Here is a 72,089-nt window from a genome sequence, read left to right on the forward strand (position 1 = left end):
CGCCATGGGGCTGATCCAGGGTGCTGGGAAGGGGGATGATTCACCGTAGTCGTTGCCCGATGCTCGCTCTGCCATCAGTCCTTCAAGTGCGGCTAGGGTTAGGGTTAAGCCGGGAGAAAGAAGGGTGTGCGGCTAGGGTTGGGCCGAGAGTGGGGCAGGAAGGGGCCTGAGCGATGGGAGGTTAGGAAGAGACGTCGCTGACCAGCGGCTCATCGATTCTTCCTTCGTGATGCTGAGATGGGCTTCAAAGGGAGTGGCCCAATCAACCACATGGCTTAGAAAATTCTTCCAAAGCAGCGTCCACTTAGGACAGTCAACCCACGAAGCAAGAAAAGTGACGTCTGAGGGCAGATCGAATGGCTAGAGATGACCTGAACACGAAATCCAACGGTCGAAAACGTTGAGGGCGTGAGAGAGCTCACTCTAGACTCGGTTTTACTGTCCTAAAAATGAGGAGGCATATATAATGCAAACGTTGGGCCTAATTTGGGGTGGGCTGCGGGGAGAAGCCATTGAGCCCATAAGCTTGGCTCGGGGCAGCCCAGGCGTGGAAACTGAGCGCTGACCTTTTTATGGCCCATGCGGAAGAAGTTTGAGTCACGGAGTTAATGAGAGATTGAACGGTGGGGAAAAAGTGATGACATGGCTGCACGAGAAGCCATAAAATAGGGTAGTGGAGTAGATATATAAGATCTGCAGTACAAGATTTACGAGATCCGTTTCGTTAGAGCCTTCGCGTTCTTGCAAAGAACTCTAAACCAATTTGCTCCAACACAACACCTTAAAAAACATTAGGACCTTTATACGTACCAACCTGTGGTTGGATGGTTAGAGGGACTGTGGTATCCCAGCCCAGTAGGGTTCAAATCCTGGTGCTCGCATTTATTACTGGATTTATTTCAGGATTTCTGACGATGCGCATTCAGTGGGAGGAGATGTTCCCGTCGACGACGAGGCGCCTACGGTGACTTCGTAAATCTCAAGATGATGTCGGCTCAGTCTTTCGGAGGTGCTCATAGGGGTAGGGTGTGCGTGTGTGCGTTCATAAGATGAGTGTATGCGCGTGTATATGAGCGCTTGTGTCTGTACTGATGTTAAAAATAAATAAATTAGGACCTTTATACGTACTAATTTTATTTATTTATTTATTTTATATACGTTCTTTTTACGGAAAAAATTTATTTTATAGAAGTATACGTTATGGTAGCACGAGGGCATCTCATCGACCTGACCGTCTTACCGGTTCCGACGCCCTACCCCCCTCTCGTAGCCCTCGTATAGCCCACTCTCTCCAGATCTCGCTCGTCTCCCCGGGTCCCGCCTCGCCGTCGGTAACGATGAACCGCCACCGCCGTGGCATCTTCGACGGCCTCCCGATTCCGGCCGACAAATCTGTAAGTCCCGAATACATCCCTCCATCCCGCCTGGAATTTATATGGAATTTGAAATTGGGGTCTGGCCGGGCGTGCGTGCGTGCAGTACCTGAAGGAAGGGCTGTCGCGGATCGACGAGGGATGGGCCGCGGCGCGGTTCGACTCGCTGCCGCACGTCGTGCACATCCTCACCTCGAAGGACCGCGATGGCGAGATCCAGTTCCTCAAGGAGCAGAGCGACCTCATCGAGGACGTCGTTGACGAGGTCGTCCACGCGTACCACCATGGTTTCAACAAGGCCATCCAGAACTACTCCCAGGTCCGTCCGCCCGTCCGCCACACCACCTGCGCATTCCTTCTCCCTGGCGGATTATTCATCCCCGTCCATTTTGGAGAGTGTAGTCGCCGTTGCATTTTATTTTTATCATTTTACGGTGTGGTGCCAGATCCTGCGGCTGTTCAGCGAGTCCGCCGAGAGCATCACCGGCCTCAAGGGGGAGATGGCAGAGGCCAAAAAGCTGCTTGGGAGGAAGAATCAGCACCTTGGGCAGCTATGGTACAGGTCCCTCACGCTGCGCCACGTGATCTCCCTGCTGGATCAGGTTGAGGATGTTGCCAAGGTCAGTGGGCACACTTCACCCGTTACAATTATGTACTACTCCCTCTGTCCCAAAATAAGTGTCTTAAGCTTAGTACAACTTTGTACTAGAGTTAGTACAAAGTTAAACTTATTTTGGGACGGAGGGAGTACTTGGCAGCAGCATTCCATTAAACGGAAGTTGGTAATTAGGCTCTGTCTGTATTCTGCAACCAGACGTTGATGATCAACACAAATGCAAAAAAAGGGACATTTGTGGGATGGAACAACAATATCATTTTTTAGTATGTGTTAGCCATTTTCTTTGCGTTGTTAAAAATCCGTATGCACTAGATGAGCCCAGCTGTTGCATACTCATGTTTGGTACATTTAATAATCATGCCAGGACAGTTTGTCTAATCTAGGAACGAAAAATCTTATAAACTGCTAGATGTGTGGGTTATGATATTCTGACAAAAAATATTGACCAATTACGAAAGGAAAAATGATCATAGTTCAGTAAGCTGCTTATCTATACTTACTAGCTAATTGCCTGTGCGTTGCAACGTGGGAAACATATTACGAGTGCCTCAATAGAGACGCCGTGAGTGCTTTTTTCCCCTTATGGCCCGTCCCACATCGACGTCCTCGGGGTAGGATCGCGTGGCAGAAAGTGAAGATGACGGAAAGGGAACGAGAGATTTTAGGAGGAGCCCACATAAATGACACTTTCCCTAAATTAAGGCAATCCTCGCTTGAGGTATTTAACTGCACTAAGCATGCTATAGTCAAAACCGGAAAAGAATGATGCTCTCCATAGTTAACGTGACCCTTCTGTCCAACACTAGATGATACTTTCCATAAATTAATAGATGTTGTTTTTTGTTTCAAGGGAATGAGTAGGACAAGGAAAGAAAAATATCGATTTGGTTCAGATTATTTCAAGTTACACTATATACGTTGGTTTTTGTTTTGTGCGGCATCGGTTGAGATTACCAAAAAAATCTACAGAAAACCAAGCGAGGATGGGGGAGGCAAGGCGAACCTACCAACTCCCCTTTAAAAGTAGAGATTACCAATAAAAGTACGAGTGTGTAGGGATACTAGTCACCTTAACCATCCATAAAATCTGGTCAACAATGTAAAGAAGGTGAAACTTTTCTTGCGGTTGCTAGTTAGTTTTAATTGTCTTTATTGCAAGAAGTGCTAACTAAGCCATGCAATTAACACCATAAAGTGATGAAATTAATCCCATGCTTTGTATTTCGTTTGATTTTGTCTGGCAAAATTAAAAGGGTAAATTTGATATATGCCACTATAAAGTTTCCAGTTTTGAAATATGCGATTTCTATTTTTTCATTTAGAAACATGCCACTACAAAGTTCACATGCTTTGACATATGCCATTGCATACCCTTTTGAAGGATTAGACACCCTAACATGTGTGTATTTCCTTTTGTATTTGGTACATGGACAAAGCTGCCCCTTGGCCAAGTCAACACCTGCCGCTCCTGCTTCCTTTTTCTCTCGTCTCTCAAATCTGCTCCCGCCACCGCCGCCGGCGGCGGCGCTACTCCCAGCCGCCACCTCCTCCAGTTCCTCATAGCTGCTGGTCCCGAGCGCTGCCCTCGCCCAACATCTCTATTCTGCACGCCTTGCTGTTCACCGCTCGTCGCTGGGCTTGGCACTAATGAAGGCCGAGAACAACGGCACAACGGCGATGCGCCTGGCCGCGAAGGGTAGCATGGACGTGTGCACGTCGCGTGCGGCTCCTCGCTGTTCATGGCTCGCCGCTGGTACTGGTGTTTGCGACGCTAACGACGGCGGCAGGCAGTGATGCGTGTTGGGCAAACAGATAGCCTGTAGCAATGTCCATTGTCCGGCAGATGCAGAACCTGAAGCCTGTAGCTACTGAAGCAAATTTGACAGCATCTACTTGTACTGGAATGCATTGCTTGCTGTTCCAATTAGGGTTAGCTATAGAAATGATGATGTATAGAAGTATATGATTAGCAGATGCAAAACCTGAAGTCTGTAGCAACATGAAGCAAAATTGACAGCACATGCTCGTACTGGAATGCATCAATTGGCAACTTGACTTAAATATCACACCACTTGGCCAAATAGCATCAGTTCACATCCTAAATTCCCCCAATTCTGGGCAAAATAACATTACACAAATCATGACCAGTTCAGAGAATCAATTGTCACGCGATGGTTTTGAAAGACAAAAACACAAATTACAAGCAACTACTACCTCTCTCTAATCAAATCATTCAACTTCCTTTTGGTTCCGACTTCTGTCCTCACTGTAATGGTTGCAGACCCATTTTCCTTTGTAGGTGTAGTACCCTTTGGCTTTCTCTTCCCACCCTTTGTTGGGGATTTACCTGTGCTTGTTTGAACTACTTTTTTCTTGCCATTTGATGGGGATTTAGCTGCTGCCTTTTTCTTGCCTTCAGCTGGAGTTTTAGTCGAGTTTGATACAATGTTCTTCTTGCCTTTTGCTTGAGAAGCTCCTTGAGTTGTGGATTTTGCTGCAACCTTCTTCCTGCGAAATTAGAAAATATGATCCAAATACACATGACAAGCTGAATGTAATTGGAAAAGATATGATCAAATCCTAATACCTTTTCGTGGCTGGTTGCACCTCTTTAGGGGCTGGATCCACCTCCTCACTTGCTTTTTGCTCTCCACCGTCTAGTCCTTGTTGCTCTCCATCATCGGGCTTTTCTTGTTTCTCTACATCATCTGGCTTTTCTTGCTTCCCATCATCTGGCTCTTCTTCCTCTTCATCGTCTAATTTAAAAGGAAGTTTGCAAGTTTTCTGATGATGACCAAATCCTTTACATCTCTTGCATTTAACTGTTCTTCTCATAGGTTCCATCCAACCTCTAATCCTCACCTTCCTAGGCCTACCAGGCACATTCTTCGTTTGTACAGGAGGGTGTACCTTAAATCCTAGATCAACTTCCGGCCACTCTGATTTATCTGTCATTGGTGCAATCACACCAGCATATGCAGCTTGGAACCTCTCCACAGAATAGCATTCATGGACAAAGTGGGTCTTGTGGGTCATGGGCAATTATCAGCTCACTAGGATCATCATCATCATCTATAGCCACCTCCCGAATATGCCCATCAACAACTGGTTCATCATCATCCAACATCTGAACAACAGGCACATTAACGGTCTTAGGCTCGACACTGTATATGTGCTCGTCGTCAACACCTACATACTCCTCTGGTAAGTCAAATGGATCAATGTCGTCTGTGTATTCAGTTTCTGAATTTGGCAGAGTTAGATTGTCTTGAGAAATATCTTCATGTGCTACTGTAGATGGGTCATTTTGAGTGGTCTCATTCTGAATTGTTTCATCATTTTGAGCAAGAACATTAGAAACTTTCACAACAAGCTCTATGATCCTCTCTGATAGATGCATGTCAAACATAGCAGGAAGTTGGGAGTCATGGTTTAGACACACAGATTCACGCTTGCTCCTGTCGGAATACCAAACTTGAGCCCTCTGATTAACCCCAAAGTTAAGAACACCAGCTAAATCGGATATCATAGCATCCAGAGTCAACGACTTGCGGTCGACAACCCATTTCAACACTCTGCCCTTGAAGTAAGATTTCAAGCCCGGTGGATGGTTAGTGCTAAACGATTCAACTTTAAGATCCAACGCAAACAAATCTGGCTGTCCAGACCTACAGAGCAAGAATGAATAATTCCAAAAAAATTGTCACACACACACAAATTTCAACTAAAGTAATTAACAAATTGCTGCAGGAGAGGATTAGCAAACTCACAAGGAAGGGGGAATGGGGCTGGATTCTTCCATGCTCCACACGTGGAGTTGCGGGAATCAAATGCTCCTCCCACCACCACCATCACCACTGGTTACCTCCATGTTGCTCGTCTAGGTTTACAGAGAGGATACGAGCAGGGGCGTTGGTCAGGACTCATGAGAGTTGGGCGCGGCTGCGGGGGTAAAAAATGGAGGAGGAGGAGGAGGCCAGGTGCAGCGAATCAAGGTGCGGCGGCCGGGAGCAGCGGAGGCGCGGCGGCGGGAGTGGAGGCTCAGTGGCCGGGAGCAGGGGCGAGGAGACAGAGAAAGACAATAGGAAAAGGGGATCGGGGCTGTTCTTTCTTTTTTTTTGATCTGATGAATCGCTGGTGTCGTTGAGTTGACCAAGGGGTACTTTTGTCCATGTACAAATTATGAAGAGGTATACATACATATTATGATGTCTAATCCTCCAAAAGGGTATGCAATGGCATATTTCAAAGCATGTGAACTCTGTAGTGGCATGTTTCTAAATCAAAAAATAGTAATGTCATATTTCAAAACCGGAAACTTTATAGTGGCATATATCAAATTTTCCCAAATTAAAACCCCTCACAATAATGGCCTCCTCTATCTCTCTCGACAGACGGATGCTCTTCCCTTTCTCTGTCTGCTCAATGGCACGCTTTAGTGCCAATTTAGGAAAATTAATATTATCAGCGAGGCTGATTCCGGAGGAGCTATTTTTTTGTCAATCGTGTATCATTCTTCCAAGCATCTGTCGGGTGGTTATTTCATCGGTGGCTAATTCAACATGTGTAGGATAACGTTGCAAAAAGCGTGCATTGCATGTGTAGGATAGTGCTATGTCGAAAATGCTGCAAAATCTTCTTGCCTACCATTATCTTAAGACGTCCCAAGAAACTAATCTTGAAGTCACATGCCCTGTGACATATTTGGATGCGTTTGAACTTTAGTCAGAATTGTATGATTGAAGTCTCAACGAGAATAATCGAAGCTATTATTTCATGTACCCTTCATATGTGTTTTTACTGTTTTATTTAAACATCTGGAACATAAATCCCGGTGATTTTTTCTTGTATGTAAAAAATTGTGTCTTCGTGGTGGTTTGCTTCTCCTTCATCCTTACCTCGAATAATTATCAGTGACTGGATGAGACTGGTCTGTAATTCTTTGTTGGCAGTTTCTTTCGAATCGTTAGCTGAAGTGTAGAAAGGAGGTTGAAGTAAACCTGTATTGTTCGACACAAATCATGTGAAAGTCACAATTCCTTGCTGTTTTTGCCTTTGAAATGAAATGTTTGCTTAATGCATCAATCATTTGGTCCAGTCAAAATTTCATAGTGGAGAGATTTTAAGCAATATTTCCTTATAGGATACTGGAGTATGTATCTAATTTCTAGCTTTTACAGTGTACATTCCTAAGTGCTCATTTCAGCCTTAGCATGTTTTATGTCCCAACTACCAAGAGTTTATTTCCGTATTAAGTTACTGAATCTCTGCAGGTTCCTGCTCGGATTGAAAACTTGATGGCAGAGAAGCAGCTATACGCCGCAGTGCAGTTGCATGTTCAGTCAATGCTGATGCTAGAGCGGGAAGGCCTTCAAGCGGTTAGTCTTAACATGCAAGTACTTCTGTAACAGGCCAGTGTACTTATTTGCAATATGCCTGCTGCAATTTACAATGTCTGCATCATGTGCTAGTTTATCAGAATATGCACTTCCGGTCGGTAACACATAAAAGTGCAGTTCCATTTGGTGATGTATGAGAGATCAATAAGTTTATCTTTTATATGCCTGTTGGTCTGGTCACCCTCTTAATACACTCTGTACTTCAAAATAGCTCTTTATCCTATGATGACACATTCTTTCTTTCATCTTAGCATTTTCACATATTGACAAAATTTTAAAGGTAGGTGCTCTTCAAGATGTTCGATCTGATCTAACAAAGCTGCGTGGTGCACTGTTCTACAAAATTTTGGAAGAGCTGCATTGCCACCTATACAACAATGGTGAATATAGGTACATTTCCTGTCCTCAATTCCTTTTGGCTTGTTTTGATTATTCCCCATTTTTTCTGTAGCCATCTTATGTCTTATAACTATTTTACAATCACATTTTTACACGCACTTTACTATGACAGTGTGAACACCAGTGAGTAAGTTGTGTTTGAGAATCTTTATTTTGATTTTGACTTCTCGGTAACTCTTTTGGCAATGATCACCATACGTGTCAACTGATTCTCGATTCAAATTCTGTCATTGATCATCAGCTCTTCATCTGTATTTTTTTTATGTTCCAGCTTGGTGACTTTAAGCATGGTTGACAGTGAGGACATACCAACTTCTGGAGCCACTGGTCGCTTAGTAAACAGCATGCAGCCTCTGTCCAGGAGAACAATGTCTATTAAAGGTGAAAATCACTTTAGTGGACCAGCTACTGCAGATGGGATAACAAAAACTAGTTCTGTTGGATGGTATGTTCCATTCCCTATGCTTATTCCAAGTTATGATGGAGCTAATGATATCCTTGCATCTCATAACGTAAAAAACTAGATTGTGGTAATTCCATCCTTGTGCTCAAAAGTTTTGATGCATTATATATCATATAGCTATCATAAATGATAAGTTGCCGAATACCTGCAAGACGTGAACAATTATACGCTTCAGAGTAATGTCCGTCAAATTCATTAATTATTTCCTCGAATCAGTTCTATTTATGTTTAGTGAATCTACCAGAACTGCACATGTAAACAGTAAAATAGGTATACGGAGTTGCTAAGCTACTGTGTTATCCTTGTTGAGTTGTTTCAGTGAAATATATTACTATGTTAGCCATTTCTTGTCGTTTGCATCTGTATCAAATAGTCAGAAGGTCATTGTTTATGTATGGAATAAACTAATTAGTACTTGTTATCTAATTTTTGATTTTTTTTGTTTACATATTTTCAGTTCTTCATTTGATGGCCCAGACGATGATAGTAGCTTAGGTGGTGGGTGTGGTCGGAAGGATTCCAAAAGTTTCTCTTGTGAAATTCCGATTTTCCTTTCTTGCGCTACACCAGACGAGTTCCTTGTATGGCTTATTCTCTGTACATTGTGGGTTAACATTATTTTGGGGTCAAATTACCTGAGTTATTTATTTATTTTTAATGCTGCTTTAGGAATCAATGAGAAAGGCAGATGCTCCCCTCAATGTGAAATACTTAAGAACATTGGTGCAATGCTTATCCATGCTTCGAAAGGTTGCAGCTGCTGGAGCTGTGATATGGTATTTACATTCTATTTTGTTTTATATATTTGTCACACTGAGTAAGCTTTGCATCTATTAGACATTAGTTTTTGTTTTGAGCAGACTGGATAAATATCCTTCTTCCTAAGAAGAAGGAATCCTTATTTGGTGCTAAATTCAGGGAAAGATCATAAGATTGAAGTTCATAGCTGTACCCTGTTTTGCCCAATTTTTGAGAACAACTGTTTATATTCTTACGAAAAATGGAGATATTTGGGGAAAATAAGGCTAGTACCCCCCCCCCCTCTAATAGTGCGTAGGCAATAATACTGAAGAAAGTGTTGTCTGCTAATGTTATAACTACAAGTTAATTCGATAAATGCCATTGACAACTCTTTGAAATTGAAGAGTAGGTGGAGGACATACGAGCCAGGCTAGGGCTGGCAGCAAATCTAGTTAGGGTTTTGGTCCTAGTTAATTAAGGAAGTAATAATCACTTATGGAAAGTCCTAGTTGTGCGGTACTGGAATCATTCAGTATTAGGAAAGCGTAAGTCGTTTTCTATTTGGAGTTTGCAAGGCAAACCTCTACATAAGGAGGCAGCCACATGAAGTCTAGGTAGGGAGAATTAATAACGTTCCACTCCCTTCTTTCCTCTATCTAGCGAGCATGGGGCTCAAATACCAACGGATGCGCTGGAGGCGAACTTCGATGAGAATAGCCCCACCCGGTTGCTTTGTCCCATGCCCTCGCAGACGCAAACACATGCCATGGATGTGGGGATGCAGGTGGTGGGCGTGGCACCGCCGGCCGCCATCGGTGGACGTGGGGAAGCCGGACGCGTATGTGGTGACGCTGTCCGACAACGGTGCAGAGAACGTGGCCATGTATGCAGTGACGTTGCCCGCCGTCGGTGGACACGGAGAAGCAGGGCACAACCCCTTACCTCTGTCCACCATGCTCCTGACCGTTCCGGTGGCGCTGCCTCCACCACCTTTCTCCCCGCATCTATCTCATCGAAGGCAGACAAGGGTGCTTGATACGAGAAGATTGGGATCGATTTGGATTTTTCGTACAGAAGAAAGAAGCGCGTGCACCTTTTTCCCTTCGATCTGGAGATGTGTTCTTTTTGAGAGGAAAGGGAGGCGATGCGCCCGTGGTGTTGCGGAAGGTTATTTTGGTCGAGAGAAGTGTTTATGGAGTAATACGCACCACAAACTGGAATATTCCTAAAAAACTTATACGCACTAGATATTCGAATGGAGGGAGTAGTTTCCTCTCTTGTCTCTATACCTTGTTACCCTTTGCTACCATCGACAACTTCTCCCCGCTGGAAGCTCTCCGGTCCTATAACCCATCTAGGTCACGGAATAGCCCTACGAAGCAAGGGCTCTTCCAATTTGGTATAAGCCTCCATGTTTGGTCCTGGGGAAAAGGCCCATGACCACCAAGTGAACCAAGACGTTTCGCTCGAAGCTGTTGCACCTTGGGTGCAAGCCCTTGCAACCATCTAGCAGCACGGGTGAGCACTTGTAGCCACCCGGGAGCAGCTTCCCTACATGTTCACTCGGATGGTGGATGGTGAAGTACGAGATCCGGCCTTCCCCAACACTATACAACATGCTAGCCTCGCAGCCACGGGCATCATGGGCCAAGCCTGTAACACCTCCTCCACCTCTTGCATGGCTTGCCACCTAGATCAGACGCTTTTCCTACGCCACCAACCATTACCATTTGCTACCCCCACACTTACCCACCACCAATTAATGCCCGTTGCTCAATTCATTACCACACCTTACTCTGTTACCCACATGTCGAACCTGCCTCTATTCTGGTGCTGGCCAAGTTTGCTATATTGGAGTTTCCCCTGTTTGATGGCAAAGAAGATCCTCTCGTTTGGCTGATTCAATGTGATGTGGCTTGTGTCCTTCCATGTGACGTGTGATGCCCACCTTTGGTACTACTAGTACACGGAAGCGAAGGACGGCCTCCATGGGACTTGTTCAAGAAGCTCTGCACCACAAAATTTGGTCCACCCTAACAAGAAGCTGGGTGCGGTCTCTTGTTGCCCGTTCGACCAGTCAGTCGTCTGCTACAGCTAATGCTTCTCCCACCTTCCGCACTCCGTCGCCTCCACAACTGGATGGAACAGGAGTTGAGTTGTTCATGATGGGGGCCCGAGCCCATACACACCTACTTGGAACACTCCTATCCAACTGGTCTGGATGAGGTGATCAGCCTCACAGTTGCTTAGTGCTTGCTTATGAGCGCACTCACCCTACGGCTACCCTTACCCCTCAAGCTTGCTCTTCCTGCAGAGCATTCACATGCCCGTATGCACCCCATGGCCAAGTCAGGTCTAGGGGCACCTAGCAACTTCTATGACACCTACCATGACATCTTCATCTTTTGACTGAATTCGTCCACAGAGATTGCCGAACGCTGCAAGCAAGACCTTTGTTTCAGTTGCGATGACTAGTTTGCGCCTGGTCATCGTTGTGCTCACTGATCAACTCTTCAACATTGAGGTCTTCGACTTGTATGTTGACACCAATGACTTTATCGAGGAGTATGTTGAAGAGTTCCATGTGTCTGGCCACACATGTCAAGGCACTTACAGGTTTATGGAGCATTCAGGCGAAAGGTGAGGCGACGCCTTAGAAATACTTCCATTAGGAGATTTAACAGCTAGCATTATAAAAAATGTACATTGGAGTATAACTTTCCTTCGGCCATAACCCATACTCCCAAGCTGGATCATTGGATGTAGCTCTTCTCCTAGGGTCATTGAACCGATCATGATCTGTACCAGCCACAAGATCCATCACAGCAGTCACACTTGGCTAAAGCAGCAACACCAAGAGAAGGGCCATCGGCCGCGAGAGGAAAGAAAAGAGCCAGTCAGCTGAGCAACCAGATTAAACATGGGGACGGAGAGAAGTGATGGTGGGGTTACGACCTTGTGGGTGGAGAAGCAGATTTGTGAGTAAACATGCCGAGGAGGAGCCACCAGATGCAGATGAGAAAAAGCAAAGGTGGGGAAGAAAAGGCGGGGAGAAGTGAGAGAGAGAGGACAAGAGAGAAGCCACACCTTGTAGTTGCTGGGGAGTCCTCCGTGCCTACGCCAGATGATGGGGAGACTTGTGAGGAGGCCGTCGGATCTTCACTCTTTATTTGTCTGCCGCTGCCAAGATCCATGGAGAGAGCCATCCCTCCCAAGCGTAGACTGTACACTGGTTTTATTCTCTCCCCCTTCTCTCTTATCGTTTTGCGCGTGAGACATCTGTTTCCCCCGCGAGACATTGGCTCCCGCTTGGAGCTCTGCTCACCCTGCCCGAGAAGCCCCCACGACGTCTGATTTGGTCCAAACCGTTGCCTTGCGCACCTAGTCCGACGCTCGAGATACCTCAGTGCTTAAGGTGCCTTTCGAAGTTGTTAAAGGCGAGTCCGATGATGGCAGGGCACCTTGACGCCAAATCATCTTCGCCTAAGCGACGTCTTATTAACAATGGACACCGCACAATTGGACGTGTCTATCGGGAAATCTACTTACACTACACTTATGGACATGGGATCAACACAATTTCTTTGATGAAGGTACCTTGGCACGAGTAAGCTTATCCGCTATTGCTCTGCCCAGTTTTAGGGTAATGTGGCCAACGGTTACCAGGTGGCTAGTAAAGGTGTTCACCGTGTGGCAAGGTTTTTAAGGCGTCGGGCGTGGTCCCAGCCCATGGCGTCCAGGCTCGCAATATGTTTGGCCTGTGGCGGGAGAGAGAGAGAGAGAGAGAAGGCGGCCATGGCGGGGAAAATTAGCCGCGAACCTCGTCCTCTCCGGCGGCTACCTCGTCCTCTCCGGTGGCTGAGGACGGAGAGTCGAGGAGTCCGTGGTGGATGAGGTGTGACAGGGAGAGGGAGGAGAGGACCAACACGACCTGGGGAGGTGGGGGAGCACCGGCCAGCCATGGTCGAGGTGGTCGGTGTCGCCGGTGTAGAGGGAGGGTGTGCAGGCCGGCTGGATCGAGGGGCGGAGGGGCGCCTGGGTCTGGATCGTGAGGAGAGGGAGATATTTGGGGTGGGGGAGAGAGATATCGACAAGATGCAGGGGGTGGCGGCGCGATGCTAGGTCAGGGCCTTTCCCTGGCTCGATATGAGCCTAAAGGGCTGAAACATATACTGCTAGGGAAATAAGCATGATGCCCCTTATACAACGGGGTATATACACAGTGCACTATATACATCTAATAGTAGTCGTGTACAACTCATACAGATTCCAGATTTAGATTATGCCTATGAAGTTGTGATTTAATTTGCTATCATTCACCATAAGGTTGTGTCTATGATGTCGCCACACCATACGCCATAAGCGCTATAATGTTGTGAAGGGGGTCGGTCGCCATAAAACGCGTTACGCCATAAAAACATTGCCGTGCGGGGCCCCTACTCATTGGGGATCAACAATTCATGGCAGATTGCTTCGCAATTCTGTTAGGTGGCTTTGACATCGATCTTGGTGTTGGTTGGTTGCTAAACTTAGACCAAAATTATAGGACTTTGATAACATTGCAGGGTCCTTCAATTGTGGAGGTTTTCATGTGACATGGACAGGCCGGTCCATGCCACATTCTATGGCCACACACGCTTTGATGCGTGCTGAATTTGAGGATATTTTTCCCACACCCTCCTTCACATTGCGACGCCCGAAGTTGATTTTTGCAGTGGCATTTTTTGATTTCGATGAGTTTGCACTAGCTTTATCAAATTAACTCTCTCTCTCTATACATATAGCTTTATTAATTCTAAATTGGTGGTTTGGAGAAAAGAAATTCAGTGCTGTTTAGATTATTATAGGTTACATGTTCGTGTTTGTAACTATTTGTATTTTTGTTACAGCCAAAGAGTTCGCCCGACAATTCATGATGTTATAACTTCAAAGATTAAATCATATGCTAGAGAGGCTTCAAAGTCTAATATAGATAAAGTTGCAAAAAGAACGGCATCGGATCTGTCACATTCACATGGAGCTGTCACCTGTTATCAACTACCTAAACAGAAAAAGAAGAATGAGGCATCGACATTGGCAACACAACTTGTTGCTAGTCCCATCTCTCCAGTTATGGCACCCACAGGAGATGCTCAGCATGCAGCTAGTCAGCTTCTTGGTTCAATATTCGAGTGTCTAGTAGGCATACTTGGTAAGCGCTCAGCTCAGTTTCTTGCACTTTCAAAGCTAAATCCTGTGATTATGTATGTATGAAAAAGTTCTTCACTTGGCAGAGAACCATATTACTGTTGGAGAGCTTCTTGAACAAAAATCATCAACTGACGTTGACAGTGTAAACACACCTCATGGGGCAAATGGGGACACAAGCTGGAATCCAGATTCTGAATACTCCCAACCTACTGGTGGTTTTAGTGTTGCATTCTCTCTGTCAGTTGTTCAGGTAGCCATAAATTTTCTGTTATATTAAATTATGATTTTTTGCTTCTATCATCCATTTCTAGTATTTTCCATTTTTTCTCTATTTCAATGTAACGCCATGTGTTCCTTTCCTGCTGCGGAATACAAATAATATGCTTTATCCTTTGAAACGGTATTAAGAAATTGTATGACATGTGAATTTGTTATTCGGTGGTGGACTATCACAGTCGTTCTCCCTTGTTCAGTGAAATGGGTAGTTGTACTACTGCAATATTCTTTCATGTTTTGGTGTCTTCTATTTCTCCTACCATCTTCCCCTTTTTTTGCTAGAGCGAGTGCCAGCAACTTCTGTGTGAAATTTTGCGGGCAACTCCAGAAGCTGCTACTGCAGATGCAGCTGTTCAGACAGCTAGGCTTGCAAATAAGGACCCAGTGAAGGAAAAGAGGCAAGTCTTCACCCATTGATGGCCTACACAATGTTTTTCTGTTTGTTTATTACATATACATATTCAGTTAAGCATTGTAATTAAGCCAGTAATTTGGCAATCCCTTGAACAATGGCCGACAATCCTATATTAGCTCAGTGTCCGGTGCAACTGGAGTTACTCTCTATTTTCGTATACACGTAAATCCTTTGTCTTGCTTGGCACTAGTGGTTTTACAGCCCCAAGGGTATTAGGGATGGGAAGGGATTTGGTGAACCCCTTATCCCCACCCAATCCCCTAGTACTTGTTTGTCTGGATGAAGTCAAGTATTAAAAATCATTTTTTATGGCTGCTGCCAGAGAGCTACTACAGCATAAACATGCCAACTACTACTCTAAGCACAAGCTAGCACAGTAAAGATATAATCTTTACATGGCATATGGATAAATGTTCTAATGCAAATAGCACAAGATGGAGTTGTCATTGGAGTTTGTAAATAGCACAAGATAAATCGGATATCCAAAACAGTGCCCAAGCACAGCTGAGCCCTATATCTAAGCACAGCTGAGCCCTATATCTAAGCCATTCATGTGTGTGAAGATGTGTGCTAGGCACTGTATAAGAGGTTTTATTGGTGATGTATATTTCTTTTCTGTTCTTTGAAAGTTACCATGCTGTGCAATGAAAAATTATTCCCACCTAAGCCCTCCAATGAAAACTGTCTTTTTTTAGTCTGCATTTAAATTTTGTGTGAAGTCAAACTTGTAAAGTTTGACCAACTTTATAGTAAAAATTATCAACATTCACAATGCGAAATCAATATCATCAGATTGACCATGAAATTAGGTTTTCATACTATATAACTTTAGTATTGTAGATGTTGATATTTAAAAAAATATAATTTTGGTCAAATTTGTGTAGTTTGACTTCAAAGAAATCTTATATGTGGAGTAAAAAGAAACGGAGGGAGTATTTCTTTGACCTCTTAGGTTTGCTTCTCTTTTTACGTCTCTAACTGCTAAACTTTCTTACATCAGGGATGGATCAGAAGGCCTTTCTTTTGCTTTTCGCGTTACAGATGCAGCAATCTCTGCGCAAAATGAAGGTATGCTCTAACCATATTAATATGTATAATACGGACTCGATGATGTTTCCATCATGCTACATGTCTTTTTCTATTATTTGTAGATGTTACTCTGCTTGCTGTTGCATTTTGGACATTGTTCATGCATGTTAGGTCGTCAGCTAATTACTGCTTTTGCATGGTTTTGCATTCTCTGTTCTATTGTACATGTGCCATATAATGAGTATGTTCAATTCTGATCTATTTCGATCAATGTCATAGGTCAAGGATGGAGAAGAAACCCAGCTGTACCCCAAGAAGGGTATGGAACAGCAAGCATCATACCTGATCAAGGGATTTTCCTAGCTGCATCAGTTTACCGTCCTGTCTTTGAGGTAACCTGGCACATACTTCCCTTGTAACTCGTACGATCCTGTGACGGTTTGATTACTTGGTTCATGATGATATTTATTCTATTTTGCAGTTTATGAATAAAATAGGATTGATGCTTCCTCGAAAGTACTCACAACTTGGGTAATGTGCTAAATATTTAATTTTGATTCTGATTCATTTGTGAAATTGTGCACCTGTACTCCTACAGTTACTATTCAGTGTGTACCTTAATGCTGTCTAATAACCTGAGTTATATAGGTTCATTGATGACATGTGGTGTAATGTGTGTGTTTATCATCCCATGTTTCTGACGCCAGCCTTCTTTTTTCCCAGACAGTAGAGTTAGTAGTATCTACTCCCTCCATTCCTAAATATAAGCGTTTTAAGAGATTCCACTATAGACTACATAGGGAGCAAAATGAGTGAACTTATAGTTTAAAAGGCGTCTATATACATCCGAATGTAGTCTCTATAGTGGAATCTCTAAAAAGACTTATATTTAGGAACAGAAGGAGTGTAAGTAGAGACGAACTTTACGATGTTATTTCTGAATGTTCCTTAGCTTGTATTTAAAGATGTCACAAGCTTAGGCCTTGCCTAACGACCGAATTATGTTGAAGTTCTTTCCGAGATAAGCTTGACAGATCCATCTGCACCACTAATTTTGAGGCAGCTTACCATAGCTCATCATGCTTGGTCATGCGAAGAAACTCCCCTAAAAGGAACCCTTATATGATTTGCTGGCCAATTTTCTCTCTCTATAAGGACCAGATTCTCCTGGCTTACTTGGCTTACCAGGCTTGTCATGGGACAACACCATCTAAAAGAAGGCTCTTTATTGGACTTTGAGCAATTTATTTTCTTTTGTGATATAAAGAGTTTGTAGTTTGTACAAGCCCTGATAGGACCACACCCGAAGTTACAAGGCAACACAACTAAGCGGTAGGCGCTGCCATGTCTGGAAGCAAAGCCACCAAATCTCTCCCGCTTGCCATCGTCCATTGCGTAGTTTTGCCTTGATCGCTCAAGATACTGAGATAGGCAGAGCTGAGCGCTGTCAAAGATTATTGCTTTTTGATGCTTCCAAATGCACCATGCTACCAACATGATGCTCGAGGACGTGCCTTTTTGTATCGGTGCAGGGATGGAGATAGTTCTGTCACCATTCCACGAAGACATCCCTGTAGCAGGGGGTGTGCCGTTGATCGGATCCATGAGAGAGCACCTCGTGCCATACCATGCGCGGGAAGTGATAACCAATGAGGTGGGCCATCGTCTCCTCCAATTGTTCACAGATCACGCATGAAGGTGTGTGCTGCAAGCTTCAACGCGCCAACCGCTTGGCATGCCAACAACGATCCTGGGAAGCTAGCGCATGAAGAACTTGACTCATGGGAGAGATCAAGTCTTCCAGTTCAGCTTCCAACAATTTGCCTCATGGGGGAGTATCGTCGTACAACACCAAAGGAGGGCATTGTCCGGGACACTCGGCCCACCCAGGCAGAGGGACCTACACACCCTTATGCAGTTAATGTGGCAGTGGCCGCCGTTTGCTGACGCCTTGCCGTCCTGGAGGAAGCCTCTCAATATCTTGTCAACATGGATCCAGGTCTTGTTCATCTCCAGCACAACTAGCCAGTGCAACATGGATCCAGGCAGGCAGGGCCGACTCGACCAAAGTGAGGCGTCCCTCTTTCATCATCATGGACACTCTCCAAGTGGGGAGGCGATCAACGATTCCATAAACCAAGGGCTGCAGTGCCTTGCTTGAGGGCTTCCGGAGTAATGGGGAATCGAGGTACTTGATCGGGAAGGGAGCTAACGAACACTCCATTACTGATGCAGCCTCCCGAGCCTCCCCCTCTGATCAGCAATAGGGGACACCGAGCACATTGCGAAGTTGGTGTGCAACCCCGATGCTCGCCCAAAGAGCGCAAGCAAGCTGCGCAGAGTGGACAACTCCTCCCTATCCTGGTGACAGAAGGTGACAACATCGTTTGCGTAAAGCGAGATGGTAGTCATCAGGTCGCGGGGTGCGAGGCAACGGAACAGTCCAAACTCTCGGGCCCTAGCGAACAACCTTTGTGCTCGCGTGCTACTAGAGGATAGGAGAATGACAATCCACTCACAGAAGAGAGGGCCAAATAGGGGTTGCCCCAATGAAGGTCGTAGTCGAGCTAGTTGAGGGCCTTGGGATTGAGTGGAGCCCCGTTGTGGGGTCGTCGATCTCAGTAGGTGAAGCTCTGCTGGGTCGCGCACTGTTATCAAATTGGAGGGTTGGCCAATGGATGGTTCATAGACCGAGGCGTCTGTTCGCTTGACGCCCAACGTCGAAGCCGCTAGACAATGGACTGTTGCAGACATTCCAACATCTTGCGCGACTTTGAGTGGGCTAGCTGCGACATCCTCCACATGCACCGATCGGTCAAGGGGAAGCGGAATAGGGAGATTGGGTCAAAGGGGGTCTCCAATGTAGACGGGGTGGCCCCTGTTGCGCCATCCTCATCGTAAGCCGCGTGATCGGATCCCTGCATCATGCGACTGGACCCCCCCCCCCCCCCCCTTCACTACCGACGTTCTGCCTCGGATAGCCGTTCTGATGACCCTCCCTCCTACAAAGGCAACTGCACCATTGCCCTTCCAAAGGATTCGAAGATGTCACCTTCAGCCCTGCGAGTTGTCCATCCGAGCAACAACATGCTCGGTGGCGATCCCTCCTCCAAGGTCCCCGCAACGAGCGTCAAGGACACGACCATCATGGCATCATGCCTCTCACGCCACTTACGGCCACCTGTCACCTATGAGCTCTTCCTTTTTAACTGAGACCATGCCCACCGAGAGGGTGGCAAAGTCAGCCACACCGCTACCCGTCTCAGGCGGGACCCATTTGGTCTTGCGTTTGAGGGGCCCAGAGCAGAGGCGGTGCCGCGTGCCGACGACAGTGAGTCCGCCTTGCTCGGTGCATATTCAAACCCGTGTCATATTCAACTCGACGCCTTGCTCGACACACTTCCTTCGACGCCGATAGCATCAGTGGCTGCGCGCGGGGTGCGGTGACAGTCCATGCTTGACCTGGAGGGGCCCATTTGGTCTTGGGTTGGAGGGGCCCAGAGGAGAGGCGGTGCCGCATGCCGACGACCGGCATGCTCGGGGCATATTCAAACCTGTGTGTCATGGGCCATCCCGGCACACTTCCATTGGCGCCGATAGCATCAGTGGCTGCGCGCGGCATGCGGTGATAGTCCATGCTTGACGTGGATGATGAATGTGGTACGGGCGGGTCTTGACAGGCAGAACGATGAGTTCGAGCCGTCGATGGTTTGTCTTATTCCACCATGTGAGTCTTTCTCCCTAGGGATTCTTGACGCATCCAGGCACTAAACCGTGAGCCGGATGATTGGCCATGTCGGTGCTGGTACGGGTGGATAGGTCCAACCTCTCAATCCAGCGGGACGGTGCAAGGATGGTCTCCGCCGCCGCCAGGCTCCATGAGTTGATTGAAATCCCTTCTATGACGCCAGGGCACTGGCTGGTGGTCGATTGCGTGTTGTAGGACCAAGGTGTCAATTGCAAACAAAAGATGGGGGTTTGGATGAATCCGTCGAGGAGCACCAGATCTCTATCCGCGCACGCGGCAGAAGTATAGGAGGAAAGCGGCGACATCAGGGACATCAATGGTTGTAAAGTATTAGAAAGACTCTTGGTAATTTATTTATTGCTATATGCAATTATGGAATCGATGCACCATTTAATTGATATCCTCTAGCAAAATGAAACACATCATATGCATCCATCTTTTGGCTCGAGAATTTCCCGGGCTAGAGATATGGTATAAGAAATAGGCTATTAAGTAACTCTAAATGAATTATGGATACATCTATATCCTTAACATATCGAAATGATTGCCATTATTCGTATCAAACCAATAGCGATTCGTACAAGCTAATTTTCTAATCAATGGTGGGCCAATAATGAATGTTGGAGCGCAGGATCAAGGTTGGAGGCTGTAGTGGCAGCGTTTGAGAAGGTGCAGACGGGAGGAAGGCCTCACGACGTGGGCGTTTCTTCCCTTGCGGCGTGCAGGCGTACCGCCATCCCTAACGCCAGAGCACGACGGCAACAGAGGACGCGCAAATGATTGGGCCAAGGAGTTACCGGAGTGTTTACACGCCAGTTCATCATCAGACGACGATGGGAGACGACGGTGGGGGATGAGGAAGGTGGTACTCCCCCGACATGTGCCCGGACTCCCCGCACCTTATGCAATGCGAGCCATTGGCGCAATTGACCGGGTTGTGGCCCGGGTCTATGCAGAGCAAGCATTGCCCGTCGAATGCGGGGTTGTGTCCTTCATGCTTCGTTGTTGACCTCCGATTGGTGCGGTGAAGGCCAGATTGCGATGCTTGCGCCTGGGCTACTCCTAGACCATGTTGTCCTTAGCCTTGGCCGGGTCCTCCAGCTTGTTGAACCCACAGCCGGATTCCACGGGAGGACCTGATGGGCACACGTAGACTCACCAACCGCCACCTCAGCGACGACCTTCCCCCTGACGATGTCGCGGTAGGCGTGTGACTTCCCATCATCGGAGGAGACCGGGGAGCCGCACCAGTGATCCTGTGGTGGGCTCTTGCCGGACGGACCGGGGGGGGGGGGGGGTACAACACCCTTAAACAATGGGCGTGTACAGTGAATGGCTTCTGTTAGTTCCGTGCGCCTAGAACTTGGCGAAAGGCTTACTGGGATTTTCTTATGGGACAACACCATCTAAAAGAAGGCTCTTAATTGACTTTTGACCTGTTTTTTCTTCTATAGCTCCCCTTTGTGTATATAGAGCAGTTGAAACTTGTAGGATGTCATTCAAGATATTGATTACAAGTACCCGCCTATAGAGTCAAACAGTGGACTTGTATAGTGGATGCCTTCTGTTGACCTTGGAGATGCACCTCGGGTCGCTGGTCGTGGCGGCTTGGCTGTGGAGGAACTAGCTCTCTCTCACTCGTGCCTCTACTCATTCTAGCTGCTCACTACTCCCCTTCCTCTGTTCTTCCTCAACTAGGTCAACCCAATTGGCTTGGGACACTTGGGCCAGCAATACATGGGCCACACATCCAACACCCCCCCTCAAGAGGGGTGACAGATATCTATCATTCCCATCTTGTGACACGCTAAGCTGCATTCTCTGGTTCCCAGTCCTTTAGCCAAGCAATCTGCAATTTTTTGCCCTGAGCTCTCATACCCTATCTTGAGAATCTCAGCATCCAGCTTTTCTTTGATAAAGTAATCTGTCAATCTCCACATGTTTGGTTCTATCATGTTGAACCGGGTTGTTTGCTATATTAATTGCCGACTTGTTGTCACACCATACATTCATGCAACTGGTCTTCAATATCTTCAGCCCTTCTAATAGATTCCTTGTCCATAACAACTCACTCAGTCCCTGAGACATGGCTCTGTATTCAGCCTTTCAGCCTCTACAGTTGATTTGGAAACAACAGGTTGTTTCTTGCTTCTCCAAGACACTAGATTTCCTCCTACAAAGACACAATAGCCTGAAGTTGATCTCCTGTCATCTAGGCAGCTAGCCCAATCAGCATCACAATAACCATCTACAACAAGGTGTCCATAACTCTTGAACAATAGTCCTTTCCCAGGAGTACCTTTCGAGTGCGTGGTGAGCAATCTTCAAATTATTAAAAAAAATCTCAAGATTCTATGTACCGCCTCAAGATGTTCACTTCTAGGCTCATGCATGTATTTGATCACAACACTTACTGCAAATGTAATGTCTGGTCGTGTATGACACAAGTACAACAACCTCCCAACAAATATTTGATATCTCTCCTTATTCACTGGCTCTCCCGACTGAGCTGTCACTTTGTGGTTTTGATCAATTGGAGTTGATGCTGCCCGACATCCTAGCATCCCTACATCGCTTAGGAGATCTAAAGTATACTTCCTCTGTGATAGCGCAATCCCCTTGGCAGACCTGGCCACTTCTATGCCAGTATTTGAGTCTGGCCCAGATCTTTGACTTCAAAGGCCTTACCCAGACACTCTTTCAGTCTTGCTATTTAACAGTGTATGAACCGTTACGCTGCCCATACCCCGTATTACATACAACATGTCTGAACTTATCTCGGAGACAGTTTCAGACCATAAAGAGTTTTCTTTAACCTACATACCTTGCCAGCAGTCTCAGACGTAGAGAACCCCGGTGGGATCTCCATGTAGACCTCCTCCTATAGGTCCCCATGTAAGAGAGCATTCTTCACATCAAGTTGATGTAAGGACCACCCGAAATTTGCTGCACAGGAGATCAGGATTCTCACAGTATTCATCTTTGCTACCGGAGCAATGGTCTCATCATAGTCAATGCCGTAGGTCTGGCTGTACCCCCTCACCACAAGCCTTGCCTTGTATCTTTCAATCTTCCCTTCCGCATTCTGCTTCACAGTGTATACCCTCTTGCAGCTGACTGCCTTCTTTCCTGTTGGAAGAGGTGTTAGTGCCCATGTCTTGTTCTTACTTAATGCCTCTAGCTCCTCTATGATAGTTGCTCGCCACTTTGGATCCACTTTTGCTGCCTTCCAATTAGTTGGAAGAGACACCAGCTGAAGAGAAGCAACAAATGCTTTGTGGGCTGGAGATAATGCTTCCTACGAAACATAATTTCCAATACCATTGGCATCGAACCCATACTTTGGCTCTCGTATCCCTGCTTTTGCTCGGGTACCTTTTCTCAAAGCAATTGGCAAGTCTTTTGTATCAGATGAGCCTGCATTGCTACCCCCCCCTGAACATGATGTTGTCATCTTGACCTCATTCACCTTTTGACACCTATGAGAAGCATCACCTTGCTTATTTGAATACACCTTTAGCTGCTCCTCTTGCTCTGCCGTCCACCTCGGTACACAACCGATCTGGGTGGGAGCACTGCCTGCCTGACCCGGCACCCCATTAGTCACAATCGGTCCTTCACTCGATGGTGTTATCATTTTCTGGGGCTGCTGCTCCCTTCTCTGTACAGGAATATCACCCTCAATTGGTTGTTGCAGCACAAAATCGGCACCACCACCACTTTCCCCCTCTTGACCTATAATAGTAGATTGGGTATGGTCAAGACTAACAAATAATCCATTAAGATCGGTTTTCTCACCATAAAATGGTTTGGATTCCCTGTAGGTGACATCCATGCTCACAAAGGTCCTCCATTCAGAAGGACTCCAATACTTGTAGCCGCGCTGCCCAGGAGAGTACCCAATGAAGACACACTTGACGGCCTGTGGATCCAATTTGCCCACAAATGGCCTGTGATCCCTGACAAAGCAGACATTAAGATCATTCTTGGGAGGAACCACAAAATCATTCTTTCCCAGAAGTAACTAAGAACGTGACTTCATACCTAGTACTCTCGATGATGTGCGATTGATCAGGTGTGTCGCAGCCATCACAACTTCACTCCACAAGAATTTCGGCACATTCGTAGTAAACACCAGTGATCGAGCGACCTCCAGAATATGGCGATTCTTCCTTTCTGCCACCCCATTCCGAGGAGTGTTCGGACACGAGGTTTGATGCAAAATCCCTTGCTCTGATAACAAGGTCCCAAACACTGTGTTAACATACTCAGTGCCATTATCACTTCTTATCACTTGTACCTGAACATTGAAGTGATTTTTCACATAGGCACAGAAAGTTTTGAAGCATTGGAAGTTTCATCCTCGTGACACATCAAATAGATCCATGTCATACGTGAGTGGCAGTCAATAAAGGTCACAAAGTACTTTGCACCACTAACCGACACCACCGGGCTTGTCCAAACATCCGAGTGAACAAGCATGAATGGTGATATACTTCTAAGTCCCTTACTCACATAAGACGTCCTCGTGCCTTATAATTCAGGTTGTTCTTACCTACTCCATGCATTACATCAGGAAACAACTTGAACATTTTATCAAAGGATACATGCCCCATTCTGCAGTGATGTTTCATTGCCACAGACTCTCTTTCTTCCACAATTGCCGCAAACACTGGGCTGCCCGTCTGACCAAGCCCCTCACGGTCCATGTACCACAGTACCCTATGCCTTTGTTCCAGTCCCTATCCACCTTCCAGTCGGCCTGTCCACAATCAAGCACATATCACTCAAATTCCCTGAAGTCACCTGCAACATGTTTAGAAGCACCAGAGTCTAGAACCCACTCCGGATCAGTCCTATGAGCAGCAATTGGGGCATCTTCATTAGTACAGATAATGCGGGCTGAACTTGTCCTCTCCTCCTCGATGACCGCTGCCTCTCTGACATCCCTAATGAACGTTGTCATGTACATCATGCGAGCCACCCTTGCCAACTCAGTATCTAAGGACGCTTCGGCGGAGACCAGATGTGCACGCAGCATAGCTTCCTCCAAGTCTCTGCTTGCCACATTTCCGCCTCCTCTGAACTCTTCATCTCCTATGTGCCTTCTTCCTTCCTCTGCACCACACGAACATCCATCATCCGACCGCACCGAATCCATGACCCTGACCTCACCACCTGTCATCTTCCTCACTGGCAACCACGCTCAGCAGCTCAGGCACACAGCAGTAGCAGTCCTTCTCTCCCTCAACCAGCAGCAGCAGCAGCACTCAAGTGCAAGCAGCAACAACAGCCTCATCCTCCTCCTCCGCAAACAGCAGCAGAAGCAGCAACTCGAGCAGCAACATCTCCACCAGCCGCAACAGCACACGATGTTGACCTTGGAGACGCACCTCGGGTCGCTGGTCGTGGTGGCTTGGCTGTGGAGGAGCTAGCGTTCCTCTCACTCGTGCCGCTTCTCAGTCTGGCTGCTCACTACTCCCCTTCCTCTGTTCTTCCTCAACTAGGTCAGCCCAATTGGCCTGGGCCACTTGGGCCAGCAATACATGGGCCACACATCCAACACCTTCTGTTAGTTCTGTGTATACAAGTATCTACAACTTGTCCAAAGGCATCACTCCGTAAGTGCACTGGGATTGCTGGTACCAGAAAGTATTAACTTGTTTCAAAAATCAAGAAAAAAGTTTTAAAATGAAATTGAGAGGAGCTTACTTAACTGCAGAAGTGAATTTGTTTAATTAATATTTTTTCTTCACCTATAGCGTAGTTTGATGGAATGACATTTGACTTGGTTTACTGTTCAAGCTTTGACATCTCATCTGCTTGCCATTTATATCGCATTCTTTGTATGTTCATGGTTTCACAGTTTATGTAGTGCCCCTACATAAAAATCAGTTAGCTAGCCTCCTATAAATAATTCATTAATATCGAGCCGGTAAAATAATTTCCCCTACGCAAGAAATCATTTCCAGAGATAAGATTGTAAGTACATAACTGTAATTACTTAAAGGCGGCTTGAGGCGCCTGTGCAAGTGTGTAATGTCAACTTGAGCTGCTAAGCTGACACAATGGTATATAGTACATGACGCCAAACCCTAGGAATGATCATACCCTTAACACCTTGAAGTGTTCCAAGAAGACCGTGCGACTCCTTCCCTTTCCCCTCCACAAACTAACACTATTTCTCCTCTGTCGTCCATGAGTCTCCTTTTCTCGTCATGCTCATTGAGTCCTTCATATCTTTCTCCTTCATTATTTTGTGGCTGGTAGGCTGAAGCAAACATGTACCTTGAGAATCTAGACAGGTTCACGACTATGATGTATTTATTTTATTTGTTTGGAGTTGTGGTTTCCCAAGGGGTTTCCGCTCCCTCATTTTATGCTCTTAATCAAAAGTTTGACAGGTTCACACCTTCGCAGAGGTGCTGGAGCAGTACTGATTATTTACAGGCAGCATAAAGAATAAGTAAAGTCGATGTAAGGATTGGCTGTTTCAAAATAGTCCCTTGGACAAACGATAGGACCTAATTGGCGGTATATCCTGCAGGCTATATCTTTTCTAAAATTTCTGGAATTATTGTCCTTGCACCCCAGTACTCCCTGTATTCTCAACGAGACACCATTTCAGCTCCAGTACTCCCTGTATTCTCAACGAGACACCATTTCCGAACACATGCAACAAGCCTTCCAAAATTTAACCATGTAAACAGAAGTTTTTTCATTCGCCACATGGAAATGATATTAGCGGACTGAAAGCATTCCCAATCATCTATGCTGTAGAGTACTTTTGAAATAGTAGAATCTTAGGTGACATTGATATATTTTTACACTTAAACTTTGTGCAGGAATGATGGCTTATTGGCTTTTGTGAACAACTTCTTGAAGGAGCACTTCTTGCCAGCAATATTTGTAGACTATAGAAAATGTGTTCAGCAGGCTATATCTAGTAAGTCAACTACTTCCCACCAGTAGATAGCAAGTGTGATCTACTCTTTATCTATTGCTATGCTGCATGAAAGGACTACAACGTAAGTCGGTGATTCACCAATTTAAATATGAAAACCGATGTATTTTGTTGTGACCATGATGGAGATTCTGGTCAGAGATTGAGAAACTACTAGCAGCCAAAGAACAAGAGAGCCTGTTATTTTGACCTTACAATTTTATACACATGTAGAGTTATTAGAATACATTTATTAGTTTGGGCATTCCACAACGAAAATTCATCTAAACTTGACCAATAATTCACTTTAGTCACTGAACTTGGAATGGTCTTTTGTCTTTTACTGATTGGCATACGTATTTTGCTGATATGGCATAATTTGACCATGTTTGGCCTAGATGAGTTGGGATGTTTCTCAAGGTTATTTTTGCAAAATCCGAAAAACTGAAGGGGAACAAGTCAACCAGTCAGGCTGCTTTAAGCTGCTCCTGTGAGAGATAGGAAAAGGCTGGTGTTCTGTCAACACCCCCAGGCGGGCTCAACTGCGTCGCTTTCTTCGCCCCAACGTGGCGTACAAGCAGCAGCAACTCAGGATTGGAGCCTCCAGTCGTCGCCTCTTTCCTAGTCCACACCCCCCCCCCCCCCCCCCCCCACTGACATGCGGCTGTAGCCTGACAACATCTACAAGTTTGGTAGTCACGTGGCGTATAACTTCCTGGTAGTGTTTGTCTTCTACAGGACCAGGTTCCTGGAGGGCAACACAAGGGGGGAACAACAGTTCGTGGAATAGCGACTAGTCCGTGCCGTCCTACAGGGTTGGTTCACCAGCGCGCGTGCCTCCATGAGGTGCGGCATCAGTATATCCGGGTGCAGGCACCGGTATCGGCGGCGGGTTAGCTATGAGACGTGTGTTGCTGCTGTCGTGCAATCACATGTGCTTGTGTCGCGCGTGCACAACCGCCGTGGACACGTACCCGTTGTACGAGGCCACGTGTGACCCCGTGTCTTGTTCTCTTGATTGAAGCAACTGTTTGCCATTTGCGGTAGGAAAATCAATCTGCTGGCGTCGGCAAGCTTGATCGTGTTACTGCATCATGCCGAAACATATCCGCTTGCGCACGTTATGGTTTGTTCAGTTAGCCGGAGTAAAAGTTAAGTTTTATCGCCCTAGTCCCTTCATCGTCGCCGTCGACGTCGGACAGCTGCTCGAGATAGCACAACCTTAATCTCATCCCGATCTCCGCTCCCTGCACACCTCTTAGTATCGGTGATGTGTGGACCATGTTGGCTGTTAGCGTTATATTATTTTCCATGTATATATTTTCCCTGTTGTATGAGGGGTTTCCTGCATATGCATATTCAGTTATTCACCACCTGCACATGTGTGTGTGTGTGTACTGGCCATTGGCCCCTAACATGGCACTAGAGCATAGGTCAATTTTTTTGCACGTGCAACTCGTGCTTTGATCCATCGCTTCGGTGGGTGCTGCTGTCACCTGACACCGGCCGCTGTCTCTAGCCGAGCTATCGTGTGCTTCTCCACCCCGCAAGTCAACGCCCACTCGTCCACCTCGCAGGTCCAAGCCTCTTCAGTCGTTGCTGCTCTTCCTGCCGCCATGTGATGTCGGCCACAATCTCTGGCTGGGTAACTGTCTGCTTCGTCCACCCCGCATGTCCAAGCCCACGTCAACGTCGCGCGTTCATTTCGCAAGTCCAAGCCCCTGTTGCCGGTCTGCCTTTGGCCGCGCTACGCTAGTCCGCCGGTTGCCGCCATCTCAGGACGTTAGTCCTGATCCTTCTGCCGCCTGTCCCGATCCGGCTGCCGCCGCGCCTGATCGGCCCGCTTGGTCGTACTCCGCCAGGCCGTCCTTTGCCAGGCCCGCCTGTCCATTCCATGCCTGCTTGCTCCAATCTGGTCCGCCTCGGTTGCCTCCTGCAGCATCCGACGCTTCTTCCAGGGCTTCATGGAGGGCAGCAGGAATGGCTCCTCCCATGGCAAGAGCTATCGTCAATGAGCAACCATGATGGCTATTTCGAGCCTGCTCTAGTATTGACGCATGGCAGCATATTAGGTGTGTTGGGAGGCATGGGCAGGCCATCGACGGCCCTTCACTGTTTGGGCATTGCTCGCACCCACTTGCTGCGGTATCGTTGTCACATGCTCCGGCCGGAATAGCTATCCGGTGCTGTCATCACTTTGAACATTGCCCCATGGATCATCATCACTGAACCAGGCGTGCTCGACAGCAACCTTCGCAGCGGTGAAACCCATGCCGGCATGTCGCTTTACGCCAACATTTTGTAACCGGTTCACAATTTTTCAGAAAAGAACCCTAGGAAATATCCCATGTACTTGCTCAATACCTCCTTTTGTGGTCAAAGTATGCCAGGTTAGCATACTACATATGCCAATCAGTAAAGTGAGTGACCATGGATGAAGCAGCAGAACAAGTATAGTTATTGTTATCTATACTTTTCTGAGTTCAGTGACTAAAGTGATATCACCGGACAGGCTCAGTTACTTCACAGTTCACACTATGAGGCATATTGCCCACCATCGATAGGAATCCAGGGTTCTTGGTATCTGCGAGCTAGAGGCGTATGAGTAATTGTATATACATATGTTAAAGATGAGATGAGTTATGATCGTCAGATCATGTAGTTGAGACAAGGTTCATGAGATAACTGAAGTGAGCATATTTGATTGATTGATTGATTGATTGATCTTGGAGAATGCAGTTTGTATTTCTTATAAGATGGTTAACCCCCAACAGTATTACTCCCTCCGTCCAGGTGTATATCTTAGGTTGTGCACCGCGACCAAGGCGGAGGGAAAAACAAGAAAACTTAATGGTTATTTGCTAATTAATACCATTGCATGCAATGAACTGACCACTGCATGTCGTGTTTGCTAGTCTCAAGTCATTAAATGCATACATGCCCCACATCTCTTATTGGTTGATTCGTTTATTTATGCCAAGAAACAAGAAACAGATGGGAGTTAATGCACCGCGCCCAAGTGTTTTGGGATTATTTGGTTTTCGTAAGGTGACTTATACACCTAGACGGAGGGAGTATCTAATCTTAACTAATTCACACTTACTGAACAATAGTAAATGACCCCTTTACTAATGAGAGACTTCAGCTCCCTTATTTGGAAGGATAGGGCCTGCTTACTCATTCTTATTGCTTACATATAGATTCATCATCAGACATTCAAGTGGAATTCGAAGTGGGGGATGTGCCCCCACTTAGTCTTACGTGGGTTATGGGTATCTAGTGGGGAAATCCCTATAGGAGAGAGCGCGTCCATGCATGCAGGAATTTCCCACCTCATGCTAGCATCATCACATTAATTGCTAATTTTTAATTTTTGAAATGATTTATCTCACAAATCTTTAATTTGTTTAGCGAGCCTTCTTCATCCTCAACGAGGGCTTCAAAACAAGATCTCATGTTGGCATGTTTCAATGATTTTATTCCGTGGCCACCAGTTGCCAGATTATTTAGATTAAATGCTGAGATAACTAGATTTTTTTCTCCAGAAATAGCCAATGGATCTCAGGTCCCATTGCACCCGAATTGGAAAAAATAATTTGAAAAATTCAAAAAGCTTAAAAAATTCATGATGCGTTTTGGAATCAAACCTGATCAGGTATTACACTCGTGTGAAAAGCTTCGACCGACTCCTTCACCAAGAAAACAAATTTGAGATTACAGAAAGCGTGAGTAGTAACTTTTATAATGTCGATCCACCAAGGATACCATGAGTCATTCCTCTGCAAAACTTTTCACATGAGTATTACTCTGACCATGTTTGTTACAAAGAAGTTTCAGAAATTTTCAACTCTTTTTGATTTTTCTAAAATTGTTTTTCCATTTTGGGTGCATTGGCCCCCATGTTCCAAAGATCCGCGTCAGTTTTTTCTCTGGCTAGTTACTATATTATAGTAACCGGATGAATGACACTCTGTACTGCAAACTAAGTTATATAAATTTGGTAACTAAGGGTATATAAATCCGGTAAGTAAGTGAAATTAATGTCGTAATTACTGACAAAAAAATGTTGTCAAAACATACAACACGGGATGTAGTTTTGAAGATCTCGCGACAATGAAGCCAATGATAAAACGGATCATCAATCGGGTTGATGGTTTAAGAGATAAAAGTTTATAGTGTAGTCTCCCACATAAGACACTGGGGGGCACATCCCCCACATAACACAGTCCAACATTAAATCATCCTTTACACGATATCATGACCCTATTGTGCATCAGAAGTGCGCTTAAACATTGTGTGGAATTTGGTGTCCAAAACTATGTTTGCATGTATGGTGGCTGGCTGGCTGGCTGCAGTAACCTGTTCCTGAAATTTTCATCCTTGCACATTCGAACAACTTTATTATGTCGTTTGGCAGGTCCAGCAGCATTTAGACCACGTGTAAATGCAACCTCAGTATATAGCTCACTAGTGGAGAATGGCCGCCCTGTACTACAAGGGCTTCTGGCTGTTGATATAATTGCCAAAGAGGTAATGCCTTAGTAATTGAAACATGAATTTTCTTTAAACCCTTAATTGTACTTAATAATATTTATTCTCTCATTGTCTCCTTAGGTTCTTGGTTGGGTTCAATTGATGCCGATCTATGCTGCTGAGCTTGTTGAGTATGTTCGCACCTTTCTGGAACGTACACACGAAAGATGCCGGGCATCATATATGGAGGTATAATTATGCACTTGTCTGTGGTTTCAGGAACATGCAATTCTTATATGTGAATTAAATCTACTACTTTTATGTTCTAATTATATGGCAGGCCGTATCCTTTTCTTCTTCTTCTAATTCTGCTGACTTGAAATACAAACTAATAATTGTGCACTTCTGAAACTCGGCTGCCGAGCTATATATCCCACATCTGTTTGGTTTAGACGAGACCCATAGATATGGACGGTCAACTTTAGATGTGGAACATTGACGTCATTGTGAGATCATTGTGGCTAGCTGCTAGCCTTGCACAGAGAGGAAATGTCATTGTGAAACCCCGACAACACAAAGTATGCATGCCAAATTGATGAGGAACAATAGATGAGAAAAAGAAGAAGAAAGAAAAACACATGCCAGATCTGTTTAGCTACTTCTAGATGCTTCCAGTCTAGTGTAGTATTTCTTTTCTTTACCCTACCTGCTGTTTCTAGATTTCTCTAGTTATAAGTAGCTGTGAGTAGAATGGTGAATCCTAAATAATGTTTTCTAGAGTGTTCCAGCTATAAGTAGAAGTATGTGAAGGCTTCCCAAAGCCCTATAAATAGAGGTCCTCACCTCTACTTTGGAACCAGACTATGTACCCACTACCTATAATAGAACTTGTTGTTCTTATCTAAGATCTTGGAGTAGATCTTGTGCCCTAGGAGTTCTGGATTGTACTCTTGCTGCCCTATCGGCCTACATTCGCCTCTAGAGCGATATCTAGCACAGCACGTTGAAGCTGTTCCTTCAACACTTGTGCTGTACACATTGTAGCAGCAAGGTGGAGTTGCTCCTCCACAACCTTTGTGCTGCTTCACAAATCCATAGATCCTGGAAAGCAACAACTTCAAGAATGATTCATAGTTACCGGATTCGCTCAAACCATCGTCGAACTCTGATCTAGATCAATTGTAGATTGGGGTTTGAATTCATTCGATTCGTACCTGATTTGCTGTCTGATTTGTGATTGGAGGACGAACAAACAGGAACTTGGGTGTCCCTTGTGTCCTCATTGTTGCTGCCTGATGTGGCACCTCTGTTGCTGCTGCAACTCTGCTATCATCGCAATTAATTGCAGACGAGATGGGAGTAGCAGCCAACCAGGAGCAGCCTGGACGTGCTGTTGGGAGGAGATGGGAGGGAGCTGCAGCCAGCATGGAGTAGCATCGAGATGACACTGGAAAAGATGGGAGCAGGCAGCAGCAGTAAAGTAGAAGGAGCAGCAGGTCGTGTGGCTTGGCTGGAGGAAGGAAGTGAGGAGTGGTGGCTGGTGGTTTTGGTTTCAGCTTCTAAAGGAGTTAGGGCAGAAATGAGGAGGGGATTAATTTGAATGGAGGTCACTATTTGAGCGTCCAATGGTTCTTAATAATGGGAGAGGGAGTGGCACTAGCTGAGCCAGCCGAACTGCCTGATGGGTCATTTCTTTCTATATCTTTTATTTCTTAAAATGTATTTCATCTTTGATTCACAAATAGAACAGAATCTCGAATCCTATGCAACCGATTCGTGAATCCTACGTATGAACTTACTAAATGACCTTATTTATTCTCCCGGAACGCCACCCGATAAAGGAATTGAAAGACTACCCCGGGCCACGTAGACTATTCCCTTCCGCGGACATTCTTTTCTAGAAGGAAAGTAGCAAAGCCGAACGCAAATACACATGCAAATAATAGCCTAGGATGATGGTGTCATTCTCTAGCCGAACGCGGAACATTCCATTGGGTAGGGCTTCCGTAACTAAACCTTCGAAAGTTACTTTTGCCGTTCCCTTTTTCAAACTCCACTTCTTTTCATATAGCAATCCCTGATCAAAGAGAGAACAATATCCATTTCAAAACATTTCTAACAGATTCCTTAGTTCGCCTAATTCACGAATCGGAGATGTATACCCCCTGTCAATTCGATTCATGGAAATTGGTGAATCGTGAATCATGAACCCGAATAGCAAACTGAGAGAATCTGGTAACTGTGGAGTGATTATTGGTTAATGGACATGTCAAAAGAACTGTCGTGCCATGGCACATGGCAATTCTTCCACCTCCAATGCATGCGATTGATGCGTCCAAGCATATCCTTGTGAACCCTCTTAAGCACCAATTGTCATAAGCCTTTGTGGTGTCCTCTTCATTTTGTAATCGTAAGTACTCCCAAAAGACTGCAACCACAGCTTTCACCATCTATTTATATATAAAAAGTAAATATGGTCGTGCTCTCTGACCTGAATGATCTCATCAATAGAATCAGCTGGGACACCATATGTGATCACATTTCCGCACGCAAGTTCCCCAGCCGCATTTCTTTTCTGCTTGAAGTATGGGTCATGGGCCTGTATAGCGTTTTCAATGTGCAAGTACAGCTCCGTAATCATCTGGAACCATTCACGGAAATTTCAGCCTGGCACGGGTAGTTGGAGGATAGGGGTGGGAATGTTCACACCTTATATGGAGGGGGTCAAATCAGCAGGCAAAGCAAGTGTCTTTTGCAATACCTACATTTAACGTTCGTGCTAGTAACTCATGGCAAACAACTAATCTTATTGGGTGAGTTCTGCTAGCAATTTTATAAGCAATCACAGGTAAGCCTTTGTGGTGTCCTCTTCATTTTGTAATCGCAAGTACTCCCAAAAGACTGCAACCACAGCTTTCACCATTCTCCATAAACTCAATATGGTTGTGCTCTCTGACCTGAATGATCTCATCAATAGAATCAGCTGGGACACCATATGTGATCACATTTCCGCACGCAAGTTCCCCAGCCGCATTTCTTTTCTGCTTGAAGTATGGGTCATGGGCCTGTATAGCGTTTTCAATGTGCAAGTACAGCTCCGTAATCATCTGGAACCATTCACGGAAATTTTAGCCTGGCACGGGTAGTTGGAGGATAGGGGTGGGAATGTTCACACCTTATATGAAGGGGGTCAAATCTGTTAAGACTTATAATATAAGTCATGTATACCCCTTTGTATTTATCCCGTAGTATAAGGGGTTTCCTGCATATGTACCACACCTGTACATGTATATATATCGGCCTATGGCCTCATGGGAATACAAGTTGCTTATTCCTAACATGGTATTAGAGCTTTAGGTCTTTTTTTTCGCACACGCAACTCGTGCTCCGATCCCATCTCGCCGCCGCCGCGTCTTCTCTTCGCCAGGCGTCGTTCCTTCTCGCCCAGGCGCCGCTCCAGGTCGGCGCCGTTCCCGTCGTCCGCTCCTCCCGCAAGCTCGCGGTCGCCAGGCGCCCTTCCCTCCCGCCCAGCGCCGCTCCCGCCAGGACGCCGCTCCCGCCCAGCGCTGCTCCCGCCAGGACGTCGTTCCCGCCCAGGTGCTGTTCGCCAGGCCCGCTAGGCTCGCAGCCGCGTCTCCTGCTGTGTGGATCGCCAGGTCCCTCTCCTCCCGATCGTCTACTGCTGTCGTCTACTCCGCCGACTCCACTGGTTCTTCCTACGGATGCTAATCAGGCCGCCAAGGATGCGGCTAAGATTGCTGATGAGGCTGCTGATCGTGCCTATGATGAGAGGGCTTTGGCTTATGAGGAGGCTCTTCAGACGTATCATGGTGCTTTGTCTGTTTACACTCAGTGGCTTGATGATGATGCTTGTGCTGCAGCTGTTCTCACTGCTAGTGTTCTGCCTCAGTTTGCTTCTGAGTTTCTAGGTCTTCCTACTGTCTTCCAGATGTGGACCTGTCTTCGTCAGCGCTATGAGCCCTGTGGTGATGCCTTATATCTTTCTGTGGTTCGTCAGGAGCATGCTCTTCAGCAGGGTGACACTACTGTTGATGACTTTTATGCACAGAGTTCTGCTATCTGGCGCCAGCTTGATTCTCTCCGCAGTGCTGGTTGTCGTACTTGCCCCTGCTGCCAGGCTGTCCAGGCCGATTTGGAGTTTCATCGCGTCTATGAGTTCCTGTCTCGGCTCCGTAAGGAGTTTGAGCCCTGGCGTGCTCAGTTGTTTGCTCGTGGCCGTATTTCTCTCATGGAGGCGCTTTCAGAGATTCGTGCTGAGGAGACTCGCCTACGTGGTGCTGGTTTGCTGGAGGTTCCCTCTGTGCTCGCTACTCGGGTTTCTTCCACTCCGCCGGCTGCACCGCCCCATTCTCGCTCGAGTGCTCCGCCGCTCTTGCCCACTCCTTCTGGAGGCTTAGGTCGGCCCCGTTCACATTGTGACTACTGCAACAATGATGGTCATATTGAGTCCCAGTGCTACACAAAGCGGAAACACCTGCGCAAGGCGCGATCATCCTCCTCAGGGACTTCGTCATCTCCCTCGCCAGCTTCAGCCATTGCTTTGACCGAGCAGGATATTCTGAGACTTAAGCGTCTGCTCGCGGCTTCAGGTTCTTCCTCGACGGGTACTGCTGGTTCTGTGACTGATGCTTCCCGCACTGAGCACCCGCCCTCTACACAGTCAGGTACATCCCCATGGGTTCTGGATTCTGGAGCTTCTTTTCATATGTCTTCTCATTCTTCCGCTTTGTCTTCTCTTCGCTCGCTGGATTCTCCTGTTCATGTCTTCACTGCTGATGGTACTCCACTTTCTGTTGCTAGTAGAGGCCATCTTTCTACTCCTTATTCTGTTCCTGATGTTGCTCATGTTCCTCGACTTACCATGAATCTGTTTTCTGCCGGTCAACTTACTGATTCTGGTTGTCGTGTCATCCTTGATGTTGACTCTTGTTCTGTCCAGGATCGTCGCACGCACACTCTGGTTGGGGCTGGCCCTCGCCGCCGTGATTCTCAGGGTCTTTGGGAGTTGGACTGGCTTCATGTTCTTTCCGCTGCCACCACCATCGCCAGTTCCTCCGCTGCTGTCGCTTCTGTTACTGGTTCCTTCAAGCAGTGGCATCATCGACTTGGTCATCTGTGTGGTTCTCGATTATCGTCTTTAGTTCATCGAGGTCTTCTGGGGTCTGTCTCAGGAGATGTCTCTTTAGAGTGTCAGGGTTGTCGTCTTGGCAAGCAGATTCAGCTACCATATTCTCATAGTGAGTCAGTGTCTCAGCGTCCTTTCGATTTAGTCCATTCTGATGTATGGGGTCCGGCTCCTTTCACTTCGAAAGGTGGTCATAAATACTATATTATTTTCATCGATGATTTTTCTCGTTACACATGGCTTTATTTCATGACTTCACGTAGTGAGGTGTTGTCTATTTATAAGCGTTTTGCTGCCATGGTTCATACTCAGTTCTCTTCACCCATTCGTGTTTTTCGTGCTGACTCCGCTGGTGAGTATATCTCTAAGATGTTGCGTCGTGTCCTTGCTGAGCAGGGTACTCTTGCCCAGTTCTCTTGTCCTGGTGCTCATGCTCAGAATGGTGTGTCTGAGCGCAAGCATCGTCACCTTCTTGAGACGGCTCGTGCTATGATGATCGCCGCCTCTCTTCCGCCTCATTTTTGGGCCGAGGCTATCTCCACTTCTGTCTATCTCATCAACCTTCAGCCATCTGCTGCTTTGCAGGGTGGTGTTCCTTTTGAGCGTCTGTTTGATCGCTCTTCCGATTATTCGATGCTTCGCTTGTTTGGTTGTGTTTGCTATGTTCTTCTTGCCCCTCGCGAACGCACCAAACTGACCGCTCAGTCTGTTGAGTGTGTCTTCTTAGGCTACAGTGATGAGCATAAGGGCTATCGTTGTTGGGATCCTGTCGGTCGTCGGATGCGTATCTCTTGAGATGTGACTTTTGATGAGTCTCGTCCTTTTTACCCACGCCCATCTTCCTCGGTCTTTTCAGTGGAGGATATCTCTTTTCTCACTTTTCCTGACTCCCCTATCACTCCCGTCGCGCCTATGCCTATTCGTCCCACTCCCTCTGCTTCTCCACCCCTCGTCGATTCACCGCCACCATCTTCCCCGGTCTCCTCACCCAGCATGTCCCCGGATTCTACACCTTCATCTCCGGTGACTTCTTCGTCGCCACCCCCTGATTCTACCTTGGTGTCCTTCCCTTGTTCCATCTCTTCCTCAGCATTACACTCGTCGTTCACGACCTGTGGATGCTTCCTTCGATGAGTCGTCCTCTTCCTCTCAGCCTACTTATGGCTTGCGTTCTCGTCCTCGTCCGCCTATTGATCGCTTTGGATTTCCCACCGCTGGTGCTGCTGTTCTTGAGCCGACTTCTTACCGTCAGGCTGTTCATCCTGAATGGCAGTTTGCGATGGCGGAGGAGATTGCTGCTCTTGAACGCACTGGTACCTGGGATCTTGTTTCTCTTCCTCCCGGAGTCCGTCCCATCACTTGTAAGTGGGTCTACAAGGTTAAGACTCGCTCCGATGGTTCTCTTGAGCGTCACAAAGCTCGTCTCGTGGCTCGTGGTTTTCAGCAGGAGCATGGTCGTGATTATGACGAGACTTTTGCTCCTGTGGCCCATATGACCACTATTCGTACACTTCTTGCCGTTGCCTCTGCACGCCACTGGTCTATATCTCAGCTTGATGTTAAGAATGCCTTTCTTAATGGTGAGCTGCGTGAGGAGGTGTACATGCAGCCACCACCTGGGTATTCTGTTCCTGATGGCATGGTGTGTCGTCTTCGTCGCTCTCTCTATGGCCTTAAACAAGCCCCTCGCGCCTGGTTTGAGCGTTTTGCTTCTGTGGTCACTACTGCTGGTTTTTCAGCAAGTGCTCATGATCCCGCATTGTTTATTCACCTTTCTCCTCGTGGCCGGACTCTTCTTCTTCTCTATGTTGATGATATGGTCATCACTGGGGATGACCCCGAGTATATTGCCTTTGTAAAGGCCCGTCTTAGTGAGCAGTTTCTTATGTCTGATCTTGGACCTCTTCGCTATTTTCTTGGGATTGAAGTCTCTTCTACCTCTGATGGCTTTTTTATATCCCAGGAAAAGTATATCCAGGATCTTCTTGCTCGTGCTGCTCTTTCTGACGAGCGCGCTGTTGAGACTCCTATGGAGCTCAATGTTCACCTTCGTGCTACTGATGGTGATCCTCTCCCTGACCCGACGTGTTATCGTCATCTCGTTGGCAGTCTTGTCTATCTAGCTGTCACTCGTCCGGACATCTCTTATCCGGTTCATATTCTGAGTCAGTTTGTTTCTGCTCCCACATCGGTTCATTATAGTCATCTCCTTCGTGTTCTCCGATATCTTCGGAGCACGATCTCTCACCGTCTCTTCTTTCCTAGCTCCAGTTCTTTATAGCTTCAGGCCTATGCGGATGCTACGTGGGCTAGTGATCCTTCTGATCGCCGTTTGCTTTCTGCTTACTGTGTTTTTCTTGGCGGTTCTCTCATTGCCTGGAAGACGAAGAAACAGATTGCAGTTTCCCGTTCGAGTGCTGAGGCTGAGTTGCGAGCTATGGCTCTTTTGACGGCAGAGGTGACTTGGTTACGGTGGTTACTTCAGGACTTTGGTGTTTCTGTCACTACACCGACTATGCTCTTATCTGACAGTACAGGTGCTATTAGCATTGCGCGCGATCCTGTGAAACATGAGCTCACCAAGCATATTGGTGTTGATGCTTTCTATGTGCGCGCTGCTGTGCAGGATCAGGTCGTTGCTCTTCAGTATGTGCCTTCCGAGTTACAGTTGGCGGATTTCCTGACGAAGGCCCAGACTAGAGCACAACATGGCTTTCATCTCTCCAAACTCAGTGTTGTTCCTCCACCATGAGTTTGAGGGGGGTGTTAGAGTTATAATATAAGTCATGTATACCCCTTTGTATTTATCCCGTAGTATAAGGGGTTTCCTGCATATGTACCACACCTGTACATGTATATATATCGGCCTATGGCCTCATGGGAATACAAGTTGCTTATTCCTAACAAAATCAGCAGGCAAAGCAAGTGTTTTTTGCAATGTCTACATTTACCGTTCGTACTAGTAACTCATGGCTAACAACTAATCTTATTGGGTGAGTTCTGCTAGCAATTTTATAAGCAATCACAGGATACTTTGATGCAGGGATGCTCTTGTAGCTCAACTCCGTTGGTGCTAAATTAATAAAAATAAGTCCTTTTTTTGCAGTCCAAGTGTATTTCTACTCTCTGTTTTCTCCATGATCCTTTTATATTCTGGCAAAATGCAGGCTGTTCTTGAGAAACAAAGTTATATTCTCCTCTCACGGAGTGATGTTGAAAGTTTAATGTGTCTGGACCCTGCAAATGCTTCTTTGCAAAACTCTTTTGGTCAACTTGATAACGACATTCCAGATGCAGGAATTGAAGTGGAGATTGAACTAAGTGATCTCCTATTGGATATGTGCCCGATAAAACAGGTATATTTTGTCATGTTCAAACTTTTTAGTACTTATGCATTTTCCTTTTTTTGGTGTGTGTGTGTGGGTGGGGGGGGGGGGGGGGGAGGGGGTGTGAATTTGCATGCACATGCATTTTAATCCATAAGTTATGTGCTATTATTCTGCTAGTCGATATATTTTCATGGTTTTTTTCTCCTGAGGCATGCACTAACAGGTTCCAGTTGTTGATGTTAGAGAAGAAGATATACACCACAATTCTAGTTTGATCATGTCTTCAAAGCTGATAATGTTCTAGACTTTTGGCTGATACGCCTTATCTTTGAAAGCTGACAATGTTACCAGATTCGCAGTGTGCTCAATTCGCAAGTTGTGATCCATCACTTTCTACGAATTGGATTCGGATTCGAGGGGGGTATACATCTCTGGTTCGCGAATCTGATAACCGATTCATGAATCAGATTACTCTGATTCAGTAGCTCCCCATTTGGTAGTCCGATTAGTTACGCTTAACAAGTTCTAAAAGTGATGAGACATTTTCTCTTAAATAGAAAACCAAAATTGCTGCTAATCTAGAAAGCCCACTTCAGCCCAATAGCCACTTCACATGGCCTACCTTTCTAGGCATTGCCTCTTGTAGAATGTGGAGAAGGAGCGTACCAGCAGCGAGCATGTCCTGGAGTGAGGGTCAGACAAATGAGAGAAAGGGATTCTGGATTTGAATGAATGAGAGATGGAATAGAATAGAACAGGAGAAAAGAGAGGACAAAGATGCATGCAGTGTTTTGTTTTTAACTGGTTGTACAGACCCACGTGTCTTGTCTGATACGGAGTATTATATAGTGAAGATGTACTCTTCTCTCTCAATTACATGCGGGGTCAAGATTGTATGAACCTACACGCCATGGCCTTCTCATCATTCGTGCTGATGTACACTGGTTCTATATATTTTAGTACTGAAAGATAGTCGGAGATGACCAATTTCACACGTTGATTTGATTTGATGTTTACCTTCTCTACTCTGTTCCGAAGATCTCTGCATATATCTCTAAGCACCCGCGTGGCTGAGGAGCTCAAACACATGCACAAAATACAGTCTCATATAAGATACATACTTATTACTTGTACATAATATTTACTGTGGAAGGGACAATTTGAACTTTTTTATTTCAAGAGGTGTTATTATAGTCTTGAAATGTGAGAGACATTGGGCAGTATATGATTATAATGCTAATTGTTAACTGTTATTCTTGGTATGCAGGAAAACTTGATCCATGATGACCAGAAATTGATATTGCTGGCATCTCTTAGCGACTCCTTGGAATATTTAGCAGATTCAGTTGAAAGGTAAACCTATTGTTTCACTCGTTTAGCTACCCATCTTGTTGAACTACAGTTCCATTCCACTGATATCCACTAGAGGGGCAAATAGGGTAGATTCAGTTAGTGCACTAGAACATTGTGCGAATACATCTGATTCCAGTCACACCCTATTAAAGAATACTCCCTTTGTCCCACAACATAAGTTGTTTTTGCAAGCTACATTGTGGGACGGAGGGAGTAGTTAGCAATCATATAATACTTAATCCTTTTTGCTGATCTTCTTGGTTGTATCATCGCTTATGATCTGTCATCGCGAGAATTCCTGTGCTGCATGCTTATGGTTTTGCCTCCTTTGAACTTTCAGGCTTGGTGAGTCATTTATAAGTCCATCCACCATCTCAGAAAACAAAAGTGACATACACCAAAGTCACCATACTCGCACAACTAGTGCAATTCCGAAAAGCCTTGCGTCTCTTGCTAATGAGTACAGAAGGCTAGCAACTGATTGTGTTAGAGTCTTGAGATTGGAAATGCAGTTGGAGACAATATATCACATGCAGGTAATAGTACTCAAGTTTATGATGGTATTACTCTGTTGTTATTGATGGATTTATCACATGTCAATAATTTTCTTGCAAACATTCAGGAAATGACAAAAAGAGAATATGTAGAAGATCAAGACGCTGAAGATCCTGATGACTTCATCATCTCTCTTACAACTCAGGTAGGCCAGCCCACGTTAGTATGAGTACAACTTTAGTGTTCTTTAGAGCCAACATATGATTGTTTTTACTGTAGAATCTTATTACATAGGGGAGTATTTACTGACTTAAGTAAAACAATCTAAAGATGATGCTTTCAACTAACCGTTATATCCACAAATGGAAATAAGTAAGCACTTGCGAAAAGTTACCACAATGCCAAACTGTATATAAAAGAGTAAATTGCACTAGGAACCCGTGATCAGTTTAGCCCTGCAACTTGCAAAAAGCTAAATTCAACACTGTAAACATGACACAGGGGTACGTCCAAATTTGCCAACAGGCAAGCCATAGGAATGCATATTGATTATTTGTTCTTTGCCTGTAGTTAGATCGGCAGATAATACATTCTTCAAAAATAGAACCCTAGTATTCACAGGAATTTGCGCTCAAATAGTCATTATTGGTTGGGTGCTGAGTAGGGATTAATCGGTGAATCGGCCATTTAACTGAATTTATCGGTAACCCATTCATCTAGAGGTTAACCAGGGCCATATCTGCATATCCTAGGCTATATGGCAACATGCAATGTACTAAGGTCCCCTTTGTTTGGGCTGCAGATTCCCTAGAATCCCCTGGCTCTATATTCCTGAGAATCAGCTGTGGCTCTGGATTCCTGAGAATCAGAATCTGGCTGTTTGTTTACCCAGTTATTGGTCAGATGTAGGAGCTATGGGTGTTGTGAAATGTCAGTAAAAAAAACGGATTATTTTTTCTAGAATTGTCATGATGGTAGGAATATACCATCCGATATATGAAAATGACACATAACATCCAAAATAAGCAACATCCATCATAGTCTTATATACGAAATATATCATCCAAAATATGGACCAACCATCATAGGCTTGCATACGTACACATATCATCCAAAATATACACTTACCATCGTAGTCTTGTCAACTAATATGTGAAACTATACTTGATCTGCCAACAATCCATTAGCAATCGCCTCGCGAGTTGCTTGCATGGTCGCATCATCACCAACCACAATGTTGGAAGCATGGCCTATGGGTTGGGGATGTATGGGTAACTTGGCATTTTTAGTAAAATATGCCATTTCATCTTGAACACACCAAATGCACGCTCAATGACTTTGCGTAGAGATGAATATGCAAAGTTAAATTCCGACACATGGTACTATTGCCCTTTGTATGTAGCTAAAAATCCATCACAATTGGGATAGCTGATGTGGAGTGGAACTCCTAAGGCCGATCTTTCACGATTTTGAGGGGGATCCCAAGAAGAACACGAAGAACACGAGAGGGAAAACACTCAAATAGACAAAAATCAATCACATATGTGCTAGATCCACATACACAAAGGGGAGATACAAGATCCAAAGTCAACACAAGAGGGTACAAAGGGTAGCTAGTTCATCCCAATCCTTGAAGGAGAGAGGTCTTGAATCCTTGGAGGATCTTCCCACAAGGGGGTCTTGAATCCACTTGGGAGATCTTCTCACATGGAGGCCTTGATCTCCATGGGAGTAGGGGTAAGTGGATGAGCAAAGCTCTATCTCAATGTTGAGCTATCACAATGCTAACCCTAAAACGTTGGTGGTAGCAGCTTCATGGCCTTCCTCCAAGTACTTGATCACAGACAAGGTCTCCGCTTGAGGTAGTAGCCATGTCTCACATGTGGAGTATGTAAGTTCGGAGAGGAGCGAGTTCACCTCGGCTTCGATAGCCCTTGCTCGAGCTCTAGTCATTGGTTCACGTGGTGTGTGGGGAGACGAAGGTAGGTCCATGGGGATGACCGTAGGATGCTCCGCGTCGTCTCCCCCCTTCCCTTGGGAAAGATCTGACCTCGGATCGAAAATCTCATCACCATGGAAGGGAGATAGATCCTTGACATTGAAGATGTCGCTCACGTTGTACTTGTCGCGTGGAATGGCGATCTTGTATGCATTGTTGTTGTAGCGTGCTAGCACCTTGAAGGGTCCGTTGGCGGAAGGTAGTAGCTTGGACTTGCGCTCGTTCGGGAAACAGTCCTTCTGAAGGTGTATCCACACAAGATCTCCTAGGTTGAATATCATGGGGTGCTTGTTGATGTTGAGCTTGGTCGCGAGTCGTTGTACTTGGCGCTCGATTGCTTGTCGTGTTTCTTCATGCACCTTCTTGAGATAAGTTGCTCGTGCACTCACGTCCATGTTAGTGCGCTCTTGTAGTGGTAGCGGTAGAATGTCCTCACGTCCATGTTAGTGCGCTCTTGTAGTGGTAGCGGTAGAATGTCCGATGAGGATAACAGGTTGAATCCGTAGACTACCTCGAAGGGGGACTTGCCGGTAGTAGAATGTCTTGCTCGACCTCGATTGTAGGCGTACTCGGCGATGGGTAAGCATTCCTCCCACTCCTTGATGTTCTTGATGAGCACGCAGAGGAGAGTAGATAGCGTTCAGTTTATGACCTCCGTTTGCCCGCCGGTTTGCGGATGTTATGCCGATGAGAAGGGCAGTTTGATTCCGAGCTTGGCACATAGTGTCTTCCAAAAGTAGCTAAGGAACTTGACGTCGCGGTCCGACACAATAGTCTTGGGCACTCCATGCAATCCTAAGATTTCCCTGCAAAAGAGATTTGCAACATGTGAAGCATCATCTATCTTGTTGCACGGAATGAAATGTGCCATCTTAGAGAAACAGTCCACAACAACAAATACCGAATCTTTTCCATTTTGAGTTCTAGGCAAACCAAGCACAAAGTCCATACTAATATCTTCCCATGGGTGATACGGAATAGGAAGTGGCATATATAGACCATGGGATTGAGCTTTAGACTTAGCTTTGTGACATGTAGAGCATCGGTTGGTGTAGCGTGAGACGTCACAGAACATCTTGGCCCAAATGTAGTTGTTGGAGAGCGTTACGTACATCTTGTTGCGTCCAAAGTTTATCATAAGTCCTCCGCCGTAAGCCTCTTGCAGAAGCAACAAATGAAGAGAAGACTCGGGTATACAAAGCTTGTTAGCTTGCATTAGATAATCATCCTTGGTATAAATCGCTCCCGAGTTTTATGCGGAATAACAAATGAAGCATCATGCGCGTACAAGTTTTTAATGTGCTCAAATCCTATGACATTCAATTCAAGTTGGGTTACAAGCATGCATTTGCGTGAAAGAGCGTCCGTCACAACATTTTCCTTACCCTTGATGTACTTGATCACATAAGGAAATGACTCAATGAACTCACTTCATTTGGCATGTCGCTTATTCAATTTCGTTTGACCCTTAAGGTATTTAAGCGTTTCATAATCCGTATGAAGAACAGATTCATGAGGACGAAGATAATGCTCTCAAATATGCAAGACTAATCAAAGCATACAACTCTTTGTCATAAATGGGATAGTTAAGTTGTGCTTCGGATTCCCCCCTGCTAAAGTATGCTATAGGGTGCTTCTCTTGCATCAACACGCCTCCTATGCCATTACCACTAGCGTCGCAATGCACTTCAAAAGTTTTATTGAAGTTGGGTAAGGCAAGTAATGGAGCATGCGTAAGCAAGTTTTTAAGCTCATGGAATGCGGTGTCTTGGGAAGGACCCCAAACAAATGGTGCATTCTTCTTAATGCGTGCAATGGTGATGCAATAGTGCTAAAGTACTTGATGAATTGACGATAGAAACCGGCTAGACCAAGAAAACTACGCACTTGTTGCAGATTGGTTTGTTGTGGCCAAGTTTTAATTGCGTCACCGTTGAGATGTTGGACATAGGAACCTAAGAGGAGATGGCACACGGACATAGGAACCACATCACACTTCGAGGTGTCTTCATAGGTCCAATCTTGAATGATACTTGCACGGTGTGCTCCACTTGAATGGTGCCGGAGTCGCTAAGCCATTGGACCTTGTAGGAGCAAGGATATCTTATCTTTACCAATTGTAGCATGGAATATAGCTCTTCGCTTGTCAAATTGTGGCAACTTCCTCCGTCGATGATGACCTTGACGGAGCGTCCGTAGATGCCTGCTTTGGTGTGGAAGATATGACAACGTTGGTCTTCGTCTTGTTGGTGTTGAAGTGTCAAGACCTTGAAGACAACAAGAGCAGGGCTCAAGTCACTGTCACAAAAAGACTTGATCGTCTTCATCTTCATTCACTTGACGGTGCATTATCATGTGCTCAAGTGCTTCCATTTCTTTCTCACTCATAGAGTCATAGGTGCTGGTCTCATCCGTTTGAGTAGGTGATGATGAAGCTCAGGGCTTATAGTTGCTTGTAGTAGGAGGACGACTTGAAGATGTCGAAGGTTTCTTGTAGCTTGACTTGTCATCGTTGCTTGGTGATGCTTTAGTCGAGGGAGAAGGCGTCGTAGTCGTTGAAGCTTGATTGTATGAACAGTAGGTCTTGGAGGAATACTTGGCGTACTTGTTGTTGTCTTGCACTTGTCGTTCCGCCTTGGTAGCTTGGTGCACTAGCTCGAGAAGATTTGTGTGCGGTTGGAAATCGGTGATCTTCTTGATAGGGTGGTTGAGTCCATTCAAGAACTGTGCCACATCTTCGGTGACATTGGCTCGTATCATGGCAATCTCCATCTCTTTGTAGTACTCCTCAACGGACTTGGTGCCTTGCTTGAGAAGTTGCAGTTTCTTGAAGAGATCTCTACTATAGTAAGTAGGCACAAAACGCGCTCTCATGACCTCCTTCATTTGATTCCATGTTGTGATGGGTGGGTCACCTTTTGCTTCACGCCACTCAATGACTTGCTCCCACCAAATGAGGACATAATCTTGGAACTCAAGTGAGGCTATGGTGATTTTTTTCTCTTAGTCGTAGTTGTGAAGGCGAAATATCTTGTCGTCCTTCAATGCCCATGAGAGGTAGTCTTCAGGGTCGTTGCTACTTGAGAACTTTGGCATGTTGAACTTGAGCTTTTCGTAGCGTTGCTCTTCATTGTGTAGGTGACGATGGTGTTGACGCTCTCGTCTTGGTGGAGGGTCTTGAACTGCTTGCTCCTCGTGCTCTGCTTGATTAACTTAACGTCAAGGGCGTGGAATTCTTGAACGGTTCTTCAACTCTTGGCGCTCCTCAAGGCGTGCGGCTTCGTCTTGTCGCTCTCGTCGGAGGGGCTCTTGTTGTTCACGCACACGGCGGTTGCGGTCGTTGACGGCTCTTGTGGCTTTGCGCAGGGCACGTTGAGCTTCTAGGGCTTGTTCCTCACGGTGTTGTCGTTCTTGTTGTAGAGCGTCGCCGTCTTGGTTTTCTTGTTCTTGGCGCTGTGGAACTTGCTCTTGGCGACGGTTACGTTCACGCTCCTTAACGCGGTCTTGCAAACCATTGCCATGGAAAGGATTGTCGGAAGCTTGATGATCTTGATGCGCTTGGCGACGAGGCGAACAAACTTGTGGGAGGCTTGCGTCCGAAGATGAATCCGAAGAATGTAGGCTTGAGTGGCGCCGTCATGATGATGATGAAGTTGTAGAAGAACGGTTGACCATCAAGGTGCGGAACTCGTCCATTTGTGATGACAGCTTCTTGTCGAGGTAGTCTCTTGTTCTTGCTTCGGAGTGCCTCAAGTCGGTGGCGAGTTGCTCGACGCGGTCGCTCAAAGCTTCATTAGGTTGATACAAAGCTCTTTGCGCACCAAATAGTTGATTCTTGGTGACGTAGTTGTTTGGCTCTTCTTCTTGCTCGTCGAAGAGAGGGTTTGTAGAAGTACTCGGTCTATCCATCGTCTCAAGCAAATATGTTAGTGAAAGAAAGGAAAGAACCAGACCAAATGTACCTTATCCGATGTTGAAGATGGATCAATGATCATCCAATTCGGTATTATGGAAATAGCACAATTGGTACCGAATCTTGTCAATTCTCACACTTACACAAATAAAGCTTTTGGAGTAGCTTGGTGAGGATGGTGGCACAAAATTTATGCAATTGTTAGTAAGATTCAATAATGTTGAAAGAGATTCACAAATTTGCAAGTGAAACACAAGTGACATAACGTCAAGGGAAATATTGTTCAACAAGTCTCAAGTGACATAACGTCAAGGGAAATATTGTTCAACAAGTCTCAAGTGACATAACATAAAGGGAAGTATAGTTCAATAAGTCTCAAGCGACATAACATAAAGGGAAATATTGTTCAACAAATCTCAAGCGACATAACATAAAGGAAGGAAATAACACTTTCATGATCACATGTCTAAAGTGTGATCCTAACACCTATTTCGCTAGTCTTCATATTGTTAAAGAAGCAACGATTTTCAAACTTAGCAAACAACTTGGTTGCTGTGAAGTACTCATCAGTTCCTTCATCTGCTCCACATGCCACAAGTTCTTCCATTATCTTTTCAATTTCAATGGCAATACTATTCTGTTTGAGTTCATTGCGGCATCCTCACTAATCAAGTGGTCAACCATGCGATTGAATACCTTTGAACAGGATTCTTTTTGTTGGAGCTTCCATATATCTTTCCAGGCTCCTTCTTTGCCTTTTTGGCTTGGGTAGTTTGCACTTCTTCCTCCTTGGTTTCGTCATCTTCAACATTGTGCACTTCAGCATGCTCACAACCTGGCATCATAGAACTTTCTATAGTAACATTGATGTTCTACATGATACTCAACTGCTCCAAATTTTCAGACCACATTTACGTAACTGCAAGAAGTCCTTGTTTTCCTGACTGAATAAATTGTTTGACACTTGTCAAAAAAATAAAATCTAGTGCAATATTAGCTAAAACACAGTTTGATCTTACGAACATGACTTACTTCGCCGGCTTTTTTCCACCAGTCATCATTAGTGTTAGCTTTAGTTTTGATTAATATTTGTACAGAAACAACCGAAGGATTACGTATAGGAAATGTGAGCACTAACTTCTCATATTGGACTCCTCATGTCTCTCTCGGTGTCAATGTCACCCGTAGGATCACCCAACCGAAGGATTACGTATAGGAAATGTGAGCACTAACTTCTCATATTGGACTCCTCATGTCTCTCTCGGTGTCAATGTCACCCGTAGGATCACCCAACTTATCAACACCTTCGTCATCGGACATGTTGATAGGTGATGAGGAACACTAGATGAGAAGAAAGAAAACACATGCCAGATCTGTTTGGCTACTTCTAGATGCTTCCACTCTAGTGTAGTATTTCTTTCCTTTTCTTTTCTATCCTATCTACTGTTTTCTAGAGTCTTCTAGTTGTGAGTAGCTATGAGTAGAATGGTGAAACTTACATAATGTTTTCTAGAGTATTCCAGCTATAAGTAGAAGTATGTGAAGGCTTCCCAAAGCCCTATAAATAGAGGTCCTCGCCTCTACTTTGGAGGCAGACTATGTACCCCTACCTATAATAGAACTTGTTGTTTTTATCTAAGATCTTGGAGTAGATCTTGTGCCCTAGGAGTTCTGGATTGAACCCTTGCTGCCTATCAACCTACATTCGCCTCTAGAGCGATATCTAGCGCAGCACGTTGAAGCTGTTCCTTCAACACTTGTGCTGTACACATTGTAGCAGCAAGGTGGAGTTGCTCCTCCACAAACTTTGTGCTGCTTCAGGTGGTATCAGAGTCTCGTTGACCCATACTAGTTCTTGCTGTCCTCTTCGAGAGTAAGTTGCAGCAAGCAATGGAGCAATTGGAGAAGAGGATGGATGCTGCTGAACAACAAATCAAAGAGCTGCGTGAAGATCTTAATAGGAGATTTGACCAGCTGGTTGAGATGATAAGAAAGGGTGTCCCCCCTGCTACCAATGAAGGAGATTCATCTAAAGAAGAGGAAGATGTTCATCAAGGAAGAAGGAGAGGTAATCTTGAAGCAAGACCGCCACGACAACATGTTGTTCAACGTGCTTCAAGAAGGCCAATTTATGTTGAGGCTTCTGAAGGTGAAGAATATGATGATGCCCTTGAAGAGCCAAATCTCTACGCATATCGGAGAGCACCCAACCCTACATATGCAAGAGATACATACAAGGTGGAGTTGCTCCTCCACAAACTTTGTGTTGCTTCAATAGGAGATGCTCCTCCACTAGCAAAGGAGGCATGCCAGACTTCTCTCTTAATGCCTTACCCTGAGTAAACAAAGGAGGACAAAAACAAAATTGAGATGGATTACACTGATAGTTCTTGGCCAAATTATCACATAGAAAGGCAGATGCAAACCTTGGGTGGAGCTAGAAAAAGGAGGCAGACGGACAGTAACGCATCTCCACTCTTCAGTAAGAGTAACTGCAACGGAAGTCGGATAGTCGAGCTACCTTGCCATTATTCTTCCGCTACCTGACTCAGGAGGCATTGTATACCATGGGGTTGAACCGTTGCAGCTGGCAGGACAACATCTGGGAAGGTGCTGGAGACCCATGGAACACTCACCAGTCAGTGCAGCCTCTGACTGAAAGACTCAGAAAAGGTCTCGGAGGATCTGTGTTGCGCGTAGAGTTTAGAAGGCACCCACTTCAGTTTCTGGAGCAGCAGTCCAATAAAGTTGGGCTGGCCGGGACACCAGGACCGCGTGGTGCAAAGCCGTCACTCACGGGGGCGTGGTGGGAGGATCGGGTGATCGGATGATCTGGAGCGTTAAATGAGCGGATCGAATGGTTCAGAGCCTCAAAACACTGTGAGAGGATGTAGTTGGCTTAGTTCTTAATTTAATCCTTACCGAAATTTATAAGAGTTTGTTTAGGCTAAATTTTTGAATAGGTACATTATTAAAAGTGAAACAGGAGTATCGATTTGGATCCATATGCATCTAGATAAAAATTCAAGTTTATATTTTGTACTCACACATCACATAGTGCACATTAAGTAATGCTGCATTCTTCAATTTACTGATATTATTGGGCCCTTTAACATGTGCTGGGCTTTACAATGTGACAGATTGCACGTAGGGATGAAGAAATGGCTCCTTACATCGCAGAATCAAAAAGGAACTATGTATTTGGTGGGATTTCTAGTGTTGCTGCTAATGCATCAATAAAGGTTTGTTCCGAATCACTGCTTATTCTTCTTGTTATAAGCCTGTACTGTCAAAGCAGATTCCAGATATCCTACTTACGGTTGTTCAATTATGAAAGGCACTCGCACTAATGAAGTCCATCAACCTGTTGGGAGTTCAACAAATATGCAGAAACTCGATAGCACTAGAACAGGTAGTACTTTCATTTGCAGTAATAGTTTTTGATAGATCAAGTAGATGGCCGATTCCATAGTCACATGTGTAAATTATTTCTCTCTATGCAGGCACTTGCAGCCATACCTTCCATTGATAGTGAGGCAGTCCAACAGAGATTAGATCGTGTTCGGACATTCTATGAGCTACTAAACCTGCCTTTCGAGGTACACTAATAACAATACCACGCACCCATAGTCGTGTTTTTTTTTTCTTTTTTTGCGAATGTAGTTGTGTTTTTCTTTGAAGCTTTAATCACCCTATTCCTCAATGTGCAGTCTTTGCTTGGGTTCATTGCTGAACAGGAATATATTTTTTCTGCAAAAGAGTAGGCGTGTCGAATATTTTTGATTTACATTGTCATTTTTTTTGGTTAACCATATTTAGTTTGATGTTACTTTGTTTGTGTAGATACTTGAGCATACTAAAGGTCAATGTACCTGGTAGAGAGATACCAATGGATGCTGAACGACGTATCTCACAGATTTTGAGTCATTAAATTGAATTGGGCAAGATGATTTTAGCTATAACTGGTGGCAGATGTCTCACTGTATCTTTCTCGGCTTTCTTTGTAGTTGTAGTTAATTTTGTTATTTCTGTTTGGTTTTTTCTTTTGATGTCTATGGTGTAGGTAATGTGTTATTTGTTGTCTCATTCACTGTAAATTTGTAGTGCTTTGACTGAAACGCTCATTCTTGATCGTTGTAAATGTGTAATCTTTTGGACGTAATTTTAATAAAATTCCCAGATTCATGTGTTCCGTTATTCAAATTGTTGCCGCCACATAGCACATGGTAAATAGTCACCACAAATGTGCCAATTGTGGCCACGAATTTAAGACCAATTGTGAGCCATGGGCTAGCAAATTGTGGCGAGCCATAGTTTCTAGTTTTAAAGAAAGACACTAAAAGGTACTCCCTCCATTAACAAATATAAGACGTTATAGATATTTTAATATGGACTATATATTGACTGATGAGTGAATAGACGCACTAAAATGTGTATATACATTCAATTCTGAAAAAAAAAATTATAACATTGTATATTTGTGAATGAAGGGAGTATTTGATCTTTATTTTTACCTAATATTAAAGGAAGGAAGCTTTCATAGTTCTTCATACGTCATCCTTTTATATCTGTTGATTTTATGTTGATCATAAAGATTGATGAATGGTATTTAAAAGAAGATTTAAGTTCCATCCGGTTCCTTTGGTCTGTCCTCCCTCTATACTCCTATTGCACGTACGCACAGTATGCCTCCTGGCTTTACGCCTGATTTTTTCCTAGGCCACGCTGGTTCACCTATCCACAAACGCAGTCATGGCAGTTGAATTTTGTTGTAAACGCAACCATGGCGACCCATGTGAGGCGAGGCATGGCGATGCAGCCCGGTCAACGCGGATGGGCTCGATGCAGAGGGGGCGTCGGCTCCAGGTGATGCAGCGAAACGACAGGATCGGGTGCAGCTGTTCGAGTTGGGTGGGATCCGTGGCAGGAGGCAGGTTCGGGCGGCAGAGGGCTGAATCCGGTCGATGGGGCGACCTGCAGGTGAGCGGCGGCAGCGGCTTGGGATGGTGGCGAAGCTGCATCTCGGGCGGCGCCATGGCTCCCTGTGCAGAGAAAACGAGACGAGGGGGAGGTCAGGGAGGAGTAGCAGGAGGAGGGAAGGAAAATAAGGCGGTGGAGAAGGCCTTGCTCCCCTGAGAGCTCGGCTGGCGGCGATCGCCGAGGCGGCGGCGTTGGCTGTAGCGGGAGAGCTGCACGTACAAGCTCTGGAAGGGGCGCACTAACTCGATGGGGGCGGCGTTCTTGACCTGAGGTGGGCGGCAGTGCGCGAGTTCCCAGCCCCAGCCTCCCAGTGAGGTTGGTCGCTGACGATGGTTACGGCAAAGGCCTTGGTGTACAACAGTGGACGACGACTGGATGGATCCAAAGACCATGTTGGGGTCGACGGGTGGGTCGCATCGGCGTAGATGGCGACCATGCTGCTACGTTGGCCCACCACGATTGATCAAGCCCAGAAACCTCACAAACTTTCAGTGGATACTTGTTCCGATGGTGTGATCTCTTCAGTTTGGCGACGCTATTGTTTCTATGCTGAATTTGTTTTGTGTGCTGCTTTGTGCGGTGAAAAGAAGAGGATCAGCTGGGGCGTGTTTGGTTACCGTTGTGAACAATTCCTGCATCGCATACACTTCTCAACCCAGCCTGGTTGAGCAAAAAACATGCCCTAGTACGCCATCTGCAAGTTGTTTGGTTGTTTGCATCTAGTGTCCCTGCATTAAGTAATACGCAAGTGCACTTTGTTTGGTTGCCTGCATTGGCCCAAGCGGCACATGAATACGACATTTGGTTGCATACGACGTACATGTTGTGCTTACCTTATACCCTAGTTGGTGAGCTTACCCACAATGATCACACCTAGCACACCAACGCTACAACACAGCAATGTCGATGAACTGGGCGAAGATGATGAAGTTCTTCAGCTTCAGCCCAAACTGACGATCCACCTTAACACCTCCAACCTTGCCACTGTCAACACTGCTGCCTCCGTGCTTTCGCACCCAGTCGGAGTAAGCTTGTTCTGCTGCCTGCCTAGTCTTGAACCCTCTATGACTGCTGTTGCTATACGATGCCACTTGTGCACTGGCTTCTTCCCATGAACTGTAAACCCCTGGAGCCTTACCAATGAACACGACATACCACTTGCCCTAGCAATGCACGAGAGCAAGCGTTGAAGCATCAAATCAATGGAGCACACAAATAGCAAGCAAAGTAGCACACAAACAACAATGGAGCAGAAGAGAAGAAGTAAAGCATGCATGATCATACGGCATAGCAAGCTCTACCTAGCAAGTGTTCTCATCCCATGAGGCGCCGCTAAGGTCTCTTAGCTTGGACACTTGGATCCATCGACCTCTCCACTTCCTCAGGTGGTTGTACACCTGGGTGGCAGACACCTCCTGCCCACAGAACTCGAACACCTGCTTCGCAACGGTGTTCAAGTGCACCTCCTTGAAGCCCTTGTCAGTCCTAACTCCACTAGAGATGAGCTCACACATCTTGTTCAGCACGAACGTGGACATGAACGGCTGCCACTTCATGTTGTTCGGCCTATCATCCTTCTTTGCCTTTGCTGTTGCTACCTTGAGTGTAGCGGCAGCAGCAGCAGGAGTTGGCTCAACGAGCACTACTGGTACATAGACGGAATCAGACGCGAACACCTCTGAATAAGGTGCCATCTCGGACATAGGATGCGAGTCCTCGACAAACGATGGAGCAAACTGGCTGTCGGACAGGACAAGGGCCTGACTAAGATCTTGCGTCTGCGTGGTCATGTCCTACAATCGTAGCACGCATTGATAATAAGCATAGCACACAACATACCGGACAATCCATGAAAGCAGGAGCATACATGCACATGGTTCATCACTATCATAGCAAACACATGTTTCATCACTATCATACTAAGCACATATGGTTCATCGCTATCATATTAAGCATACCAAACAATCTATGAGTACGAACATACATCTACAACAAACAACATGCTACAAATGGACCACCAATAGCTACAAATCATAGATCTAAGCACGAATCAATACAAGCACAAGGTTCAACTTCAAACTCTACTACTAATCTAGCCTACCACATGCTTGAACATCTAGCCCTATCACAAATTGCAACCGCAGCATAGCAATCAACCATATGAGCTCACAGATCAGACCACTAATCAACCATGCATCTAGATCAAACCCTAACTGCAGCTCAGATCTATCTAGAAGGAACAAAGAGAAAGGGGTATTGAACTCACAGAGGCCATGGCTGCAGCTCGAGGACGAGGGGGGACAGTCGTGGACGATCAACGCCGACCGGTGAAGAAGCGTCGACGCCGTGGACCGCTGGCCGATGAAGATGCGCCGCTTACCTGCTCGTCGGTGCCGATGCGCGTCGGCGGGAAAGCTCGAACAGAGGGATAATGGTGGCGGGAGTTGGGGCGGTGAGGGAGGGGGCTAGGGTGGACTCGGCGGGAGGTGAGCCGAAATCCTCCCGCCGATTTTTCGGCGACGCGGGCAAGCTCGCGCCATCTCCCTGGTCGCACAGGGAGAGAAGCGCGTCGCCCGAGCCAGGCTCGCGAGCTACCGCCGATTCGGGCGTTTCCCCTGGGCCTGGCCTGGACGTGCTTTAAGTTCCGTGTAATGCAGGCCGCACAGTAAACGTAGGCAATCAAACGGGCCAAGTTCTTTCCGTGCGGGCCAGGCGGGGCCATATGCAGGCAACCAAACACGCCCCTAGAGAATAAGAGAGAAAGTGAGAGAGGTTGAGATGAATTTCTGTGTGTTGCTCCTCCGGGCATGTGTATACTGCCTTTTGTGCAGTTGCTTGGCCAAGTTTGCTGCTGCTGAAGAGACAATGTGGGAGAATGTCTTGAAATTGTTACTATGTGAGGTGCTGAAAACTTGTACGGGGAGAGACATATATGTGAGAAAAAGATTGATTTGCTCCCTGGTACATGCACAAAGCTGGCTACTGGATTGATGCTTCTCGTGGTGATGACCTGCAACAACAAGCTGGATAGATGGAAAATGAAGCAGTGCCACGGGATATTTATTAGTTTTCGTATGGTCATGATGCAGAGGCTAGGAGAACTATCTCACTATCTCTTTCATTATCACAAAAATAGTACAGGTTGTTCCTTGTCATTTTATGTCATTGTTTAGCTTTGGGTGTTTCCTGGTAATTTCTACTTTGTGTTTCTTTCTTTGGTAGATGATCATAAGCTATAATATGCTACTAGATGTAGGGTTTGATATTGCCACAGTCAACCTGGATATCTCTTCTCAGGTTATGCTAGCTAGCATATGTTGCAACACAAAAAATGCTGATAAATTTCGATCATGCAGACATAGCATATATATGCTTGATCGGCCCATTGATCTCCAGACAAAGGTATGCTCTTAACAAAATAAATTTGATCATAATTTGTATTGATAATTTTTCTCACTGTTCCCAACAACAGACTGAATAATTTTGCAAGGACAGATGTTATGTAAAGAAAATAAAATCCTTAGAAGAAAAGTAAGCCCCCTTGCAATATAATATAGAACAGAGTTTTTCAATCTTTTAATGCTGGTAATACAATTCATAGCTTAGGTTGTTTGCTTTCAACATGTAGTTAACTAACAGCAATGACATTGTCATCTATGAATATATATGAATAAAAAAATCGGTGGTACAGTCATTTAGTTTGCTGCAATTCTCCCTGTGAAATGCCTTTTGTACGTCGAAGTTTGTGTAGGTTTTTAATGTTTTGCATATATATACTTTCCCTACCTAAAATGACAATGACTATAGAGAATCTTGGATAATGTACATGTCTAATGCCTCAAGTGTGTACTATTTTTTGAGGAATCCTCAAGTGGGCAATCTTTGGAAATAAGTTAGTTATATATACTTTCATGCATCTAACTATTTAACAGTATATTTCAAGTTGCATATATTTTGTTCGTGTGGGCTATTCTGGAATTATTTTTCCGGCAATCCTCACAAAATAAGCGGTCATAAAGAATCTATGTGACTATTTTAGAATCATTGTTCAATTCTTAGTGCCCAAGCCTCTAATTTTGGTTGCCGATTTACTTGGCAAATTATATTTGAAATGCCAGCACCAGTTCGGTTGATGAAGGAGGTGTCTATAGGCGAGACGCTAACCGACGACACCCACTCAACGCGGCAGAGCCATCCCCCCCGATGATCTCATTCCATTATTGATGGCCAACGCCCTCGTCGTTCCACCTACACAAAGTTCAACTGCCACGGGCCGGCGAGGGCGGAAGGAGGGTAAGCGACGATGTAGGTGGGCCGTTGTGTTGACATATAGGACGTGCACCAGTGTGTGCGGGGGTGGGGAGAGGCTGAGTTATTTTTTTTCTCCCGTTGCAATGCACGGGCATATTTCCTAGTAATTAAAAAGAAAAGAGTAGTAGGTCAAGCGTATATTTGTGAATGAAGAGAGTATCTGATGACTCTAAAGGAAAATAGTAATAGGTACAATTGAAAGGCAACAAGTCTCAGATGACCAGTTAAACATAAATTACATAAAAAATCATATTGGTTAAGTCTCAATACAATGAAAAGACAAAAAGGCATAAACAACCAGTTAAAATTAAATTACATACAAAAATCATATTGATCTCTTTTCCGTTGAACATGGAGCAAGGGAAGGACACGCCTGCAAAAGTTCTTGTCATACTAGTCTTTGAATAAACATGGTCTAGTAAATGCTGAAGTAATATTAGTTTGGGGCATCACTCTGTGTAGCGTCACTATAAAAAAAATACACTTCCGTGATGATACGTGTTTGTCATAGTAGGTCACGTTTTCTGTCATGCATGTACATCCATGACAATTTTATGACAGAATCAAGATAGTCATACCTGTGCTGTCGTAGAAGTGTTCCATGACATTACCAAAAATTATCATCACGGAAGTGTCCACTTCCATGACGATAAATCACGCGTCACATAAATGCTTTCGTCAAGGGTGACCGACACGTGGCATCCACCGTAACGGAACGCCGTTAAGCTATCGGGTCCGGTTTTGGATCCGATAACCCATTAACAGCCCCGACCAATGGAGATTTTCCACGTGTAAAATCATCATTGGCTGGAGGAAACACGTGTCGGCTCACCGTTGGGACAGATGTCATCCACTCATTGGACCCAAAGCGCCTATGATACGTCGACACGTGGCACGGCCCAACAGAGGCCCATTCCTGTGAAAAGGCCGGCCCGTTTGACTTGGTCAAAAGATGGCGGGCCGGCCCATGACAAGCCTGTTAGCGGCCTGTTCGCATATAGCCCATTTACAGCCCGCTAACCCAGGGCCCGTTTACGGCCTATCCGAATTAGGCCCAGTATCGTCATCTGGGCCGTCCAATATAATTCCAGCCCATTTTAACTTCCGGCCCATGTATGGCCCATGACGTCTTTCGGCCCATATGAGGCCCTTAGTAACTCTCGGCCCATTAATGGCCCGTGGTAAAACTGATGAACAGTGTATCACTTTATACCCATTAACGGCCCAATATTTCGTTGGGCCGTTTCCAGCCCATGTTATCTTTCGGCCTTCTCAGGGCCCATTTATTCTTGGGCTCATTTCCAGCATTCGTTTACTTACGGCCCGTTACTGTCATTTTCTGCTTGTGGGCCAAATTCAGCCCGTGGTTACAGTCGGCCCGTTTGTGGCCCGTTAATATGTTAGGCCGTTTTCATAGCGTCATCAAATACGGCCGATTAACGACGGCCCGTTATGGTCGGCCCATGAACGGACGATTTCAACTCTAGCCCATTTACGGCCATAATGTGGTCTGTTATTGGCCCATGTTTGGCCAACCGATCATACGGCCCATAGAAGGCCCATTGATGATACGGCCCGTAGAAGGCCCATTGTGTCTACGACCCGTATAAGGCCCATTGTTTCTACGCCGCAGAAGGCCCATTGTTTCTACGGCCCTTAGAAGGCGCATTGTTTCTACGACCCATAGGAGGCCCATGTTAACTACAGTAAATATGTAGCCCATGGTTATTATGGCCTAGTTTTAAAAAATAGGTTATTGCGGCCACTAGCAAACCGCGGAAAAAGAACCGCACTGCCTACAAGAAAACAAATAAACAAGACAATAAGGAAATAAATAAGCAAGCAACTTACGCTAGGCTATCACGGCTATTACACATATTACATCCACTGGGCATCAAAGTTCGCCACCAGTGCAAATATAGGGAACAAAGCAGCATATAAACGCCACAGCAAAACAAGTCCAGAACTGAAACCACTTCAGAAGAGCTCAAGAAACAATATCCTGGGTACCCATAATGCTGGCAAGATGCTTAGCAAGCTTATTAACTTTCTCTTGTTTGGCGCTTAAATCCTCCAGCACTTGCTGTTGCACCAGAAAGTATGCATCTGAATTCTATAGGGACTTCCTCAGTCCTTCGGCTTCCTGTCGCATAACATCTTATCGATGTCTTTCAACTTGAAGTTTATAATCAAGAAGCCGGACTGATTCAGGCAGCGAGTTCGAAGAGCTGATGCCAGCAGTAGTAGCCAGTAACTCGAACACTACATCAAGACATGACTTTGGGGTTGTCTCAGTGTCTTCAATATAGTTTTTATCAGCTTTCTTGGAGACCAACAGGGATGTCTCACTATCTTGAACCTTATCTGCATTATTTCCTTTACCATTGCATAACGGGGTACTCTTCTCCAATATTTTATCCGCGTTCTAAAAGAGAAACAAACACATCACAGGTTTACAATGTAGTATATGAAACTCATTTTGGTAAACCAGTTCAGTAGTAAGGTGGACAGGATAACAGCATGAAACAAACATATATCTATGTAGTATGGTCACTGTATGGTCTATATCATTCTAGTTTATGTTGCCAAATCAAGATAGATACAGTTTGAATCATATCTATTTAAGACAAAGCAGCATAGACAGAATATAAGTGTGGGAAACTACACAGCAATAACAACACTTGTAATGTGCATGGCATGAGAACATAACTGTTTATTCAATTGAAACTGAAATCAACATAGAGCAAGTTAAAACAGCAAACACGTTAAAGAAACAGGTTTAAAACATACCTGTTGCGCCATTGGAGTTTCAATTGCATCCTTCAAATTTGAAATTAGTTGGTATGAGTAAATACAGTGATGCAAGAGCAAAGTAGTATGAACCATAGCTACGGAACCTGACCTGAGAACAATTCTTCTTCTGCTTTAAGCGTTGACTTGGGGTTCGGAGTGGTGGTCCTCGTGCTTTGGGCACTGCAGTTGCCTTACTAACTGCTCGTGTTTGGGTGCTCTGTGATGGAGACGGTGCTGTGTCAACGGGAACTGGGTTACTATCTGCTGGGGTTGGGGTTAGAAGGGGTGTAGCTGGTTCTCTGTCCAACTGGATAGGGGTACAATCTGCGTGGGTTATGTGTGGTGGGGCTGGTTCTTGGGCAAGTACAACTGTGGTTCTATCTCCATCGACAGGTAGCACGATCTTTTCTGAAGACCGTGTTTTACTCCCACAGATACTGCCATCACCCCCTCCAATCAAAATGGCTGATAAATAAGAAAAGTAATTGAATGTACAGACATTGTAAGATAGACAGGTGCAATGGATAGTAGGGAAGAAAACAGGGCATGAGATAATTCACATTTATGTTGTCTAACCAAACAGAATAGCAGGACATAATTTCACATATATGGTGGCTAATTAAACAGGATAGCATGACACAATTTCACATGTATGATGGCTAACTAAACAGGATAGAATGACATACTTCAAAATATGATGACTATGTAAACAGGATGACATGATATAACTATACGATGTGTCTATTAAAGTGGTTGGCATGCCATAAATCACAAATATGTCGTCGATGGAAACATGATGGCATGATATAATTCACGGATAGAATGACATAATTCAAAATATGATGACTATGTGAATAGGATGAGATGATATAACTATATTATGTCTTTAGAAAATGGGTTGGCATGCCATAATTCAGATACATGCTGTCTATGTAAACATCATGGCATGATATAATTCAAATATATGATTCATATACTAAGGAAGTGAGCAGAGGGCAATCGCATATATGATGTGTCAACTAAGGAGATGGCATTCAATATCGTGTATATGATGTAAAAACTAAGCATTGCAATATAACATATGCATGATATGAGTAATATAACCCTGCCAAGTTTGAGCATACACCTCAGGGGGATAATAGGACTGGTCATCTGCCTCTGAATCCTCCTCTGAAGAGCTATCTGTAACCAGCATGATATCTGCTTCAGCAGGTAGCATTGTCTGCTCTGAAGACCTTGTTTTCACTCCAGATTTCTCCATCACCAATTCAAATGGCTGATGCACATGAAGAGCAGTTGAATATACAAACATTGTCGACGAAAGCAATGAGAAATACAAAAAAAGGACGACATGATATAATTCACATATATGACGCTTGGCTAAACAGCATGGCATTGCATAATTCACATATATAATGCCTTGCAACAAGATAGCATTGCATAATTCACATATATAATGTCTTGCAACAAGATGGCATTGCATAATTCACATATATGGTAATTAGACACTAAACAGGTGGCATTCGCAAAAAGCATGTCTAAACTAAGCAAATGACATAGCAATGCAAGATACCATACGCACGGTATGAGCAACATAACCCTGCCAAGTTAGAGCATGCACCTCGGGGGGGATAGGACTGGTCATCTATCTCTGAATCCTCCTCTGAGGAGCTATCTGTAACCAGCAAGACATGCGCTTCGTCAGATAGCATTGTCTGCTCTGAAGACCTTGTTTCCACTCCAGATTTTTCCGTGACCGTGCCGAATGGCTGATGCACAGAAAGAGTAATTGAATGTACTAAAATTGTTGACAAATTTAACACGTAATAAAAATATGATGTCATGATATAATTCACATATAAGATGACTGGCTAACCAGGGTGGCATTGCAAAATTCACATATATGATGCCTGGCTAAACAAGGTGGCATTGCATGATTCACATATATGATAAATAAACTAAACATATGGCATTGACACAAAGCATGTCTAAACTAAGCAGATGACATCTTTGATGTATACAGTAAGCAATGCAAGGCACCATATGCATGATATTACCAACATCAGCATGCCAAGTTAAAGCGAAGACCTCATGGGGTAGACATGAGTGGTCTTCTGCTTTTGAATCCCCCTCGGAACAGTTATCTTCCTCTTGATTACGATCCGAAATGGGTGGAGGGGGGCTGCCTTTGCGCCCACCATGGAGCGACGTCTGCATGAAATTTTATTGTCACACAAGGCTCATCTCTTTTGCTCTACATGTTCAGTTCCATTGTGTACAATAACTGACATGCATAGGAATAAAACATAGTGAGATTATGTAAGGAGTGCATGCACAAATCCAGAGTGATGGTAGCAAACTGTGGATAGACCCAAAACCAATGATAACAGGCAGATAATTGCTTTAGTTAAAAAATACAGATAATGGCTCCTTTAATGTTTGTTTGCACCCAACATGAAACTCATAGTAGACACCCGAGATTAACCAGATAGTAGACAGAGTGCTGATTGCTGCCCCAATATGTACCCCACAACCATTTAAAAACTCAAGTTTCAACATAAGTTTGGACCTGACTCGGAGTCTAATAGGTGAACACGACGATAAAGTAGCATGTCATTATTTTAAGTGATGCATAACGTAAGCAGACACGGAAGAGTGCGACCTCTCTTGCGGACCTGTGTGGTCCTCAAGGTCATCTGCTCAGTTGATGATGGTAATGCAGTTGTCGTGGCTGCCGGCGGCGGGGAAGAAGATCTGAGGCGGCGAAAGACAGTCTGGAGAGCGGATCCCTGCTGTGGTGAACCCTTCCGTCGTTGGAGCAGCTGAGCTGGGGTGGAACACAGCACCGCAGGAGCAGGACAAACCACACAAGGTTTTCTTTGACACATATCTGTAACAAAAGTAATTGTGTAAGGGCTTGTTTGAATTTGAGGATTCTAACAGTGCAGGGATAGGAAATAGACAGGAATAGGATAGAATGCACGTGCAAAACAGAGAATTTAAAAACACAGGATTTCTGCCAATTTGGGTGTTTGGTTCACAAGAATTGGAAGATCACAGGATGCAAAGAAGCATGGTGAGATTAAGTCAAACCACAAGAAAATGTATGGTTATAATGCTATTATGCTACTATCTCTTAGTCTTGTGCTTCATGAATAGGAATTTGAAAATGAGGACAAGTGGAAATTAAAATTCCTACGGTTTTTCTTTCAAGGAGACACTAAAGGAACAAATCCTACAGTTTTCCTTTGCTCCATTCCTTTGCACCAAATTAATGAAAAGTAGTACCATATGAAACTTTCCAATCCCTATATTTTTCATTCACTTTTCCTTTCAAGTACTGACGATTCTAGTAGGCAGGCTTGAGCAAGGAAAAGCCTACACTAAAAAAATGTTTTTGTGCTACTTCTATTACTTTGGACCCAGGCCACTGCCCTACTAGCTCAACTCCCAGGGCCATCGACAAATGCACAGCTCAAACGCGCAAAGCTAAATAATGATGGCGTTCAAGAGAGTCCATCACGGATAGCTAAGTTGCCTGGTACCTCACTGCTTGTCATATAGTAGGATAAAATAATCATATTTCCCGTTACTCCGTGTGCTCAGTGGACAATATATATAACATGTAGAGTAAAAAAGATATGCAACAAGTGCACAACCTCTTTGGCGAAGCCATGTCGATCTCAGCGTGATTGGGTTGGCCGGGGAGGATGCTCCAGCTGACTTGGATGTCAGAGGAGGGGAAGAAGATCTTAGGCGTCTGGAGATGGAGCCCGAGGTACTGCTCCGCTGTGATGGAGGGTTTCATCGTTGGAGCAGCTCCGGTGAGTTGTACGACGCCGAGGCTGAAGCAGGACAAGAGAGACAATGTTAACCTGAGTGGAATTCTAATAGCATCTCCAATAGATGACGTAAAATACATAACCACAAAGTGCTAGATGTAAAATACATCAGCCGCTCATCTCTGAACTTAACTGTCGAAACTGAATTTACCTGTCGAAACTGAACTTGACTGTCAAAACTGAATTTTGCTGTCGAAACTGAATTTTACTGTCGAAACTGAGCGCACTAGAGGTGAGGCTACACGTCAGTCGACTGACTTTTTCATCTCTGGTCAGTCGATTTTGCAGCCGTTGGATACGAAATCAAGGGCCTGCAGTTCATCTTCAACCTCCACCCCCCTGAGCCGCCAGCCACCACCGGCCAAACAGCCGCCCGCGGCCGGCGGTGCGCCGCCCCGCCCGCCCCGAAAACACTACCCACCGCCGGTCCGCCGCCGCCCCGGCCATCCCTCTAGGCCCCCCCGTGCCAAGCTTTTTCTTCGGCGATCCCCATGCCACCGCCCCACCACCGTCGGCGACCACTGCCCCCACCCTGAACCCTAAGATAGATAGTGGGGTACCTCTCCGGCGAGCCCCCCTCCCCGCTGCGGCTGGTTCTTCCTTAACTCCGGTGAGTCCCCCACCCCCTGAAAATCGACTGACCCAAAAGTCGATTAAGTCGACTGAAGTGTAGCTAAATTGGAGCAGCATCGCAAGCAAGAGCAAGAGCAAGAGCAGCAGCGTGAGCAATAGCAAGAGCAAGAGCAGACAAAGTAGGGGACCGAGAGCAAGAGCAGAGCAGCAGCGCGAGCGAGAGCTAAAGCAGTAGCAGCTCCTACTGATGTGGACGTCGCCACCGAGGGAGCGACACCGTGGAGGAAGTGGCCGGCGACACCGTGGAGGAAGTGGCCGGCGACGCCGCCATGGATGGAGCCGCGCCGTGTCGGCTCGGGACCGAGCGCCGGCAACACCGTGAGATCGAATCAAGAAGAAAATGCGGCATTAGTGTATAACCTCTTTGGTGGCGTCGATTAGGCCGCAGCTTCATCCAAGGAAACGGTGATGATGATGCTCTTCCGGTGGTGCAAGTGAAGACGACGGTGTGGGAATGGAGGTGGCGCGAAAGACGAGGGGAATGTCAGAGCAGCTCCTTGGAGGTGGAGGACGGGGTGGCTGAACCGGCGGGACGACCAGATCGACGACGGGTCCTCATCCGGTACGGTGGATGAGGGACGTCGAGGTGTTGCTGTGGACGACGTCGTCGGGGAAGAGGCTCCGGCTGGGTGGCGGACGGAGGAGGGTGTGGGGCTTCACGGGTTTTCCCGGCCTTGGTGTTCGAATGGGTGGGTGGATGGGATGGGAGTGGGGAACCATGGCTTAGGGACGCGCTTGTCCGAAATGTGGGGTAAGTTACGAAAGTACCCCCACCGATTTGAGGCGGTTCTTTCGGTTCAGGGGTATCACGGGCATTTCGCGTGTCGGGATTTCACAGGAGGTGGGAGTTTTCGTGCGCGTTGTAATTTTGGAATAGCAAGGCGCGGGTTGAGATGGAGGGAGTTGTCGGAGCACAACGAGACAAAGATTTATCTTAAATATTTCGGGGTAATAAGACGCGGGTTGAAGAGGCGGGAGTTTCGCAGCACGATAGACATAGACGCTAGCTTGAAATTTCGGCATAACAAGGCGCGGCTTGAAATTTCGGGAGAACAAGCTTAACGTGTACCCAAAAAAAGACAATTTAGACTAGTATGATATACTACGTACAATGTGTTTAACACGCACAACACACACAGACACCATTAGACTAGTAAGGTACACGTGCATTGCACGCATGAGATTTGGCAACCAAATTATGAATAAATACCACATTATAGCATGTAAGCTTTGAGTCATATATTCATGATGTAGATGTTCGTTTAATTCTTATAGTTCATTTCATTCAAAATCATTTAGTTTTTATAAGAAAGCTAATCTATTTTAAGATTCATGGAATTGTGCGTTGTAAGGCATAAAGTAAAAACAAATCATGTAGAAAAACATTTGGGCAATTATGATACGGAAGATTCTAGAACAAAGAAGAAGTGCTTGTGTTTTGAGGTTTGTGCATTATGCTTAAGTTCAACCATAGAGTCTTCTAGATTGTACATGTGGCAAAATCTGGTGGAATCTAGATGATATCCAACGGCCAGTAGTGCTCAAATTTGCTAGCTCTGCACCATCGGATTGGCCTCATCCAATGACCATCTTTCAAAGTTAAAGTTATCCGCACACTATATAAAAAATATAAAATATAATACATATAGGGGTATGGATATAGATATGTGATGTGAAAGCCACCCATCATCTCCAATTAGAATAGTGTGTCCATGCACGGATGCAATGTGGCCAAACGATGTCTGTCATCGGTATCTCAAATTCAAACCGGTCTGACCTTGTTCAATGTGTATACATTACAACATGCTCATTTCCAAACCACACCGCGCAGATCTCCGTTATATTCATGCATGCATGGGTTTCAAACATCATGATCTCTTATTCAAATATTTGAATTCAACTTTACATTGATTATGACCTCACCTAGTCTTTTACACCCACACATTGGTCTTCTCTTTATAATTGTACCACTAACTTTCTCTCGTGCATGCATGCACACACACTACCAGTTGGCATTATCCATCGCACACATGCAATTTTTTCTTCAGGTCGGTCTCCCATGAAGGCACACACACACACACACATCCCCCTCTCCATCATATCGGGCATTCTTTATCTCTCACGTGCATGCGCAACGATCGATGTTCCTCTATGTGTGTGTGTATATAGCTAGGTCTTTCATAGTTTTCCACATAAACCGATCAATCTATGTATCTAGTGAGGTCTCACCCTCTTTCCCACGTCCACATCGATCAATCTATACCTCTCTATATAGGATTACATATATAGCTAATACACCCACATTAATTATATATCCAACGCCCCCCTCTCATCATCCATGCCTTCCGCTTCATCTCTCAGATGTGCGCACAATGGCGAAGACAGGGGGCAGCAAGGGCCCTGCCCCCCCTAACATCACTATATATCGAGGCTAATATGAATGTGATCATTAGACAATTGCTGGTAAAAATGGTTTAAGTTGATGAATTGGCCCTCCTCATAAAGGATTAGCAATGCTTGGCCCCCTAGCTCATGGGGCATTTTTCATGGCTCCGCCACTGCGCGCAACAGCGCACGTTCTCGCCCCTCTCTCTATGTATCGATCTCGCAGTTGTGCACTCCTTCATAGTCTCCCTCCACTCGGCCCCTCGCACCATCTTCTAGCCCCCACTGGATTTTGCCACATGTACAATCTAGCAGACTCCATGGTTGAACTTAAGCATAATGCACAAATCTCAAAACAACAGTGGTTCTCCTTTGTTCTAGAATCTTCCGTATCATAACTGCCCAAACTTTTTTTCTAGTTGAATTGCCATTATTTGTTTTTACTTTATGATTTACAACGCACAATTCCATGAATCATAAAATAGATTAAGGGCTTCTTTGATTCAAAGGATTCTCAAAGGAATTTTGGAGGATTCTAATCCTTAGGAATTTTTCCTATCTTGGTTGTTTGATCTGTAGGATTGTAAACCATAGGAATTTTTCCATATGATTCATTTGCACTAGATTTCATAGGAAACATCCCATCCACTCAAACCTCTTTGAAAGAATTCTGTGTTTTTTCTATGCACAATCAAACACTCGTACAATCCTGTAGGATTCAAGACGAAATTCCACTCTAATCCCATGTTCTTCCTATTCCCGCGTTTTGGAAATCCTACGAATCAAAGAGGCCCTAGGTTTTTTATAAAAACTAATTGATTTTGAATGAGATGAACTATAAGAATTAAACGAAGGTCTACATCAGGCATATATGACTCAGAGCTTACATGCTATAGTGTGGTATTTATTCATAATTTGGTTGCAAATCTGACGCGTGCAATGCACGTGTACCTTACTAGTACTTCGAGTATGTGCAAAACACAATGGCACGCTACACAGTGTCTCTCTTACAGTTCATGAAGCCACGTGGCACATGTGGAGGCGTTGTCGCGACATCCTTGTGTGGATTGATCACAGTGACGTGCTGCTGGTTCCAGAAGAATGTACTCGTCCTCCCTGAGCCACACTGGCGGTACATGCACGAAGCGAAGATGTGCACGCACGCCACACACACACTCATTCCCTCGCACGCACACGCGGGTACACGGGCGGACGCAATTTTGTACCAAGATCCACCCCATGTGATAATTTGACGCATGTAAAGTCCTTCACTTTATTGATGGTCAATTAATACAGCGCATGCAAATTGAGTGGACGTGAGGGCGGAAGGAAGACATTACTACTCCACTGCGCGCATGCGAGTAGTTAAATCATGGGTTGCTAGTAGTACTTCCATTGGTCTCCTTCGTATTTTGTGCCAATTTTTTACAGTAACATAATATTTACGCATCTGAGCAGTGTAGTCTACTTGAAATTTATGTTTCACTAAACTCATCGGGAGCCGTTTCGGGCCTTGAAACCAAAACCCATCAATTTATCTTTACCTTGTTCCCAGCACATTCGAAAGTACTAGTACTACAATTAAGTGCAAGCCTGCTCACACCTACTAGTACATACCAAACCTGAACGTGTTCCCACTATGCAGGTATTAGTACTAGTGCTAGTACTTAGGTTATAAAAAGGGGAACTACCTAACCGAAAATTAATCTACCTTTCCTCCTCATAAGTGCTTCTTCTTCGTCCGTCCTTGCCATGTCTGGTGCGCAGAGCTCTAGGTCGAGAACTACTCGTAACAAGGGAGTGGCAACCAAGGCTGCGGAAAAAAAGAGAGGGCTCGCCGCTACGCAGAGACCTCAAAAGATCTCTCACGGGCTGGTGATGGCTCCTAGGAGCGCCCTAGCCGCGGAGGCGAACATGCCGAGCTGGCGGCGCTGGACTCGTTATCCCTCGACGGCATGCCCGATCAGCTCAATAAGCACCTCAATAAGAAGAAGGAGTTCATCGACGGCTTGGTGGAACTGCTGAAGGAGAGCCTCGACGACATGCCCACTGAGCTCAATAAGCAGGGGGAGTTGACCGCCGGCTTGGTGATGCTGCTGAAGAAGAGCATTGCCTCGGAGAAGAAGGCGACCGGCGAAATCCTGCAACTTCAGGAGGACAAGGCGAAGCTCTGCCACGAGCTCGACCTGCTGAAGGAGAAGAACGCGGCTGGAAGAAGCTACATGAGAGTATTAGTTCCTCGATGAAGATGCTGCAGGCCCTCATCATGGAACAGAAGGAGGAGTTGGCGAAGCTCCGCATCGAGCACCCGACTGCTGTCAAGGTACACAATGCGGCCGTGGAACATATGATGAAGGATCGCGTCGAGAAATCCCGCATCATGGACAGAATGAAGAAGATGGCGGAGGAGACGCGCAAGGAGATGGAGGTCGTGGAGGCGATGAAGAAGCAGTTATGACTCCACGGCAAATTAGATCATTTGGGGTGATAATCTTCCTTCTTATTTTGCTCCTGTGTTTCTTCTTTTGCTTCGGGTGTTTCGCCGCACGTGTCACGTTCTCTGCGAGGCATGAATAGAACAATGCTAACAATGAGATGACTAGCAAATTAGATCATTTTTATCGCCATATGGCACTGGGCTGCCATGTTTCGTGCTCCTCCATCGTAGTACTACTCAAGTGGAAAACTTGAGTATACCGCACGGTTCTTTGCTCCTCCTCAGGTCGTCGACACATTTATACGAGCAGTCAAATCACAAGGCCCCGCCTTCCAACAGTAATGAGCCGTCAAATCACAAAGGCCCTCGCCTCTCGTGAAAAGGACCAAGCTAGACTGCCCCGCCCTCTAGCCTTTTAAAAATGGTATACATTTGTACAGTAGTATCGATGGATTGCGGCATGGAGCAAAACTAACAAGATGAAATTAAAGAAAAAAGGTGGTACATATAGAGAGCGCTCGTCGCCAAATTATGCATATACTATATGACACTACCAACTATGAAGGAACTAATAACATAGACTAGTAACTAGTCTATGTTACTCTCCACTATGACCAGCCAAAGTCAAGGCGTGGATACCAACGAGGGCCTGGTTGTGTCTATACTTGGATAACTCACCCGACTGCATGCGCACCAGGCAGACGAAGCTCATGTCGTGTTGGTGCCGTGTGCGGCCCGCACATTAACCAAAACCTCGCGCCTCCATCTTAGCCTCCGCGTTTTAAACTTCTCAATCTCAAGGCCAAGGAGCAACGTGAAATCTATGATAGAGCCAATCGGATGGTTGAGAACACTACAATTCGTAGCTATAGATGCATGTGTGAGAGAGGATGAGTGCGTGCGTGCACCTCTTCTCAGAGTACAAGTGTATGTGGGTGGTATCGACCTAGGGGGCAGTGATGGTGCATGCGAGAAGTCCCGAGAGATAGGTGTAATGCGTCTGGAAAAAAGACTAGTCTATAGCTCGCCACGAGGCTATTCCTGTCGAACGCCAAGCGTAAAATATGTATCCAACAGCGCCAGTTTTTGCACGTACACAGCAATAGAAAAAGAACTAGTACCATGGCATATGCTACACCATGGCCGAGAAAACATGCCGACGTTACGCCATCCGGGAATAGTGCCGCACTCCGAAACTAGAACCGTCAATAAATTTTGAGCGCGTCTCGTCACATTCCAAATTACTACTACTACTACCACGCTATATTTAATTGCAAACTTGTTCACACCGATCACAACCTAAACGGTTTCCCACTTAGGAGCGTATTAGTAGTACTCGGTTATAAATACTACTATGCTAAGATGACTGTACATTCCTTCTCAACTCCTCATCCACAAAAAACAATCAAGTCAATCAAGCCATGGCCAGCGTGAGTTCTGGGTCGAGAGATCTCCACCAGGGAGAGGTGAGCATGGAAGAGGAGGCACGAGAGATATCTCGCCTCGCCGCGAAAGCAGCCGACATGTACAGCCGCGCAACAGTAGCAGCACAGAGGTCCCGCCGCGCCGCCGAAGCAGCACGGAGGTCCCGCCGCGCCGTCGATGTAGCAGACTGGTCGGACCATGCCGCAGAAGCAACAGAGATGTCCTGCCGCGCCGCGGCGGCCTGGGAAAATTTCTCGCGGGCAGGCGAGGACTCTTATAGGCGCATGCATGCGATGGTCCATAGCCAGATGGATCAGTTCTCCGGCTAGGCGAGGTTGCAGGACGAGGCTACCAGCGTCATCCGGCAACTAGGGGAGGGCAATGCGAAGCTCCGGGGCGAGCACGAGAGGGCGAAGATCGCCGGAAGAGCGAAGCAGGTGGAGGAGACCGCTGCCTTGTTGCAGAGGACGGGAATCATCATCAAGAAACTTATGGACGAGAATGCCATGCTCCGCATCGAGCGCAACAGGCTGGTGGAGGAATCCATGGATGCTGCCAAGCAGCGTATTAAGGACATGAAATTGATGAAAGAGATCATCGCCCGCCGCGAGAACTAGTCTCCGCGACCTGCAGCGCATAAAGAAAGTAGAGATCAGCGAGCCAGATCGTTGTATGCGTCTTCCTTCTTCTTTTGCCCTTGTGTATTTCGGGCGTAGCCGCATGTGGCTTTTTTAATTACCTTCCTAATTATGTAAGACAATTATTATCCACTCTCGTCGTCCTTATATATATTCATCAGTCTTGCTATAAGTCGCAGTAGATGCTATATAGGTCCGTCAGATCTTACATCAAGATCCGTGCAAAATTTTCTTTTCAGATTTTCTTTTTTCTCTCTTAAATCTCAGTCGAGTGAGACATTGCCACGCCATTAAACAGAGGCTCGGGCGCCATTAATGGAGACCTTGGGAGAGAGGTGGACGACAGATGGAGGTCAAAGGGCTCTCCTCCCGATAAGCACGCGCAGGGGTCTGATCGCACGCCTCCCGTACTCAAATAGCCACCCTGCACGGCGCCTCCTAGCTAATAAAAAAAGGGGACGCGTGGCAGTACGTAAATGGTAAATAGAACGCCCACGGTTTCAATAATACTTGTGTTTCCGATTGTAACGTGACAACACTTGTTCCAAAATGACTTTGTTGATTGTTAATGTGTGCGCCTTCGCAAATCGGACATCAAAATTACCACAGCATGTTGGTGCCATGTCATGACACCAAGCCAAGTTTCATGATTTTCATGCGTGTTTCGGATTTACAGGAATTAAAAAACCAAGTTTCTCAATGTTTCCAGCCGAGCCATGACGCCCAGATGTTTGAATTTCATTCCCATTTCTGGCATGAGACCTAGAAATTTACCCGATGACACACATGTGATTTTTCAACCAGCTTTGGTGCACTGGAGCATGTGCTTGTATTTAAAATTTGAATTATGCACACAAAGGTGACACGTTCCCTCTCAGAACCACGAGCCTTCTTGAGGGAAGCTTCGGTTTGCAAAAACTTATACCAAAACTTGTTTCTATTCTGCAAATTTTTTTACCACAGCATGGTAGTACCATGACATGACACCATGCCAAGTTTCATGATTTTCAGGCGTGTTTTGGATTTACAAGAATTTTAAAACCAAGCTTCTCAATGTTCTCGGCCGAACCACGATGCCCAGATGTTTGAATTTCATTCCCATTTCTTGCATGGGACCTAGAAATTCACCCGAGGACACACATGTGATTTTTCAATCAACTTTGGTGCACGTGAGCATGTGCTTGTAGTTAAAATTTGAATTATGCACATTAAATGACCAGAAACTCAATTAATGTATAAAAAAGGCCAAACGAACCCGAAATAATTCCAAAATTTAACAGGGCACTCATATAGTTCTATGTTGCCTCTGTAAAGAAAATCTGGGGGGATGCAGAGTATATTG

At 45.5% G+C, this 72,089-nt stretch overlaps 1 protein-coding gene across 1 annotated transcript; it reads left to right on the forward strand.

Annotated features, from left to right (window-relative positions):
* The first annotated feature begins 1,216 nt into the window (after positions 1 to 1,216).
* On the forward strand, positions 1,217 to 51,500 carry LOC109763773 (exocyst complex component SEC8). The gene is made up of 26 exons (XM_020322629.3): positions 1,217 to 1,394; positions 1,480 to 1,692; positions 1,820 to 1,993; positions 7,266 to 7,370; positions 7,672 to 7,781; positions 8,062 to 8,235; positions 8,711 to 8,834; positions 8,923 to 9,029; positions 13,884 to 14,185; positions 14,268 to 14,434; positions 14,743 to 14,858; positions 15,876 to 15,943; positions 16,184 to 16,296; positions 16,386 to 16,435; positions 26,498 to 26,598; positions 31,013 to 31,125; positions 31,210 to 31,317; positions 39,382 to 39,570; positions 40,811 to 40,896; positions 41,237 to 41,432; positions 41,519 to 41,596; positions 50,444 to 50,545; positions 50,641 to 50,715; positions 50,807 to 50,902; positions 51,014 to 51,063; positions 51,147 to 51,500. The coding sequence occupies exons 1-26, from the start codon at positions 1,338 to 1,340 to the stop codon at positions 51,232 to 51,234; spliced, it is 3,162 nt and encodes a 1,053-aa protein (XP_020178218.3). The 5' UTR covers positions 1,217 to 1,337; the 3' UTR covers positions 51,235 to 51,500.
* Positions 51,501 to 72,089: the final 20,589 nt, after the last annotated feature.

The sequence above is a fragment of the Aegilops tauschii genome, chromosome 7, assembly GCF_002575655.3.
Source record: "Aegilops tauschii subsp. strangulata cultivar AL8/78 chromosome 7, Aet v6.0, whole genome shotgun sequence".
NCBI classification, from domain to species: domain Eukaryota; kingdom Viridiplantae; phylum Streptophyta; class Magnoliopsida; order Poales; family Poaceae; genus Aegilops; species Aegilops tauschii.

Coding starts and splice junctions, on each gene's coding strand:
- LOC109763773 (XM_020322629.3), top strand. CDS start 1,338: ATGAACCGCCACCGCCGTGGCATCTTCGACGGCCTCCCGATTCCGGCC. Junction 7,782..8,061: donor TACAACAATGGTGAATATAG/GTACATTTCCTG, acceptor TTTATGTTCCAG/CTTGGTGACTTTAAGCATGG. Junction 39,571..40,810: donor ATATGTGCCCGATAAAACAG/GTATATTTTGTC, acceptor CTTGGTATGCAG/GAAAACTTGATCCATGATGA.